Below are 58314 nucleotides of genomic sequence, written 5' to 3'. Positions count from 1 at the left end.
TCAAAATTGGGTTTTGTAAGAGAAAAGCTAATTTTTCAATCAAGTGTGCAGGTGCAATCTCTCATGTAATTGACCAATCCATCAATAGAGATTCCTTCTAAAAGTTCAGGCACTTAATCTGTTTTTAGACAGTCCTTTAGGGGCTTTAGTTTTCTCCTATCATATTTGTTTCTTAATGCCAAAAACTATAACCAAAAGAGTGTTTTCAGTGTTGTGGTTCAATAGATCACTGAAAATGTTATATTCAAAATAACTTGAATTATTATTTTGTCATGTGTAAAAGCTACCATGCATACTGAAACTTGAATTAAGATAAAACTATGAGATTGCATCATGTTACTGGGTTTCTTGAGCTCGGGCCTAGGCATTTTCTGTTACTAAGTGGTAATGTCCATCCCAAACCCGATCTAAACCCATCTTGTGAAAAGGTCTAATCATCAATGAAACATTCGTTCAAATTGAACATGATTCAAAAGAATTTGGTCAGACCTGTGAACATGTCTGAACCCAGCCTGTGAATAAGTCTAATCTGCTTGAGTTGAAAGTTCAGCATTTGGTGGGACCAAATGACAATATGTGCAATGAATATGGGTGTTATTAATAGAATTGAAATAATTCAGTGATGCCATTGTCAATTCATATGGTTTACACCCATTTCACCCACAGTCCATGGTCCAGGGCTCTATAATTGCATTTGAATAGGACTCTTCACAATAAATCTCAATTAAATATAAAAAATTTAATAACTACATCATATTTTAAATATTATTTAAAAACAAATAAATAGATTAAATACCAAAATTATATAGTAACTTTAAGAAATTTAACAAAAGTACAAAAATAATTATAACAGACACCTGTAAGCTAGCTGGAATTTATTATATTTATTTCCAATTTATTTCCTATACCTCATTTATCACAGGGTTCATTGTATTCGGCAGCTAGCTGGAATTTATTATTTTTATTGACTCGTCCTTAAGCTGTTTGTGGATCTAATTTTTCCAACTCATCAATTCTTGGTCCTATATGAAAACAAAATAATCAACTCCACGGCAGTCCATGATCCAAGCTCTCTACACATTTAATATCATTGTTCATTTAATTCCACCTTTCGTGAGCTATCAATGTCATTCCAGAAGCCTTATTCAAATTTCCTCTCACCATTGTTATAGCCTTACAGGCTTAATTGTAATTATTAATCATAACTCAACAATCTACTTAATCTTAGAGCTTGGTATTAATTGGGTTAAAATGATGATATATCATTATCATATTTCATATAAACCTTATCCCAACTCTAATATGCGGTAGTCTACATGGACTTATGTCTTTTAGTGTCATTCTATTATATATGGTGCCATATCGTTGTTAAATTAATTATGCTTAAATTATTTTTTATTACTTCAACTTATTTTCTTTTTAGTCTGTCCCTAATTTTTTTATCACCTTCAATCTGTGATGATTCATCATTTCTTTTTACTAATGTTGTTAATGGTTTTTTATGCATATGATTAAATCATCTTAACCTTTAGACTATGTTTGGTTTGAAGGAAAGGTTAGGGAAAGGAAGGGAAACTCATACAAGGTTTGCAAAAGTTTTCCTACCTTTCCTTTCCTTTCCCTACTTTTTCCTTCAAACAAAACAAAGCCTCAAGGTTTCCTAAAACCTACTATTTTGTCAAAGACCGTTGGTTTCGTTAAAACCCACTCAAAGGAACAGGAATAAAATAAAAGTAACAAAGGAATAGAAATTATGAACAAACTTGGATTAAAACAAAGCCAAATAAGAAAGGTTGAAGATGAGGTTGCTCGGTGGGCTGATATAAACCCGAGGCGGCTTCAGGGATTGGCCACCACCCATTGTATGATCGTAAGTACTTCGTTCTTTTCTTCCTTCCCTCTCCTTTCTTTCCTTTTTTTTTTAACCTCAATTTTCTTTTGACAAGTGAACTCTGCTCTTCACGTGCTGGTGTGTCAGTCCGCGATCAAGTCCAGTCGGGCCCTTGACGCCAAGGTGGAGGCACGAAAGCTCTACCGCGAGCTAGATTCGACTCGGGAGGAGGCTCTTCGGGCGAAGGAGACCGAAGCCCGGGAATTGCTGGTCTAGGACCAGGAGGGGCGAATCTCCTTGCTGACCGAGGAGAACGCCAGGCTCAGGGAGCAGGTTTCTGCTATGGCTGCGAGGGAGGAGGAGCAGGTCGAAGAGAGGACGCAACTTCAACAAAGGATTCGAAGCCTCGAGGCCATGATCCAGGAGCGGGCTCGGGCCTTTGATGTTGCTGTCGAGGAGGAGAGGACTAAGGCTGTAGATAGCTTCAAGGAGTCCTCGGAATTTCATGACATCCAGGTCGAATACGACGCGAGCTCCTACCGCTTTGGGTTTAAACTCTATAGACACCTGGATCGGCAAGAGTTCCCTGATCTCGACCTCAGGGCTATTACAATGAAGGGCCTGGCTCCTAAGGTGGCGGATGTAGAAAATGAGGAGTCTAACTCGTCGGAAGAGGAGAGTGACGGCGAGGTAGACGTGGTGGATCCCTCTGTGTGATGTGTTCTTTTTTTCTCTCTTAAACTTTTGATGCACTTTCCTGGGCTGTTGGGCCTAGTTTTTTGTAGAAAATCTTGGTACTTAATGAAATATTGTTTTTGCTCAGAATGATTCTATTTCGATCTATGTTACACGTATATAGGTTACCCGAGCTGTCGAGCTTCTGAGCTGGCAACATGCGAGGGTAACCGAGGGGATCGTTGTTCCGAATTACGCGAGTTACCCTGAACTATCAGGCTACCGAGCTTGGTAACGAGTAAGGGTAACCTTAGTAAAATTTTTCTAAGTTTCTTACCTTGAGCTGTCCGCATAGAAGCCGTTTGAACGTTGGTCCCCTAATGGGCCCGAACTATTATTGTTGCTGAGGTAGTGTAGGCATTGTAGGGTTCGTGCCCGAGCTGTCTACACTTTTGATTCTACTAGGCAAGGCAGCGAGGTCTTATGCATTGTTCGGAGTCTCTGTTAGTTTGGTTTTGTAGCCCTTAGGCTCGGGGAGTGACTCGGAGTCCACTCCTTAGTTTTGCCCATGCCGTAGAGACGATTAGGACTTATTCGGTGCCAAGGTTCTTATCAGTTTGTTATCTTGGCCCTTAGGCTCTAGGAGCGACTCAGAGTCCACTCCTAAGCTTTCCCCATGCTGTAGAGTCGACTGGGACTTATTCGGTGCCGAGGTCCTTATCAGTTCGGCATCTTGGCCCTAAGGCTCTGGGAGTGACTCAGAGTCCACACCTAAGCTATGCCCATTCCATAGAGGCGACTGGGACTTATTCGGTGCCGAGGTCCTTTTCAGTTCGGCATCTTGGCCCTTATGCTCTAGGAGTGACTCAGAGTCCACTCCAAAGCTTTGTTGATGGTCACAGGTAGTACTGCCTTAGATTGCTGATGTTCCAAGCTCGAGGTACTTGCCTACCTTTCGATGTTTGGAGCTCGTGCATACCTTCCCCGAGTATTCATTTTACTCGATAGGGACCTTCCCAGTTCTGTCCGAGCTTACCCACGCCGGGTGCAGGCACCATAACTTTTCGTAGGACTAGGTCGCCGACACAGAAGTGCCGCTTCCTGACCGGGTTGTTATAGTACCGAGCCACCTTTTGCTGGTATGCTGCGGTCTGGATATAAGCGAGGTCTCATACCTCTTCTATTAGGTCGAGGTTGGTGCAAAGCTCGTCATCGTTGGCCTCTTTGTCGTATGCTTCTAAGCGTAATGTAGGTACTTCAATTTCAGCTGGGATTACTGCCTCCATGCCGTAGGCGAGGTTAAAGGGGGTTTCACCTGTGGCAGTCTTGGTAGTAGTTCGGTAGGCCCATAGTATGCTGGGCAGTTCGTCCACCCATAACCCTTTAGCTCGGGCTAAGCGGGTCTTCAGTCCACGGAGTATAGCTCTATTCGTGACTTCTGCTTGCCCGTTTGCTTGAGGGTGTGCCACCGAGGTGAAGTTCTGCTATATCCCCATCTCGGCGCACCAGTCTTGAAACTTGATATCTTCAAATTGCTTGCCATTATCGGAGATGAGCACTTGAGGTAGTCCGAAGCGGCACACTACGTTCTTCCAGAAAAAGTTCTGTACCATTTGAGCTGTGATTGTCGCTAGGGGTTCCGCCTCTACCCATTTTGTGAAGTAATCCACTGCTACCACTAGGAATTTCCTCTGTCCTGTCGCTGGTGGGAATGGTCCAAGAATGTCGATTCCCCACTGTGAAAAGGGCCATGGGCTGGTGAGGTACTTCAGGTCGGCAGCGGGTTGATGATGGATATTGGCGTGCTTCTAGCATTTATCACATTTCTTAACGAGCTTGAGTGCGTCTGCTTTCAACGTGGGCTAGTAATATCCTTGCCGTAACGCTTTCTGTGCGAGAGCCCTGCCCCCCAAGTGCCTGCCGCATAGCCCTTCACGAGTGTTGCGGAGAATGAGCTCGGCCGCTACGGGTCATAAGCAGCGCAAGTAGGGGAGCGTGTAGGATCTTCGGTATAGCCATCCGTCTATCTGCGTTGCGATCTGCGGGAGGGTCCCATGCAGCAGGTAGCTCGTGAGTGGGTCAATCCAGCTTGGCTCTGCTCGCGCAATGGGAGCTACCTCCTCTACCCCCTTGAGAATGCTAGGCTGAGGCAAGTTCTCTACAAACACGGTCCTCATTGAGATGCTACTTGTGCTGGCTAACCTGGATAATGCGTCGGCCTCAGCGTTCTTAGATCTTGAAATTTGCTTGATGAAGTACGATTGGAAGCCGCGTAGGGCTTCCCTGGCCTTGGCTAGATAGGCAGCCATGGTGGGGTCGCGAGCTTCGTAATCGCCGGTTACCTGGTTGACCACGAGTTGTGAGTCATTGCAGATGACGAGGTGCTTCACTTGTACTTTTGCTAACATGAGCCCATCTACCAGTGCTTTGTATTCTGCCTCGTTATTGGATGCTGCGAACTCAAACCGAAGTGCGTACTCCAGTTTCGCTCCGCCTGGGCCGTATAGGATGACTCTGGCTCCGCTTCCTTGTTGGTTCGATGATCCATCTTTGTGAAGGATCTAGGGCACCTCGTTCCAGGTCGACTTCGTTGAGTCTAAACTCTATAGCCCACTTCATCAGTCTTCCGGATACCTCAGGCTTGAGCAGAACTTGCCTCAAGGGTTGGTTGGTAAGAACAATGACTATGTGGGCTTGAAATTATGGTCGAAGTTTTCGAGCTACTGTGATCAACGCATACGCCAACTTCTCGATCTCTGGGTACCTAGTTTCGGCTCCCTACAAAACTTTGCTCACGTAGTAGATAGGTCGTTGGAACCGATCTACATCCTTTATTAGTACCGAGCTGACTACCTCGTCGCTCGCGGAGAGGTACAACTTCAAAACATCACCCTCCTCGGGTCGGGTCAAAACCGGGATGCTAGTTAGATACTTTTTTAGTTCGTCAAAGGCGAACTAGCATTCTTCAGTCCATTCAAAGTCTTTTCTCTTCTTAATTGCCTTGAAAAAGGGTAGGCAATGGTCTACTGACCAGGACATGAAGCGGCTCAGGGCAGCCATACGGCCATTCAAACTCTGTACCTCTTTCAACTTGCGAGGGGGCTTCATGTCCAAGATAGCCTTTATTTTTTTGGGGTTAGCTTCGATGCCACGTCGACTAACTATGTAACCCAAAAATTTTCCCGAGGTGGCACCAAAGACGCACTTGTTAGGGTTTAGTTTCATATTATGCTTGCGTAGGACTTTGAATACACATTGCAAATCATTTATCAGACAGCCCGAAAGTCGGGTCTTGACGACCATGTCATCTACATAACATTCAACTTTGTCGCCAATCAGCAGCTCAAAAATTCGATTCACAAGTCTTTAGTAATTTGCCCCGACGTTTTTTAGCCCAAAAAGCATGACCTTATAACAGTACAGGCCCAGTTCGGTAATGAAGGTCATTTTTTCTTCATCGGCGGGATCCATCTTGATTTGGTTGTAGCCTGAATACGCATCTAGGAAGCTTAGCAATTCGTGCCCCGAAGTCGCGTCCACCAGACGGTCAATTTTGGGGAGCGAGAAACAATCCTTCGGGCAAGCTCGATTCAGGTCAGTATATTTGACGCACATGCGCCATTTACCATTGGCCTTCTTTACCAGAACGTGGTTGGCTACTCGTCGACTATCCTCCAACGTTCCGGGCTGAGGTTGCGTTTCTTTTGTCTAACGGGCCTGACTATGGGATCAGTGTTTAACTGTGAGTTATTATTTTTGAGTTTATGCCGAGCATTTCTGCCGCGGACCATGCAAATATATCTAAATTTTTGAGTAAGAAGCTTACCAGTTGGGTTTGAAGAGGTTCTCTGACTGTTACCCCGATCTGGAGGGTCCTGGTCGGGTCTTCTTCCAAAGTCGGGATGAGGGTCGTTCCCTTGGTCTGTGTAGCTCACTCTTCTGGGTATTCTACGGGCTGTTCGAGTTCAACGCTCTCTGCTAGCTTGGCTTTCCCCTTGAGGGCTGCAATGTAACACTTCCGGGACTTGAGCTAATCACCCTGGGCTACTCCAATCCCGAAGTCCGTAGGGAACTTCATCGTCAGGTATTAGGTGGACACCACTGCATGAAGCGCGTGGGTGATGGGCTGCCCTATTATGGCATTGTATGGGGAAGGCGTTGCATCCACTAGGAAGGTGTGCTCAAGCTTTGCTATACTAGGCCACGTCTCGACCTCTACAAGCAACAAGATCCGGCCAAGGGGCCTAACTTCTTCTCCACTGAAGCCCACTAGAGGGGTAGTTGCGGGCTGGAGGTCACTCTCCCGAAGCTGTAGCTTGTCGAAGGTGCTCCTGAATAGGATGTTAGTCGAACTTCCCGAAACCACCAAGATGCGCCTGACTTCAAAGTCATTGATCTTCATCCTTATGACTAGCGCGTCATTGTGGGAGTACTGGACTCCTCGTGCATCATCCTCGATAAAAGATATGGGGTCCGCGGACTGTGGGCGCTTTGGCGGGTTCTGTCCTTCATGCTCCAGTTCGTGGACCGAGGTCCTCTCTACTGCCGAGGTGCAGCCTGCGGTGATGGACCCGCCGGTAATCGTGTTGATCACCCCGCAGACTGGTCTTTCCCCGGGTGCTCTTCCCTGCTCAGCTTGTCTGTTACTGGATTTGGGAGCATCTCTCCTCTACTCCCCCTATTGACCTGTCTGGTTTTTATTACTTTTTTGTACAAGATTTTTCAAGTATCCGCGACGGATGAGTTCCTCAATCTCGTCGCGGAGGCTTTTACAATTCTCGGTACTGTGATCGTGATCTTTATGGAAATGACAATATACATTCTTATTCCTAGTGGTGAGGTCTCCCTTCATCCGGGGTGGCCACCTTACAAACGGAGTGGAGCGTCTTTAATCGTCAGTCATCACTAAAATTTCCCCTTGCCTCGCATTGAGAGGGGTGTAATTTGTCCTTTCAACTAGAGGAGTTCGGGGGTGCCAACCTGACTTGCTGTCTCCCCTAGTCGGGGACTTGCTCTTCTTCCTCTTACCGCTTCCATGGTGCATCTTGTCATCATCTCTCCTCATTTATGCTGGAGCCCCGACCTTTTGGTTCATTTCCTCTTCAGTCTCGATGAATTGGTCAGCGAGCTTGAGGAAAGCAGTGATGCCCTTGGGCTTGTTCACCACTACGTGCCACTTGAACTCCCGGTGAATGACTCCTCTCTTGGCTGCGGCGAGTCTCACTATGGGGTCCAAGTTCGGGATCAAGAGGTAGGTGTCGTTGAAAAGCTTGATGTAACTCTGGATAGACTCTCCTTCTTTCTAGACTATGCCAAGAAGGCTTTCCTGCAACCTCGGACACTTATTGCTGGTGACGAAGTGCGAGGTGAATGCTTGCACGAACTGTGCCTAGCCCTGGATGACTCCGGATGGGAGATTTCTATACCACGTGCATGCTACCCCTCTGAAGGTCGTGGAGAAGGAGACACACATGCAGGCTTCACTCGCCCCAGCAAGGTGCATCTGAGAGTGGAAGGAGTCCACATGGTCATTTGGGTCGAACGACCCGTCATACTTGTCCAGAGAATGTACTTTAAAGTCTTTTGGCATAGGAGCTGCTAGGAGGTTGGGAGTGAGAGGAGATGGTACCAAGAGGAGAGGCACGGTCTTTGTGACTCCCGAGCTCGCTCCCGTCTTACCCTTGGGTTGCTCACGTTGGCTGGGCTCCGTGAGCTATTCAGGGATTATGGCGCGGCGTGCCCTGGGATGCCGCCTCCGTTGCTTCTGGCGGAATCCGTGTTGGTGCTGGTTGCTTCGGTGCTGCCAGGCCAGGTCTTGGCCCGGTGAGAATCTGGTTGATACTGGCTTTCGCGAACCGAAGAGTCTCATTCTGAGTTTGCCGCCAGGACTTCGAACCAGTTGCCCATCAGTGAGGCTTCTGGTCGTGCATGCTAGGACGGACTGGCCTTGGAGGGGCGAGTGTCTTCCGATCCGCCTTGTTGCCGCAAGGCGGTGGGAGCTACCGGCTCTCTCATGCTGCGGGATGAGGCTTGGGAGGTTCCTTCTATGCGGGGAGGGCGGCTACTTCGGTGGTGGTTGAGCAGCTGCTGGTTCTACGGCGTTATCGGGCACCACGGCGGGGCTAGCTATCGGCTTTGCTATAGCGTCGGGAATTGCTGCTAATAGAAGTGACACAAGACTTGCTATTGGTAGTGCTGGAGCTGTTGGACTTGCTGCATCTGGGCTTGAATGGTCCGCATGCACTGCACTAGGTCACCCAACTGGTTTTGCCCCACGGCAGGAGGGACCGTGGAGGGTTCAGTGAAGGTGGTGTTCGCCATAGGAGGGAATGGGGTGTTCACCGCCTCGGCGACCTGGGGTAGGAGCCTGAAGGTGCTAAGAGGTACAGTAAACTGACTGATATGCACGGTGGGAGCCTGAAGGTGCCCCTCGGGAGTGTTTGTTCCGTTGTTCTGCCTAGCATTGCTAGAAGACGCCATTGATGCTGGTGAAAGTTTGGTATAGAAAGCTTTTCAAAACGTTTCCCACAAACGGCGCCAATTGATGATGCGCAATCCTGTCACTCCTAGCTGGAAGTGACTGTGCTCCTAGCTGGCGTTGGGATAGAGATACCTGCATGAAGAGATGAAGGAACCCGGGGTTGCTCACCTGGCGGGAACACTCCGATGCTTAAGTTAGTACTCGGTTGTGACCTGAAAGAGAATAAGTTTGCAAGAAGATGAGGAAGCTAGAAAGTGGTGAATATGCGATACCTTGGCCCCTGGGGGGTTGCAATCTTTATGTACTAACATTCTAGCAGGTTTGGAGGGGCTGATCCTAAATCTCTGCAGCGGCTATCTATTGTTAGGTAACGCTTCGGAATGATCGGCTGTTATCGTCAGGACTAGGACTAGGGAGTAGGTGAGACAATGTGACCATGTAGATACCTTGAGATTTTATCAGGTAACGCCTCTATATCATTTAATCAATCTGTTGTTGGATAACACCTTGTGTCATTAGGATTGGGGAGTAGGTGAGCCAATCTGTTATAAGGTAACACCTCTGTGTCATTTAATGTGAAGCATTTTATCAAGTTATAATTACATGTATGCCGTGTAGATACCTTGAGATATAGGGTTAAAGCTGCTTAATGAAAATTCCATAAGCCAAGACACCCTATTCACACAGTAATTTATAAGTAATATAGATATATATTCTTTTAATAAAACGTGTTGTTAGCATTCACTGCCTATATATATATATGTGGAGTCTCAAGTAAAAGAGATACAAAACAAGTTCTTAATTTCTTAAGGTTTTTTTTTCTTATTCTTCTCTCATATTCTGTTTTCACTCTTAGTCTCTGTTTTAATTTCATGGGCTACTTGCAGATCCATGCTACTGCATCGAATCGTAGGATCCTACAATCGATGTTAACTGCTCCTGGGATCAAGGGTAAGCATGTGAGCAACATTGCAACCGATGGTCTAATGGATTTGATCCAATCTATAGTATCAAACAACCAAGATATGAAGGATCCGTTCTACGTCCTGGACCTTGGGGTGGTGGTAAGTCTCATGGACAAGTGGAGACAATGCCTCCCCATTGCCCATCCTTTCTATGCTGTTAAATGTAATCCCCATCCAGCATTGCTTGGTGCCCTCGCAGCACTGGGAGCAAACTTTGACTGTGCAAGCCAGGAGGAGATTGAGGCTATCCTAGCGCTTGGGGTCTCGGCGGAGCGCATTGTCTATGCTAACCCGTGCAAGGCGGAGTCCCATATCAAGTATGCTGCTCAAGTCGGAGTTAATCTTACCACCTTTGACTCCCTGGATGAAATAGAAAAGATACAAAGGTGTCACCCAAAATGCTCGTTGTTGATTCGACTTAAGGTCCCAGAGGACAGTGGTGCGCTGCGTACTTTGGGAGCCAAGTATGGGGCATTGCCCGAAGAGGTGACGCCTCTTCTTGAAGCTGCACATAAAGCTCGGCTAGATGTGGTCGGGGTCTCATTCCATGTAGGCAGCAAGGTTGCTAATCCACAAATCTACAATGATGCAGTAGCAGCTGCTAAGGAGGTGTTTGATACTGCCGTGAAGCTTGACATGCCAAGAATGAGCATTCTCGATCTTGGTGGTGGCTTTACAGTTGGGCCAAAATTTGAAGAAATTTCTGTTATTATAGAAGAAGTCCTTAAGACTTACTTCTCCAATGAACCAAACTTGACTGTGATTGCTGAACCAGGGCGATTCTTTGCTGAGAAGCCGATCACCCTAGCAACCCGCATCATAGGGAAGCGTGTGAGAGGTAATCTGAAGGAATACTGGATCAATGATGGAATATATGGGTCTATGAATTGCTTGCGCACTGGTAATGCAATTCTGAGTGCACCAATTGTGGTCACTTCGAATTGGGGCAATGGCAAATTAGCAGCATGTCGAGAGGACACATACCCATCGACCGTGTTTGGGCCAACGTGTGACTCAGGTGACACAATCTTTAAATGTCATCTTCTACCCGAGCTACAACTGAACGATTGGCTTGTTTTTCCTAATATGGGTGCTTACACAACCAGCTCTGGATCCAACTTTAATGGCTTTAAAATATCATCCATCTCCACCTTCCTTGCCTTCTCAGATCAGATCTAAGCATTACTTCTTGAACCCCCCGGCCCTACCTCTCTCTTCTCTATCTATGTAATCCCGCGTAGAAAATAAGTTCCTGGACCAATGGAAGGACCATGCAAGTCTTCTATTCTGAATGTAACTGCACCTTGTAATACTCGCTTTGAGAAATAAAAATTGTGATTATGATGATGTTGCGTTCTGTTCTATGGTATGAATGCTAATGTTTTCGTTAGGATTGTAAGACATGATTGAAAAATAGAACAGGTTTTTGCAGGGATCCTCTATAGACATAAATGACCCAATACGCCAAAAACCCCATAAATCTTGTGCATTTCTAGTTTATTTATTTCTTTACTATTCTTGATTTCTCTTTGATGTTGTCGGATCCGATGTGTTTCGAATCAATACCGCAGTTAGATAACTCTACCAACCGGTGAAATCGAGGTGGAAGGACGAAGCTGTACACCAAGATTTAGAATCAAGAAAAAGTTCAGAGGTCCGAGGAGTTGTTCCCCTCGTAGACACTCTAACGCTCAAATCAATAAAACAAAGGGTGAATGGTCGGGTCGAGCGGATGAGAATAACGTTGGTTCTGAGCAGAAGAAGCAAGATAAAAGTCTGTCCATTACCTTGAGTGGAGGTTACCTATTTATAGCCAAAGATCTGTGTCCAATTCGGATGAGGCTTCTGGGGTTGTCAGGATGAGGTTATCCATCGAGGTCTTCAAGATGAGTCCTCTTCCCCGGTGGAGTTGTCTTCTTTGGCCATACGGGACTCTCCTTCTTGGTTGCACTTATCTATTCCGTGTGGTGTCAGTGTGGATTTAAATATAAAATGGCCGTGGAGGCTGCCACGTGGTGTTCGTGGCCAGTTCAACCATAACCCAAGCACCACTCTCCCAATTCCGAAGTCAATGATTGAAGTGTTCGTTCGCGATTTGGTGTGGAAGAGCTCTAAGGTCCTCGGTTGAGGAACTTTGACTTCACTTGATTTTGCTTTTCCAAGTTGAGCGACCCAGGGTGAAACCGATCTGCTAGGTGAACCAGCCGGTTCAATGCCCATGCCATTTCTGAGACAAGTCGGTAGGTGCATCATTTCGTTTCCCTGAGGCTACACACGTGCGAAGAGTGGAGGTGTCATTTCATCTTCCCGAGGTGTCAAAGGGCGGCGTTGATTCGATGTCAGTAGCCGCTTTGGGTCCACTCCTCGCTGTTTGACTCCCGGGGATCTAGCCTGAATCAGGGCCTAACCCGAAGATTTGGGCTGAAGACCAAAGCCCTGACCAAGCCTGATCTTCCCAACCCAAGCCCAACCTGTATTGTAATTTGATGCACTCAGGTTGAATTCGGGTTAGTCGATGAACCCATTCTAAAATTATACATGTTTATATACATTTTATGCAAATATGTATGCATATATGTATGTATATGTAAATATGTATACAAATATGTATGTATATATGTAAATATATATGTATGTATATAATCAGGTTGGGTCTAACCGGGTTCGAGCGACCTAGGGATAGGGCCTAGCCCAAAAAATAAGAATGTCATTTTGATGTTTTATGCAATAGAAACGACATTAATTCGTTTTTGTCTAATTGCATTTAATTGACATCAAATAAAAATATAAAATATGTATAAAACCATTAAATTACTTTATATAATTCTAAGACATCATCGAAGGGAATGATATCAAACATGACCTAATTATTTATATTGAAATATAATAACTTTGAACCACTAGGGGTTCATTTGTTTGTTTGCAGTTGCATGTGCTTGTTTGTATGTGATTATTATAAAAGACTATAATCTCCCCACATATAATCTCCCCACAATTTCATTTCAATCAATCAATGAAGATGTTTCCAACTTCTTGCTGGTTTTGAGCCACTATTAGGACTACCACCTATTATCTGCAGCAATCAATGAAGCTCGGGCCGGGCTTTTATTCATCATTAATGGAAATATGCTAGGCCCGAGCCCGAGCCCGGTCCGATCGACGGGCCTATAACTTTGGCCCAAGCCCAGCCCTGATAAAAAGCCCGAAGCCCGAGCCCGAGCCCGAAGCCTGACTTAATAAAAAAAGTTACAATTTTCCCTATTCAAATTAGAATTAAAAATTCAGATGATTTTTTTTTCCTATTTAAATGAACAATGGGCCTACAAGATGGTTTTTTTCCCTTTCTTTTACGTTTTAAAGCACAGTTTTACATTTTTAAATCAAAAAATTTATTCAAATGGACATTAATCACATAACCCATTTTAAGTCTAATTTTAGGTCGGGCCGAGCTATTTTGACAAAACCCGAGCCCGGCTCGAATTTATTGTGGGCTAGGCTTTTTGGCCCGAGTTTAAGCCCGCGGGCCTATAAACTTGTTCAAGCCCGTCCGGGGGCCGGGCCGGGCCGGGCCGACCCGTCAGGCCACCCGGCCCATGAACAGGTCTAACAACAGTTAAGGAACACCCACTTCGGGAATTTAACTCGATAGCTTAACAGCTTAGGGTAAGACAATCATTTCGGCAAAGCTAAATTACAAAAACACTTAGCAAAAAGTATTTTTCATTGCAAAACATACTTCACTACAGAGACTTCATTACAAAATGTGAAGTTCATTACAAAAGAAAGAGAAGAAAAATTGAGCTCGCAGGCCCAATGTACAAAGACTACTCAAGGGGTTCATCCTTCTTGTTTGGAGCCTCCGAAGTGCCGGCATGGTCAGTGGTGGTATCCTCGTCATCATCACCCTCTGGTTCGGAGTTCGGGTCCTCGGCGGCTAGATTGGCTACCTCTCCTATGATCTGCGAGGTGGTGATCGCGCTCACATCAAGTTGTGGGAACTCGCACTTTATCAACCACCTACTAAGCTTGGAGCCTTTACGGTAGGCCTCCACCATCACCGCATCGAACTCCTCCGACTGGACATAATCCTGAACGGCCTTGGCCTTAGCCTCATCCATGGCACCAACAAGGATTTCAATCCACTCCTTGACATCGGCCTCCAGGCTCTCTACTTGACGCTTCAGGGTCACCTTGTCCGACTCAAGGTTTTTCACCCGGAGCAGCAACTCCTTCTCACGCCAGAACCCCTCCTTCTCGTGCTACAACTCCTCTTTCTCCGACATCAATACTTGAATGTAGTTCTTTTGAGCAATGGCGTCGCTCTCCAACCGGTGAATCTGACTGCGAGCTAACTTCAGGTCAGTGTGACCCTCGCGGGCTGAGTCCTTGGCAGCTAGAGCTCATTTCAAGTGCCTCTTGGATTGGAGAGTTAGGGCATGCACAGCGGAGTTCACCTGCCAAGAAAGTGCTAGTTAGCACCAGTAAGGTAACAAATCACAAAGAATTATAAGTGCAATGGGACTTACCACCATGGAATGAGTAGCTGCCCGAGCTCCGAGCTGAGCAGGCGTTAGCTCGGCCCAGTTAGATACCTCCTCGGCACAAACTGCCCTCTTGCTCTTTCGGAGGTTGTACTTGGGGTTCAGGACGCTTCGGTTTGCCTCTTCGCTCCCCGACCTGGTAACGGCCATCTCGGGAGTGGGCTCTGCAGTAGCAGGTTCCGCAGTTGTAGGCTCCACAGTGGTTTCGGGCTCTCGAGAGGGGATCTCCGACTCCTCCAAGTTAATCACTGGAGGAGCTTGATTGGGCTGTGCAGGCTCGGGAGTAGGAGCTCGCGGGGACTCAATACGAGCTCTCTTAGAAGCTTGTTTCTATCTCCTCTTCATTTTTCTGAACAGCTTCTCGGCACTAAGATGCTCCATAGGACCTGCAACAGAGTTCGACATCAGTGATGCTACTAAGAAAGAAGTACCAACTACCAAAGAAAAATACTAACTCTAAGACAAGGCAACCTAACGGGACTCAGGCCAGTGTCAATAAGTTTTTTCTCGGCAATGAAGTCCTTGTAGTCGAAGCCGAGCTCCAGCCACGACTGGAGTGTCTCCCTTGTGTCCTTGTCCAGCTTAATGCCGGAGTCTTGAATGGCCACCCTCCAGTGAGTAGGGAAGGGCCACCCCTGAGGGTTCCGAACTACGAAGTAATTCTATTTCCAGGCCGGGATTTTGTTAGGGAGGTTGTGTAGCAGCTTGAAGCCCGAGCGGGGGGACAGGTAATAAGTTCGCTTGTGCTCGGGAAGAACGCTAGACGCATTCTTCTTTATCGACAGAATTGAAGAAAAAATATCGAGGTCAAGTGGAAGGGCGTAGTCAGAACAGAGGGAGATTGTTCCGACCACATTCCGAATGAAGTTCGGGTGGAGTTGGTCTATGGTTACGTCAAAGTGGTTTAATACTTCAACGATCAAGGGATGTAGAGGAAGGCGGAGCCCAGCCACGAGCTACTCCCTGAAGATTACGATCTCATCGCGACCACGTTCCAAAATACCTTTATCTTATTTTGAAAAATACCTCTTGGTTGTTCCAATAGGTCTGCCCTAGACTCGAATTAATTTCAAAAGAAATAGTAGATGTTTCATTTGTTTTTTCATGATTTATTGGAGAAACGAATGAACAATTTTTATATTTTAGATGAAGGGATACATTCATGTTAGTGAAATAAATTAAGAATTTAAATGAAAAAACTTTTTTCTATGCCATGAAATGATTCTTGTTATTTTAGCTGGTTTAATTTAAAGAAAATAGAGGTATTTTTGGTTAATTAAGGTTTAAGATAAAAGGGCGAAAAATAAGAAAATAAGAAAAGTTCAAGCATTTTCGTAATTTAAATGAATACATTACCTAATATTTTACTAAAAATCCTTAAACCTGGTTGTCAGCATGTTCCTTTGTACCTGGTTTTCCAATTTTCTAGGTTTTCTTTTGGTAATTCCAATTTTCTAGGTTAGGCCGCCTATTATTGTATATGTTTTCCATGTTTTGCCAATAAAAAAAAATTAAACACGACCCTCACCAGCTAATTTAAGTTTTGGCAATTTTCTAGGTTTTTCGTGTCTTCTTCTTCTTCTTGGATTTCAGATCTGAGATCTGGGAAGATCTGAGTTCGTGTCTTGTTCTTCTTCTTCGTATTAGATTTTAGATCTGAGTTCGTGTCTAATCTCAGATCTGAATCATCGAGTTCTCTCTATAATTTTATATTGTGAACCATCAATCGGGTTGAACGAATCGGTGGTTCAACCGCCCGGGTCAGTGATTTTCTGACAAAGTCAATAAATTCTGACCCAATAACAGATTAGGGATGAAATGGAACCGATTATCCAAACAGCTTCCAGGCCGAATGGTCCAACCGTCCAGATCAACGACGGTTCAAAAACATTTCTTAAAATACTAAAACTCTTTTGATTTCGTTTTGGGACTAACGGACAAGGTGAAAAAAAAATGAAAGGTCATACAGGCATGTGGGGCGAGGCGAAGTGGGGCAGTGATTCCAACTCAAAAAAAATGAAGTAATAACTAATAAGTCCAGATTATTGACCAATTTGCTGAAAAAAAGATACCAATCCTGAGCACCGGCCGGGAAAGAGAGCTTGTGAGGACTCTGCAGCGTAAATCCATAAAACGCCAAAACGAAAGGTCATATAGGCATTTGGAGAGAATTGATTATTAAAATCCTGAGCAAGGTGTCCCAACAAGGGATTTGGAGAGAATTGATTATTAAAATCAAACCCATCTATTGACAATGAACATTAAACTTCAAATCTGGTGAAAGAGGGAAAGGAGATGGTTAACAAAGGGGATGTTTGGAACCGTGGCCGTTTTTCAAAAAACATGGTGTCATGTCGGATCTATATAGGCATTTCAATAAACGTTCATGTATCTTATTGTTTGGTTTAGCCGATTATTAAAAAATCGAGTATGTCTCGAAAATCGGAACCCCACTGATTTGATGTTTCATACATCAGTAAACCGTTTTCCCCAATAGTTGACTGATGTATATCCTATGTGATGTTTAGTTGTCTGTCTAAGTGGCAGAAACGTTTATTTATGAAAAACGGGTCTTGAAAACATAGGCATTTTTTTCTTGAAAATCAATTCCAAAAAACGTCCACGTTTCCAAACACAATAAAATTGTTCCTCAGAAAATGAAAAAATCCAAACCTAGAAGACAGATGGCCTATCGTTCCAGATCAGTATACGTGAATGGAGAAAACCACTTTTAAAAGGTTAAAAATCTCGTAGAAAAGCCATATCATTCACATTCGAAATAGTTGGCGGAATCACAAAAAATTTGTCCAAACGGTCATCTCTTGCAACTTCCATCAATGCCATGTCCGAGATGGAAAGAACAGTGGCGTAACTCGCGCCTACACACATGGATACATTGATGATCACAAAATTGAAATGCCAAAATCGTTAGAAACAACATACTTGCCGGAAACTGTGAACCATGGTCACCGGAAATTGGACCTCAAGACAATACAATACGGAAAAATACATCTGTAGTTCCATCTTCACCGATGCTGACAATCCTACAAATCTAGATCCCTTACAGAGGACCCAAAACATCCAAAAGAATGGGACAAAAACCAACATTGATCCCATCCAATTCAAATGCCGGCAAGAACTCAGCGCCATGAACTAGGAAATCGCCAACACATGAAACCGCCCACAAGACACTATAATCACCGCACCGCCCAGAACAGCGCCAAAAACATCTTCTCCGATTAATCCATGTGATCCTTATCCAAAAGTCGTGCATCCGTCGAACTCTTCTTGACTACACCCACAACCTTTGGCATTATGCCGAGATAAACTTCTATTAAACCTCACCCACCGTAAATACTCTTTTCAGGAGAGAGGTTTGAAAGCCAATATTGAATAGCAGTCATGCTTCTTATATCTAAAATATCAATATTGGCTTTCCAGATTTTCACCAAACGCAGTCTCCATAATTAATGTATAAGGCTTAATTTGCCCGAGATCACATCTCCGCCCCACAACGCCCCACAGCACAGTATATTATTGAGAACATCTTCCAGTAATGACATTACCAGGACTGGTAGGTACTATATATGGCGGGGATGTGCTGTGAGACATTGTGGGATGGTTCCTCATAGAGTAGAGATGTGAACTCAACTTGCCCTTGCTGAATAGGGGTGTTCTTTCAGTTCAACCGAACCCTGGGCCTTTTTTTATAATCGAACCGATACTACCGATTTTTGGAAAATCGGTAACTGAAATCGAATCAATGCCAATCAGTTGATCGGTTCGACTGCAAGCTAGGATCGGTAACTGAAATCGAATCGATGCCTTTTTTTGTAACGACGTCACTCAAATTGATTTCCCGCTATTTTCCCCTTTCCTGCCAGACTCTTTTTATGATGTTTGAACATCATGAAAAGACAATATATTGCGACATTTATTGTTAACGTTGTAAAACTTATTCTTTAGTGGCGTTAACCAAACGTAAATTTTAACAACTTCACCAAACGTAAATTTTATTGCGACATTTATCGCCAATGCTTCAAAAGGTAAATTTTAATGACATTTTTAGTACAAACGTCACCAAAAAGTCATGAAATGAAAAATTTTAACAACTTTATTATTAGGGTAAATTATAAAGACCCTCCATACTATGGGACCTGTGACAAAGACCCCTTATACTTTGTTTTGTGACAAAGACCCCCCTATACCATGATCATGAGACAGACCCCTTTTCCCGTAAATTCGGCTAATACGAGTCATTTGATGAAAATACCCTCCACAAGTTGAGTTAACATTTTCAAAATGGTGAAAATATACACCCATCGAAAACCCTCGTGTAATCCATCTCAGATCGTCCGTGTTCGTTCTCTGTTTGAAATCCAGCCGAAAACCCTTGCATAATCCATCCTAGATCGCCCATGTCCATTCACTCTCGGAGATCGCACCAATACCACACCGAATGTTGAGAAAAGCAAGTGTCATCGGGCTCAAGCTTCATCAGTTTCTCTGCAGCAAGCTCCCCTCTCTCCTTATCCCCACGTGTCCTACAAGACCCAAGGAAAGAACACCATCCAAATGCATTTGACTCAAATGGCATTCTATTAATAAAACCCTCAACATCTTTGAGTCTTCTAGCACGACCAAGCAAATCAATAATGTGGTGATTCGTGGGGATTGGGAGAGAGAGAGAAAGAGAGAGAGAGGAAGAAAGAGGTACGGTTGAGAGGAAAAAAGTATCTACTGGCAGCCGCCAGTTTTCTATTTATATTAACTTCATAAAAGAGTCTGAAATTATAAGTATGCCCCTGGCGGCATATCCTAAAAATAAAATAATAATAAAAAGGAAAGAAGAAAAAACAAGTAATTGAACTATAACTGTAACTGTAATAGCAGCTATTAAGTAAGCCTTACAACACTCTCCCTCAAGTTGGGCTGAAGATGTCTATCATGCCCAGCTTGTCACATAACTCATTGTGCCATGAGCACGGCAGCCCCTTTGTAAGGACATCAGGAAGTTGTTCCTTGGAATTGACATAAGGGATGCAAATTTCCCTTTTTTTCCAGTTTCTCCCTTATGAAGTGTTTATCCACCTCAATATGCTTGGTCCTCTCATGTAGGACTGGATTGCTGGCGATGTTTATTGCAGCCTTGTTGTCACAGTAAAGGGACATACGACTATGAACAACAACTCTAAGCTCCCCTAAAAGGTTCTTTAGCCAAAGGACTTCAGCCACCCCATGTGCCATAGCTCTATGTTCAACTTCAGCACTTGACCTTGCTACCACACTTTGCTTCTTGCTCTTCCAGGTCACCAGATTTCCTCCCACAAATGTGCAATACCCACTAGTGGACTTTCTATCATCCACAGCTCCTACCCAATCAGTATCTGTAAAGACTTCCACCTTTAGGTGATTGTGTTTACTGAATAGTAGGCCTGTTCTTGGATATTTCTTTAAGTATCTAAGGACTCTCTCTGCTGCCTCCATGTGTGGCTTCTTAGGAGAGTGCATAAACTGGTTCAGGACCCCAACGGAATAGGCAATGTCTACACGGGTCATGGACAGATAAATCAGCTTTCCCATTAACTTTTGAAACTACTTCACATCTTTCAGAGGTTCATCAACACAGTTACCTAGCTTGTGGTCCACATCCATAGGAGTATCTGCCGGCCTTACACATAATTTACTTGTATCTTGTAACAGATCAAGGGTGTATTTCCTTTGGGAGACAAAAATACCATTTTTTGAGCGGGCAACTTCAATCCCAAGGAAATACTTCAGGAGTCCTAGATCTTTCACTTCAAATTTTGATGCAAGGAATTGTTTCAAGTTCTATATCTCTAAGCTCCAACTTCCTGTAATGATGATATCGTCTACATACACTATCAATACAACAACATGTTCTTGATATCTCTTCACAAAGAGTGTATGATCAAACTGACATTGTTTGAATCCCATCTCTTGAACTGCCATGTGAAACTTACAGAACCAGGCTCTGGGAGACTGTTTTAAGTGATAGAGAGACTTTCGTAGCTTGCATTATTTTCACTCCCCTTGGCATAGAATCCAGGAGGTTGAACCATGTATACCTCTTCTTCTAAGTCACCATTCAAGAAGGCATTCTTGATGTCCAATTGATGCAATTCCTAGTCAAAATTAGCAGCTAAGGATAGGAGAACCCTAATCGAGTTCATCTTAGCCACCGGGGCAAAAGTCTCATCATAGTCAACCCCATGTACTTGTGTGTACCCTTTGGCTACTAGTCTTTCTTTGTACATTTTAATTGTTCCATCTGCCTTGTGCTTAACTATGAACACCCATCTGCACCCCACGGGGTCTTTCCCCTCTAGAGGATCCACTAATTCCCAAGTTTGATTTTTGTGGAGGGCATTAATCTCCTCCTTCATGGCATCTACCCATTCAGGGCATTTTAAGGCTTCTGCAACATTTTTGAGAACAGGGATGCAATCAATTGCCGATAAGAAGGCTCAGTACGAGGGAGAAATGTGGTCATAGGAGACAAAGTGGGTAATGGGGTGTTTGGTAGTGCATGACCTGATTCTATTTCGTTGGGCAATAGGGATGTCAAGGTCATCCACAGTAGGAGTAGGGTGAGGGGATGGACTTACCTCCCGGGAGTCTGATGATGTCAGTTGCTCAGTGTTTGGTTGCTCCACATTTCTACCACTCTGCTGATCTCTCCGACATGTACGTAGGAAGACACGAAAGGGAGTAAGGTCTGGAATAGATGGAAGAGATACCTGAACCTGCTTCTCCTCTTCCACACTACGACTCTCCCCCTGAGGAGAAAGAGGGAAGAATGGCTCGGAATCAAAGAAGGACACATCCATAGGCACAAAGAATTTACGACTAACTGAATTAAAGCATCGATACCCTTTTTAAGAGGAGGGGTACCCTAGAAAGACACAAGGAATGGACCGAGGGTCTAACTTACCTCGGGATGAAGACAAATTATGGACAAAGGCCTGACAACCAAAGACTCTCATGGGGATGGAAAATAAAGGAGACTGAGAGTACAACAACTGATGAGGGGCCATGTAGTTCAGTATTCTGGAGGGCATGCGGTTGATGACATACTTAGCGGCAAGTATAGCATCCACCCAAAACCTTTTTGGGACATTCATGTGAAACATCATCCCGCAAGCTACCTCAAGAAGGTGTCTATTTTTTCTTTCTGCAACACCACTTTGTTGTGGTGTTCTGGCGCAGGAGCTCCTATGAATAGATCCATGGGAGGCGAAGAACTCATTGAGCTCCCCATGGAAGTATTCCTTCGCATTATCAGATTGGAAGATCTGTATTTCAACATGAAATTGCATAAACACCATCCTCTGGAAGTCTTTCACCATCTTTGGAATGACCCATGTATAGTGAGAGAAATCATTGATCAATGTAATAAAGTACTTATATCTGCCCTTAGAGAATACATTGGTAGGCCCCCATACATCAGAATACACAACATGAAAAGGAACATTTGATCTTTTATTGCTTGAGTGAAAAGTTGTTCTACATTGTTTGCTCAACTGACACGTTTGACACATGAAATCTGACACTGAACACGACTTAAATAAAACTGGAAACAAACATTTTATTATGTCGAAACAAACATGACCTAAACGACTATGCACAAGAAAATTTGACTCTTATTTGACGGACTATGTGACTGTGAGGATGACACCGAGAGACCAACTTTGTTGTCGAGAATGTAGAGACCATCTACTAGGCTTCCTCTACCAATCGTCCTCCCATAAGTTAGATCCTAAAAAACACATGAGTCAGCAAAAAAGGTCACACTATAATTCAAGGAGCTTGTAATGCTACTAATTGAAAGCAAGTTTATGGGAAGTTGAGGGACATGCAATAGACAATTCAGGTTAAGGCCATGGGGAAGGGATATGGATCATTGGCTTACAATGGAAGAAAAAGAACCATCTACAAGTCTCACTCTATCCCTCCTGACAAAAGGCTATAAGATTGGAATAAGTTAGGCTTACCGGTCATGTGGTTGGAGGCCCCTAAGTCAATGATCCAAGGGGACTCTGTGGAAGTGACATTGAATGTAAAAGCCATATTACCTGAAGTAGATGCAAATGAAATAGAGGGAGTACCAGTGACTGAGCTGTCCATTTTCCGCAAGGCCCAAACCATAAGACTCCAGGTGCTCTCTGAATGAATTCATTATATCCTCCTTGGGGTCAGACTTATTAGGGTGGTCCCGGGTACTGCCGGCAGCTTGAGTGTCTTGGGTTGCCACATGTGCTGTGCTCATTTTCTTCAAATGACCTTTACCCTGTTCTTGATTCTTTACTGCCCACTTGGGTTTCCCGTGGATGTCCCAACAAGTGTCATGTGTATGTCGAGAATGCCTACAGTGGCTACAAAATAGCTTATCTTTATAATCCACCTTCTTAGGGTCACTTTTCTTTCCTATTGAGCTATTATTTATTGCAGCCAAGGCAACTTATTGCTCCCCTCAGCTGTAACCATCACATTCTGCCTGCTTTCTTCAGATTGGACAAGGGAGTATACCTCGTGAACCGTAGGCAACTCTTTGCTTCCTAGGATCTGCACCCTCAACGGTTCATATGCAGGGTTCAGTCCCAACCAAAAAGCAAATACCCGTTGCTGAGAGACCAGCTTCCTGTAGGCCTTAGCATCATCATCGTGCTTCCACTCTATGGCCTGATAATGGTCCAACTCCTTCCATATGGAGGTAAGGGCTGAATAGTTTGAGGACAAGCGACGGTTTCCCTGTTTACATGTTGTGGATTCAGCTTGCAACTGGTAAACCTTGGCATAATGCCTTTGTACGAAATAGGTAGTTTTGGCCTGTTCCCAGATCTCACTGGTGGTGTCTGCCCACATAAAATTCTTTTTCAAATCAGGTTCCATGGCTGCGAGGAGCCAATACATCACCATACTCTTTTCTTGGTCCCACCTATTATCTTCAGCTATCTCACCCTTCCATTAATGTAACCAGCTTTACTCCTTGCTGTTACATAGAGTTTTACACTCTTACCCCACTCAAGGTAGTTCAGCCCATTTAAAGGAGTAATTGACATGGGAAAAACCATATTTTCACCTCCCAACCCCACTGTGTTGCGGGTTGGTGTAGCCCCTGATGAGGTTAATTCATGACTTGCCATTGAATACTAATAAAAAACAGTCCAAATATCACCCAACAACACAGCCGCCACAATCAAAATGTGAACAACTCAGGTTTTACTCCTAGAATGTGAGCACAAGAACACTAAATATTGCTGAGAACACAGGGAATACTGCTGAGAACAAGGGGTTCAGTCAACACAACGTCCAAATAGAACAATAAACCAGTCCAGTAATCGGTTCAGCATAACCAATACAGACATTACAGTCAGTCTGACTGTAGTTCACACACTATAACCATCCAACATCCAAACAAATAGCTATATAATCAAGGCATGAGCCCTAAGCACCATTGGTTAAAGAAGGCTGAGACACACTAAAACAAAATACACACCTGTTCAGCACTTGCACGAAGGCGCTAATCTGAACTTGACTTCACAGCATCAAACAGAGAAGTTTGCACCAGCACCACCCTTCTTCGACTAGGGTTTTCTTGTTGCTACAGCCAGGAAGAAGGAATCACAAAAGCTGCCGCCAGAAACTACTAGGGTTTCCCAAAAAACTGCTGCCAGACACTACTAGGGTTTCTATAGAAACATCCGCCAGAAACTGCTACGGTTTCTGCAGAAACAGCCGCCAGAAACCTGCTAGGGTTTCTGTAGAAACAGCCACATCCAAACACTCTTAAGAATAGGGCAAGAGGGATCGTAGGCCTTTTTCAACCCAGAGAACCTGCTCTGATACCATGTGATGATTCGTGGGGATTGGGAGAGAGAGAAAGAGAGAGAGGAAGAGAGAGGAAAAAAGTATCTACTAGAAGCCGCCAGTTTTCTATTTATATTAACTTCATAAAAGAGTCTGAAATTACAAGCCCCTAACGGCATATCCTAGAAATAAAATAAAAATAAATAGGAAAGAAGAAAAAACAATTAACTAAACTATAACTGTAACTGTAACTGTAACAACAGCTATTAAGTAAGCCTTACAACAAATAACACAGGAATAGTGTTCTTGCCTAGGTTTTATACCACAAGTTTGTCCATGGAATGAAAGTAATAAATTAATGACCTTCTTCTACCGACCCAGCATGGCTACAACCTGTCATAAGACTAATGAATGTGATTTCATTTGGTTTAATTCCTTTGTAAACCATTGGACCAAAAATTCTAATAGCCTCCTGGCCTAAACCATGCTGAGCAAACTCTCCCAACAATGAATTCTAAACAATCTCAGTGGAGTGTGTGATCTCATCAAACACCTGAACTGAATAATCGAGCAGTCCACATTTTCCATACATATCTATAAGGACAGAAGAGACAAACAGGTCTTTCTCAAAATGGGTTTTTATCACTTGGGCATGAAGCTGAGTAAATTGTTCAAGTGCGGCTTGGCTAGAACATGCCTTAATCAAACTAGAGAAAGTGAACTAATTAGGCTCAATTCCCTGCTTCTTCAACTCAACAAAACTATTCAAAGCCTTGTCAGCTTGATTTGTATCTACATATCCATCAATCAGAGAAGTACATGATACCACATTCATATGTTCTGAGTCAAGCCCAAACACAGATAAAGAACTTTCCATATCCCCTGCTTTGGAGTACATATCAGTAAGTGCATTCCCCACAAAAATCTCTGATTCAAATCCTAATTTCACTATAGATGAATGAAGAGACATCCCAATCTTGGAAACCTTGAGAGCCCCACAAGAACCTAAGGTGCTACAAAAGACATGTTGGGCAATGGTAACCCCTTCGCTACTCATCTTCTTGAAAGATAACAAAGCTTCCTCAAAATTTCCGTTCTTGGTATACCCATCAATCATCGCCGTCCATGAAACCTCATCTTCACATGGCATTTCATCAAAAACTCGGCAAGCATCGGCCAGGACCCCACACTTAAGATTACATATCAGCAAGATTACTACCCACATATTATTCATTACAAAACCCCGATTTTACACTAAGAAAATGCAATTGTTTTCCAAATTCGATCAACCCCAACGGGGCAGAAGACTGAATTACACTCGAAAATGCAAACTGGGTCGGCTTCTCTCCTGCACCTCGCATTAGAACAAAGGTTCTCAGTGCTTCCAGAAACCTCCCATTCTGGGAGAAACCAGAAATCAAAGAAATCCAAGAAAGCAGGTTTCTTTGAGGCGTCGTATCGAACAGGTTGGGAGCATAGCCAGGTTCTCCGCACTTCGCATACATGTTTAGGAGGTGATTGTTGACGAAGATGCATAATTGATTACCGGCACGAAGTAGCCAAGTGTGAAACTGTTTCCCTATGCTTTGCTGTCTATTTTGAGCATAGGTCTGGATACAACTTTCGAGTTGGTAGGGATGATGCACAATCCGGTCACTCCTATCTGGCGGTGATTTGGCTTCTACCTGGCGGCGGACGGTACCTGTGGCGGAGAAGGAAGTGAAGGATTCCCGGGGAGACCACCTGACGGGAACACTTCGATGCTTAAGTTAGTCTCTGAAAAGAGTATAAGAATGCAAAGAGACCTAAGAGTGAGAGTATAGCGCAAAGATCACAGTTACCTCCGCCCCTTGGAGATTAGGGCTTTTTTATATTGGAACTCTGTCAAATCAGGCGTAACCGCCTCTGTCAGGTTCAGGCATAACCGCCACTGTCCCCCTGCCACAGCTGTTACTACCAGGGCTGAGGTGGCAGGCGCAGGTCGCCGGTGCAGGGTACGGACCCGTCAGATGTGAGACATCTTTCAGAGATGGCAGGCACAACGCCGCCTAACGAGAGACGTGGGTGCAGCTTCCAGATCCGACAGGTACGGTTGTCAGGCAGATATTTTCTAAGTCACCGAGTTATCTTGAGTCGAGCTGTATTCCGCCGAGCTACCCTCTGCCGAGGTGCTGGCAGTGCACCGAACTGCTTCTACTTGAGGTGAACCCTTGGGGACAAGTTAGGAGAGCCAATGGGATTGACCCGAAGTGTTTCCACTTCGGGATACTTAACTGCAGATTGGGGTGTTCCCTTCTTAGGAAGGAGGGGCTCAGAGCTCATTGGGAGGAGCTCGGTTCCTAGGAGGAGCTCAGAGGCCCCTCACTTAGTGGGAGCTCGGGGCGCGACCCTTTGAGAGGATTCAGGGAGAACTGGGTGTTATTTCCCGGCGAGTTTTCTTGTCCGCTGAGTTTTCAGGTTGGACTCACCGTGTTCATTACACCGAGTTATAGCCATGCTGTCACGCTAAGTCGTCACCTATGTCAGGTCACGTCCACGTGTTCCCTTGCTATGAGGTCGGGCCAAATCACCCTCCATCAATTGCCCCCCACTCCCCGTGTTGGGGGTTTTGACCCAGTGCGGGGAGTTCACAGTGCACCGGGTGGATTTGGCTTGGTGCTCATGCCACCTCGTCAGGCAACTCGTTGGTCAGACCGGTCTACTGCTCGGCTCAATCAAAAGAAACCCGGGTGGCGTATAGCTTACGCGCGGATGTCACGCGATCTAGACTTCGCGGACGTGAAAAAACGCGCTAAACCGATTTTGCCTCAAGGGTCTCGTAGCCGGTTTTCTTGAGAGCCGTTAGATCATTTTGATCTCGATCATCGATGCCCAAGCACAGCGGCTATAAATATTGGGATCCCAAGTCATTTTTCTTGCCATAAGTCTTCTGCGTTTTGTCTTGAGCTCGCGTCTGAGGTCTCCAGCTCAGGTCTTCCAGTTCGTCCCGTTTTTCCAGTCTGGTTGCGCTTTTTCGGTGAATTCCCCGAGCCTCCCCTTTCCTTTCCAGTTCATTTCTTTTTCATGTCTAGTGGGGATAGTCTCTTGGGTGAGCCCGAGGTGGGGCGACGAGGTCTGGCCAAATCACCCTCCATCACGTAGGATTTGAAGAGTTGGACTTGGGCTATTCGAGAACTAAGAAGGCGAGTGTTAGACAGTTTTGTATGCCCTTAGCTTCAATCAGAATGATGTACTTTATGAGTTTATTGTAAATGAATAAAGATACATATTTGATTCATGTTCCCTTGGTATGTTTCTGTGTAATACCCTTAAACTGGACACTTAATGAGACTCGTGTTAGTTTAGAATGTTCACAGCCAGTGGGTCGGTCTGGGGAGACCTATCCTGACAAGGCTGACACTGTAGTGCCACCAAGTCGGTTGGGGGGGCCTATCTCAGCTGCCAGGGTGAGACCCTAGGCACATACAGTGTAGGATTAATTGAATCTTTGAACTGGACCAGATTTCCAGTATTGCCCTAGACCTTGGAGATTGATGGGCAAAACTGGAAAGTTACACCCGACCCCTAGACTCGATTATGATACTGCACTAGGTGTCGGATTGGGCTATCTTTCATGTACCAATCAGTGACATCCTTAGCGGGGGTCAAAACCTGGGTATGTTGGGACAGTCCGAGAATTCATCTGAGTGGGTGATCATAGTGACAGGATCAGCCCCTTTGTCGGACAAAGGTAATGATCGGGGGTGCACTCTCACTGATGGAAACCAAGACTGCCGGCAGCCGATTTCAACCGTTGAGATTTGTTTTGCAAAATATATTTTATATAAGATATAAAAGTATATATATGGTTTCTAAAATGCATGCAAGAAGGTTTTAATTCCCGGGATCCATATAAGTGGAGAGTGCAACACTGTTCCTTGCAGCCGAGGGAGAGGTCCTCTCTTGTCGGGCAGTGTATGATCATTATGGGCTGAGAGGTTAAGTGTAAGACCATTGAGGATAACACCTGATGGGCTAATCTTGCATCTGCCCACAGTCCCTGGGTGTTACAAGGTGGCTTGGCCCAGGGACCACTTAGTGTAGGTGTTGGGCCCATAGAGCTCATTTGATGGGTTTCAGGGGGTACACTGTCTTCTGCAGTGCATTCGGCCAGGCCTTGTAACAAAGGCTATGCTGAACCCATGTGGCTGATGTGTAGATCAATGCTTGGGTCCCACGCCATACAAGGAAGCCCAACTGGGCAGCAATTTGGATGGTTTTTGAGTACATAACCTTAAATGGGCCTTAAGCCCATTTCGAACTGGGCTGATTTGATCAGTCATCTAAAGGGGGCGAATTCTGAAGTGGGTCAGCTAAAAGGATTGGGCTTAGACCCTATCCACTCAGAGAGTCCAAGATCTAAATAAGATTTAGATCTGGAAACCTCCTAATTAGATTAGGAGATAGCTGATCTGATCTGTAGATAAGATAAGGATTATCCCTTATCACTAAGGGACTTCTAACCCAAATATGATTTGGATTACAAACTCCTAATTTGATTAGGAGCTGATCCCTTTGAGATTATAAAAAGGGGAAGGGGGCGGCAGCCTTGGAACACACATCATAATCAACAACTTTCTTCTCTTTAAAGAAAGAGAGATTGAGAGATTTCCTGCATACTGCGAATTCTCTTCTGCCGCCACCTTCCTGCCATTGCCATTCCTTCAGTTCGATCTCCAGTTCTTGGGAACAATCAAGATTGGATCTTGATTTCAATCTTTTGTGAAAAGATTGGTGGGAGCTATACTCACAAGACGTCCAGTTGATTCTTGTGAAGGGTCAAGTTCTTTTGAAGAACGTTGCTGATTCTGCTCCATCCTGCACTGCGCCATTTTCAGTGGGAGCAGTCTTTGGATCCTTCCTTGGGCGTGAACACCTCCATTGGGAGATAGTATTTCTCCGTATCAGGTATAATCCTCTCCCACTCCTTTTGGTTCAGATCTGGTTCAGTTTATGGTTCAAGATTGATCCTTGAAAATATGATTTTCTAAATAGGGAATACGATTCCCAGTTGAAGGGAGAGAAAAATTTTTGAAATTCGCCCCTTATTCCGCAATCTTTGGGCGTCCATAGGATGGATCTCTCATCCCTTCAGTGGTATCAGAGCCAGGTTCAAATCTTGAACCATCTTGTTTCAGATCTGAACCTGCGCAAATGGGCAGAAGGTGTTCTACCCAATTTGCGCAGATATGGGTTTTGGGAAATTTGTTCCCAAAAAATTAATGGGCGAATAATCTGAAATTAATTTTATATAAATCTGATTATTATTTAGAATTGTTCTTTATGATTTTCTTGATTTATGGGCTGTTCATACAAGAGGAGATCGAAATCTTGGTTTGCGCAGGGAACCTGCAAGATTTGCAGTTTCTTGATTTATTTATTACATTTGGTCCGTAAATAATTTTTTTTATTTATTTTCTAGACTCAATGTATAGGTATTCGATCTGATGTAATTATTAATAGAAATAGGATTTCTATTTATTTCAATTATGGATCGAAGATGGCGGCGCAGAAAGGGAGATTTCGTAGAGAAGAAGATTTCGCAGATGGAAGAATCGTCATCTGCGATTTGCAGTTTGTGAAATTGCATTCTGTGATCTAACCTCTGTTTTGCAGGATGGATTGTGCGAACAGCCCTGATTTACTGATTGTTGTTTTTCTTTTATCAGTAATTAATTTCAGATTATTTTCTTGAATTAAAGATTTAATTAAAGATCAAGCCCTAGACCCATTCGAACCAAGATTGGTTCAAACTGTTTGGACCGAATCTAGGGTTTAATCAAGGCTGAAAGTCAGCCCTAATTTTCCCACTAATGGGCCTAAGGATTGATATTTAATTAAATGATTAATTCAGCCCAACCTGTAAAGGCCCAGTTTTAAATAGTTAAAACTGCTAAAAGCCCACTTAACACACAAAGCTATATGGGTTGAACCGTTCGGCCCATATACCTGAATAATATTAATGGTTAATATTATGGATTTAAAATGGGCTACAAATGGGCTTTATAGATAATTAATTTCTAGGGTTTAATCAAGGCTGAAAGTCAGCCCTAATTTTCCCACTAATGGGCCTAAGGATTGATATTTAATTAAATGATTAATTCAGCCCAACCTGTAAAGGCCCAGTTTTAAATAGTTAAAACTGCTAAAAGCCCACTTAACACACAAAGCTATATGGGTTGAACCGTTCGGCCCATATACCTGAATAATATTAATGGTTAATATTATGGATTTAAAATGGGCTACAAATGGGCTTTATAGATAATTAATTGATTGGATCAATTTATCCCTGCATGTGATGTATGGATGTGTGATGTGCTACGTACATGGGCCATAAGTACTTGGCCCATGCTCAATCGACAGTGGCTCTTTCGCATACCATGGCTGAATGCACATCATTGCCATGGTGTCCCTTTTGGTCATTGGATGACCTCCCTCAGTGGTGGGCCCCACACCTCATCATGAGGTCTCGTGTGGAACCCTAGCCGATTTAGGCCCACCAAAATCTAGCTTTATGAAAGTCAGTGGGAGCCACTTTGGTTTGACCTAAAGTTAGAACTAGGGCGTAATTATCTGTTCCCTCCAGATAATATGAGTGCATGTGATAGGGAGATTCATATGATGAACTCTCTAAAGGCCTTCCATCATTAGCACGAGGATGGGTCCTTCAGTAATGAGGAAACGCACCAGAAAATGGGCTATCCATTTGCTGTTGGGGTTGTCTAAGTGTTTCATAAGATGATAGGGGCGTCATAGACCGATGTGGGAGGGGCTTCACCAGAAAATGGCAACTCTCTCACGATACCTTGGCGTTCACGAATATGATGGGTAAGCACTCACTGGACAGAAAGGTTTACCTGAAAACGGCTCTAAACCTTGTCTGACAGAGGCCAAAGGGAAAACTCATATGATGAGTGGATATGATCCTTCACAGAAAGGTGGTGGGGTTATGCAGCTGAAACAGTTGGCCTCATGCACCCTATGTGATTTCCCACATCTCCAGAGACAACCCGTAGTCTCCGTCACTGAGAAAGGAGGGAAATCTCAGAGATGAAAAAATGGAAATGAATCGTAGATTAAAATCCACATCTATGAAATGAACATGAATCAAATTAGGTCGTGGACTGATGTTTGCTCTTTTATCAGAAAATGGCAAACGGATCATTTGCAAAGCTACTTGATGACAACAAGTTGAAGGGCCCAAACTATGCTGACTGGTATAGGAACCTTATGTTGGTCTTAACCTCTGAGAAATTGGACAAGGTAGCAAAGAATCCTGCCCCGGATCGTCCGGGAGATAGGGCTTCTGAGGCCCGAAGAAAAGAATACCAAGAATGGGAGGAGAAAAACTCCCTTGCCCGCTGCTATATCATTGCCTCCTTGGACAATCCAATTCAGAGGTAGTTCGATCAGATCGAACTTGCTAAAGACGTATTGGACAGTCTTAGGACAATGTACGAAGAGCAGAATCATTCTACTCGGCAGAAGGTCTTGAAACAGTTCATTACCGCGCAGATGACCAAGGGCCAACAAGTTCACGACCATTGTCTCCGGATGATGGGCTATATCAACGAACTAGAGGCTCTTGGATCCGGGCTAGATCTGGTAACTCAGATCGATGCTATTCTCAACTCTCTGCCTCCATCCTTTAATCCATTCATCATGAACTACAACATGAACAAGTTGAACGTCAGCTTGCAGGAACTTAGCAATATGTTGCAGAGGGCCGAAGAATTGATTAAAAAGGATGAGCCCATTGCCATGCTTATTGAAACTGGCAAATCGGGCAAGAAAAGGAAGGCGAAGAGAAAGCCCCAGAAAAAGGCTGCCAAACCCAAGAAACAGAGGAAGGACAAGGCATCAGATGCCTGTCATTTTTGCAAGAAGACCGGCCACTGGAAAAGGAATTGTCCTGCCTACCTGGAATCCAAGAAAGGTAACTTCGAAACTTGTGTTATAGAAACCAATTTGTTGGTAGCTTCTGCATCCTGGTGTATTGACTCCGGGGCTTCAACTCATGCGTGTAACTCACTGCAGGGGTTCAAGGTAAGCAGAAGGCTGAGTGAAGGAGAAGTAACACTCTACTTGGGGACTACTGCAACTGTTGCAGCCGCGGCCATAGGAACCGTGGAATTATGTTTTAGAGAAGGAATAATTGTACTGAAAGATTGTCTTTATGTACAAAATTTAAGAAGAAATTTGATTTCTGTCTCAAAACTGTGTGCAGATGGTTATTCTGTCTTCTTTAGTAATACGATTACTATTAAAAGAAACAACAGATTCATCGCATATGGGGAACTGGAGAACGGTCTCTATGTTCTACATCCTTCTCTAGAAACTAACATAACCGAAACTACGTCGGCTGAAATCCCCAAGAAGAGAGCCCGTGATACAATTAATCCCACGTGTCTGTGGCATTACCGACTTGGCCACATCGGTGTTGACCGAATCACAAGGTTGGTAAAGGATGGTCCTTTGGATTTTCTAGCTGTAGAAGATCTTCCCACCTGTGAGCCTTGCTTACAAGGCAAGATGACGAAACGGCCATTTCACGGTAAGCGTGAATGATGTACAGGCACACTTGACCTAATACATACTGATGTATGTGGTCCCCTGAGTGTTAGGACACGAAATCAAAACGTGTATTTCATCACCTTCACAGATGATTTTTCACGATATGGTTACGTGTACCTAATGAGACACAAGTCTGAATCCTTTGAAAAGTTCAAAGAGTTTAGACAAGAGGTCGAGAAACAGTTAGGGAGAGAAATTAAAGCCCTTCGATCAGATCGAGGTGGTGAGTATCTCTCTGACGAATTCAGGGACTACTTAAAGGACAATGGGATAGTGTCACAATTAGCTCTTCCTGCTACACCACAACTTAACGGTGTTTCAGAGTAGAGGAATATGACCTTATTAGATATGGTCTGGTCACTTCTCATACATTTGGGGTTACGCATTAGAGACTGCGATTTACATGCTGAATCGGGTTCCAACCAAATCGGTTTTGAATACTCCATATGAACTTTGGACCGGAAAGAAACCAAGTGTCAGACACTTGAAGATTTGGGGTTGTCCAGCACACGTTAAAAGAACGAGTGCAGACAAGTTGGAATCTAAGACCAGCCGTTGCCTATTTGTAGGCTACCCAAAAGGCTCTGTAGGTTACCTTTTCTATGACCCAAGTGAGCAGAAAGTGTTCTGTAGTCGAAATGCGCAATTCTTGGAAACCGACTATATCCTGGACACCCATCGTCAGGAAGTTGTTCTTGATGAGGAGAGCTCAGGAGCAGTGGGAGATGTCCCACAAGTTCCAGGTAGTGACCAACTTAGACGATCCACTCGGGCATCCAGGCCACTAGTCCGTTATGGTTATGACCATAATAGTTACCTGGTGGATACCTTGACTAGTGAGGAGGATCCCGTGACTTACGCGGAAGCTATGTTGGACATAGATTCCCAGAAGTGGGTGGAGGCCATGAGGGCAGAGATGGACTCAATGGAGACCAATGGAGTCTGGACTCTAATAGATCCGCCCTCCGGGGTAAAAGCAATCGGTTGCAAATGGATTTACAAGAGGAAGAAGGGCCCCGATGGTAAAGTTGAGACCTTCAAGCCTCGTCTGGTGGCGAAAGGGTACACTCAGAAAGAAGACATCGATTATGAGGAAACCTTTTCGCCTGTGGCCATGCTTAAATCCATTAGGATCCTGCTAGCTGTAGCAGCATACCATGATTATGAGATTTGGCAGATGGATGTCAAAACTGCATTCCTGAATGGAGATCTTACTGAAGATATCTATATGCAGCAGCCGCAAGGCTTCATTGCTGCAGGTTAGGAAAACATGGTATGTAAACTTAACAGATCCATTTATGGACTTAAGCAACCTTCTAGAAGTTGGAACATCCGTTTTAACTCTGCTGTCAAATCGTTTGACTTTGAGCAGAATCTGGATGAACCCTGTGTCTACAGGAAGTACAGTGGGGATAAGGTTACCTTCTTGGTTCTGTATGTAGATGACATTCTACTCATTGGGAATGATGTAGGAATGTTAACTGCGGTGAAAGTATGGCTTTCACAGCAATTCTCCATGAAAGATCTTGGAGAAGCTTCCTATATACTGGGTCTTCGACTCTATAGAGATAGATCGAAGTGGATAATAGGATTATCCCAATCTGCTTACATTGATAAAATAGTCAAGAGATACAGCATGGAAAACTCCAAGAAAGGAAATGTTCCTTTCAGGCACGGAGTCACTCTCTCCAAGAAGATGTCTCCCAAGACTTCTGAGGAGATTGATGGCATGAAAGACGTTCCCTATGCCTCTGCCGTAGGGAGCATCATGTATGCCATGCTGTGCACTCGTCCTGACATTGCTCAAGCAGTGAGTGTAGTAAGCAGATTTCAGGCCAACCCAGGGCAGGAGCATTGGACTGTTGTGAAAAACATACTTAAGTACCTTCGAAGGACAAAAGAGTTTTGTCTGCTGTTCGATGGTAGCTCACTACAGATCCAGGGGTTTACAGATGCCGATTTCCAGTCAGACCCAGATGATAGAAAGTCTACATCTGGATATGTTTTCACGATAGGATCGTGTGCTGTCAGGGGTCCACTACAGACTCCACGACCAAGGCCGAATACATTGCCGCAAGTGAGGCTGCCAAAGAAGCTGTGTGGATGAAGAAGTTTGTTCACGAGTTGGGAGTTGTTCCGTCTAGCACATCACCCATCCCATTGTTGTGTGACAACAATGGAGCCATTGCTCAGGCTAAGGAGCCACGAGCCCACTCGAAGTCGAAGCACATCGAGAGGAAGTACCACGTACTGCGGGAGATTGTTGGTAGAGGGGACGTCCTGATTCAGAAGGTAGCGTCAGCGGAAAATGTAGCAGACCCATTGACAAAGCCACTATCACAGAAAGTGTTTGAGAAACACGTGGAAAGCATGGGACTCCAGCTAGTACCTGATTGGACCTAAGTGCAAGTGGGAGCTGTTAGACAGTTTTGTATGCCCTTAGCTTCAATCAGAATGATGTACTTTATGAGTTTATTGTAAATGAATAAAGATACATATTTGATTCATGTTCCCTTGGTATGTTTCTGTGTAATACCCTTAAACTGGACACTTAATGAGACTCGTGTTAGTTTAGAATGTTCACAGCCAGTGGGTCGGTCTGGGGAGACCTATCCTGACAAGGCTGACACTGTAGTGCCACCAAGTCGGTTGGGGTGGCCTGTCTCAGCTGCCAGGGTGAGACCCTAGGCACATACAGTGTAGGATTAATTGAATCTTTCAACTGGACCAAATTTCCAGTATTGCCCTGGACCTTGGAGATTGATGGGCAAAACTAGAAAGTTACACCCGACCCCTAGACTCGATTATGATACTGCACTAGGTGTCGGATTGGGCTATCTTTGATGTACCGATCAGTGACATCCTTAGCGGGGGTCAAAACCTGGGTATGTTGGGACAGTCCGAGAATTCATCTGAGTGGGTGATCATAGTGACAGGATCAGCCCCTTTGTCGGACAAAGGTAATGATCGGGGGTGCACTCTCACTGATGGAAACCAAGACTGCCGGCAGCCGATTTCAACTGTTGAGATTTGTTTTGCAAAATATATTTTATATAAGATATAAAAGTATATATATGGTTTCTAAAATGTTTGCAAGAAGGTTTTAATTCCCGGGATCCGTATAAGTGGAGTGTGCAACACTGTTCCTTGCAGCCGAGGGAGAGGTCCTCTCTTGTCGGGCAGTGTATGATCATTATGGGCTGAGAGGTTAAGTGTAAGACCATTGAGGATAACACCTGATGGGCTAATCTTGCATCTGCCCACAGTCCCTGGGTGTTACAAGGTAGCTTGGCCCAGAGACCACTTAGTGTAAGTGTTGGGCCCATAGAGCTCATTTGATGGGTTTCAGGGGGTACACTGTCTTCAGCAGTGCATTCGGCCAGGCCTTGTAACAAAGGCTGGGCTGAACCCATGTGGCTGATGTGTAGATCAATGCTTGGGTCCCACGCCATACAAGGAAGCCCAACTGGGCAGCAATTTGGAAGGTTTTTGAGTACATAACCTTAAATGGGCCTTAAGCCCATTTCGAACTGGGCTGATTTGATCAGTCATCTAAAGGGGGCGAATTCTGAAGTGGGTCAGCTAAAAGGATTGGGCTTAGACCCTATCCACTCAGAGAGTCCAAGATCTAAATAAGATTTAGATCTGGAAACCTCCTAATTAGATTAAGAGATAGCTGATCTGATCTGTAGATAAGATAAGGATTATCCCTTATCACTAAGGGACTTCTAACCCAAATATGATTTGGATTAGCAACTCCTAATTTGATTAGGAGCTGATCCCTTTGAGATTATAAAAAGGGGAAGGGGGCGGCAGCCTTGGAACACACATCATAATCAACAGCTTTCTTCTCTTTAAAGAAAGAGAGATTGAGAGATTTCCTGCATACTGCGAATTCTCTTCTGCCGCCACCTTCCTGCCATTGCCATTCCTTCAGTTCGATCTCCAGTTCTTGGGAGCAATCAAGATTGGATCTTGATTTCAATCTTTTGTGAAAAGATTGGTTGGAACTGTACTCACAAGCCGTCTAGTTGATTCTTGTGAAGGGTCAAGTTCTTTTGAAGAACGTTGCTGATTCTGCTCCATCCTACACTGCGCCATCTTCAGTGGGAGCAGTCTTTGGATCCTTCCTTGGGCGTGAACACCTCCATTGGGAGATAGTATTTCTCCGTATCAGGTATAATCCTCTCCCACTCCTTTTGGTTCAGATCTGGTTCAATTTATGGTTCAAGATTGATCCTTGAAAATATGATTTTCTAAATAGGGAATACGATTCCCAGTTGAAGGGAGAGAAAAATTTTTGAAATTCGCCCCTTATTCCGCAATCTTTGGGCGTCCATAGGATGGATCTCTCATCCCTTCAGCGAGAAGAGTGAAAATACAACTAGTTCTCTTTTTTTTTTCTTTTTTTTTAATTATGTTTTGATAATGCCTTGGTAATGTGATCAGGGTTGTGCATGATTTGAACAATACACGAGGTTTTTGGTGGGTAGAAAAGGACGGACACTAATTTAGAGAAAAATTAAAGCAAATTGTTAAGATGTTATAAAAAAAATCAAAGAAGGTTAAAATTGTCCCAATAGTTATTATAAGGGTAATACGGGAATTAAAAAATATTGCAATGGCAGATTTTTCATCTTTTTGCGGGAAGGCAAACAGAAGGGGGTCTTTGTCACATCGTCATAGTACAAGGGGGGTTTTTGTCCTAAAACAAAGTACAGGGGGTCTGTGTCATAGACCCTATAGTATGGGGGGGTCTTTGTAATTTACCCTTATTATTATTCTTAATTAACTTTTAAATTTCTATCAATTACTTTTTTTATTAATTAATTGTAAAGGAACTTTAATTAATTTCAAAATAATTTAAGTATTTCTATTAAGTGAAAATTTTAATTTTTAATAATCATTTTAAAATTTTATTAGTTTATTTATCAATATTCAATACTTCCTCTCAAATATTAATTATACTTGTTTTTATTTGAAATTATTTTGAATATTTAAAGGAAATTTAAGTTTATTCATATTATAATTAATCATAACTATAATTATAATTGTAATTATTATACTACTATTTATATGATATTTTTATTTAGGCTCAGTTTGGAAGGGGTACAAATACATACAAAATAATACAAAAGACGTAATTTTGCACTCTACATATTTGTATTTGTACTCCTTCCAAACTGAGCCTTAGTTTAAATTATTTAAAAAGTTTTCACATTCTAGTCTTTTGCGACAAAGAGAAAATAGTGGGTAAATAAGCCCCAATAACAATTATTAATTAATTTAATAATATTTTAATTAATTAAATAGTTAATTGATTAATATTAACAATTAGTTATTCAATTATTAATTTATATTAATTAATATTTTATTTTATGATTACTTTTTATTAATTAACTAAGGGCCTTTTCATATGAGAACATGGTTTATAAAAACGAATTGGTGACTGAACCGCTTAGGGGTCCGGTTATTGGTTCGAACGGTCTGACCGTTCGACTCGAATGGCCGGCCCATTTTGACAAAAAATAAAAAAAATTTAAAAAATTGGAAAACGGTCAAAACCGTTCGAATGGTTCGAACGTTTAAGTAGCCGGTTCAGTGGTTTGCTAACCAAAATCAACGGTTTTAGAGGAAAAAGCGGTTTTGGAGGAAACAGAACAGGTCAAGTGACCAATTCCTGGTTTTTCCGGTCCGACCGTCCGGTCCAATCCAGTTTTGAAAACAATGTATGAGAAAGCCTCGATGCCTAGCCCAACCTTGCTTGCAACCAAAACAATCCTTTGAATTTAGAGTGTACAAGTGTTGTCATGCGTCCTTTGATTTGCTTCTCTTCTAGCCAATCATAACCCTAGGATCCCCTCCAACTTTTAATTTGTATAGGTTAAGAATGGTAGAATTAAGACCTTGAATGACTACTTGTAAGTTGTTCAAATTCGGTTCGATTTGGTTCGATTTGGTTGAACCAAACTAAACTGACTGAACTGAAAATCGAATTAGTGTTATTATTAATAATTATATTATATATCTAATGTTCTATTTAATACTATATGCTAATTAATTATTATATTTCCCAATGACCAATTTGTCAATTACCCATGGGCTTTGCACTACAAGAAAATTCGTTTCTAGCCATGGTTTTTCAGCAACGGACCAAAAAACGTGGATAAAATACTATATATAGCAACAGAATTTACCATCCATGGAAATATTCCCGTTTTTTTTATGCAGCCTGGCCATAGTTTCCAGGCCATGGCCTAAATATAATTTATTTAGATGGTTTTTAATTTAATCGTTACAACACATGATTGTTTTTTATAAAGAAAATATTAAACCATGGCAATTTAATTTGCGTCGGTTCTAAAACTTTTGGCATGTGCGCATTCTTGCTCTCGCGTCTCTCTCTCTCATCTTTTCTCTCTCTCTCTCTCTCACATCCGAACTTGCTCCAAATCTCCATCAGTCGAACTGGTTCTCACTCTCTCTAAAAAAAGGGATTCATCTTTAACAATGTCCATTACTAGGCAGCGAATCTTTACCTTGTGAGAGAGCAACTCCCAGTAGGGTCGTTTCGAGAGATTGGCACCTCTCGGCTTTCACTTCTTCATCTTTTGCCAGTGAATGGCTTGTTGGCATTCTGTCCACTATGGTCTGTTCTCTTAGGTCCCATTCACTTTTCGGTAAGTTACTTACCCAGGTAAATGCAATTACATAGGTAAGTTTTTCCTAGGAAACACTTACCCAAGTAAGTGCATTTTACCCATGTTCTTTTGTTTCTCATATAATTAAGGCAATGACCATTTTAGCCATAAAATAAAAATCCATTATTAAAATGGGCATTTTTGTCTCATTCAAGTGTTGGCAACTTCCCCCCTAGGTGGGAATGTTATTTACCCACATAGGAGATGGTACCCAGGATAATAAACTTTCCCTGGTCCCCACATAAATCTGAAAAAAGAACATGAGATTCTTGGTCAATGGGAACCAAAATCCCATTGACCAACTTTCCCCCCTCTCAAAATCCGAAAATAGAACGCCCCTTTAATGTCCGCATGGAGACCAAGACCAAGGTGGCAGCTCATCAACTTCCCCATTCTTCTTCTTTACCCATTAATTTGTATCTGGGTTTATATGATTTATTATTTGGGATTGTCTTTTCTGATCGATAAACCCTAATAAAATCTACTTTGTTTTCTATCTTGCAAGAAAATGTCAACTGAGTTTACTTTTTCTACCTCCTTCGATTATGAGTTTTGGTAGGTAGCCACTTATCTAGATTATTATTATTTCAGTGGCAAATCGTATGATCAACTAACTTGGGTGTTTGCATTCATATGACGAATAGATTATTATTTCAGTGGCGAATCTCATAATTTATATTTTCTTTGGGTGCTTTTCATTCAATTTTAGTAGGCAACCACTTGTCTAGGTTAATTGGTTTTTGTATAACATAAAACTTTATTTCATAGCATTTTAACAATCAAACAGAAAATTTTAGAATGTTGGATTAGTGGGAACCGTTCTGTCCAATAGATCTCATCCATGTCTAGCACCACCTATGTTTCTAAATGCTCATGGCCAAACAAATGGAAAGTCTATTACAATCAATGCCTTTTGGCATGAACAAATTTTCCATTGGTTTAAAATTGTGGAGGTTTTTCATGGCCAAACAATCCTTCTCATCATGGGCAAGAATCAAATAAGTAACAATATTGCAAACACCTAATTTGAATAAAATAACATATCTTTGATGGGTGATTGGGTGGAGCCTAGGGAACCTGGGGCCATCTGGAATTAGGAGTATTTAGGAATTATGAAGGACATATATGACTCTTTTGGAGCAGAATAATGAGCATTGCTTCATGATCTAAGGATGGCTAAATCTCTCAACTATAAATATTTGTAGATTGAAGGCCATTCAGAGGTAGTAATTGCTTTGGTAAAGAACAAAGCAGGTTTGTGGAAGATAATGGCCACCTCCATTTGGCGCCAAACTGACGCAAAGTGGAAGCAATGAAAACTGGGCTGGCTTTGCAAGCATCGGGCGATCGCTAGCTTCTAGCGAAGAAAACCGAATTCTCTAGAGGAGAGAGAAAAGGTGGCAAAAATTGAAATCCGAATTGATTCTGAAGTATGAATTGTGTCTATTTACTGGAAAATAGTAGTATTTATAATACATCTGGGAGTTGTAAAAGAACTAGGAAAAGAAATTAAATTTGTAAAACATCTCAACTTGTAGATAGGATCGAACTCTCCTTGGCATGATCTCCTCCGTCCGATCTCCCTTGATCTTATCCATGCATGAATCTTGGATTATCTTGAATTCTTGAATTCTTGATGGATCTTGAATTCTTGAATTCTTGATGGGTCTTGGATTCTTGAATTCATGATGAGTCTTGGGTTCATGAATTCTTGATGAGTCTTGGATTCTTGAATTCTTGATGAGTCTTGGATTCTTGAATTCTTGAATTATCTTGGACTCTTGAATTCTTGATGTATCTTGAATTCCTGAATTATCTTGGATTCTTGGAGTTCTTTGGCTTATCTTGAATTCTTCCCATGAGTTGTCACCCATATGATGAGATGGGCCTCCATCATTCTCCCCCACTTGGGAAAGACTCAACCCCGAGTCGTGGCTAGGATATGCGAGGGTCGTCTCTAGTAGATAGCGATGAAGGTCAGCAAGTATTAAAGCACTGGGAAATTGTGTAGTAGCTTCCCCTGAGAAATTGTTAACATAGATTGCAAATGCTCTCTTATCACATATACGGTAGGCAGACCAACATGGATGAAGAGCTTTGGCCGCTTGCTCAACATCAATTCCCTTCCCCGATTCTGTCATCCAATAAAGGGCTTGTTTCTGATACGGCCTTAGACCACACATGAGTGTTTTTGGAGGATCCATTTCCTCCAAATTGTATGTATCTGTAGTACCGACAAGCTTATTTAGAGTTGACTCTGAGATAACTTGTTAATCGTTACTTTGCTCAGGATGTTGCCCCCCCCCCCTTTCTTCATTTCAAACGAGGCAAGAGTGCTGCAGTTTCATCTGAATCACCCTCTAGGTTTAAGGAACGTTTTCAGTTGTCAAGATCCTCCGGGGTAACTCCTGCCTTCTGATATGGCATAATTTTCAGCAATTTGAAAAGAGCCGGAAGAGGATAAAGAGTAGAATCGAAGTATGAAGGAACTCCTAACTTCCATGAAGACTTATCACCCGTAGTAAAAATGGAACTGTGAATGTGAAAGCTTACGCACAGTATGATTTCTTGCATCAAACTAAGGTCTTCTGGCGTAGCTACACATCGACCACAAACCTTAACCTTTGAAGAATTTACAAGGGGAATTATGATTCTAGTACCAGGAACAAAATCAATGTGATGTTGTGTATCTCGCATGGGTGGGAGTTCATTTGGTAACTCATCTAGAACTACATCATGAAACTCATCAAGTAGTCCCTGTACTTCCACTGGAATTTTATTTTCCTCCAATGTTTCATTCATATTTTCTCCCTTCAACAAATGTACCTCGCGAGTATCCTTACATTCTTTTACAAATTCAGCATGATGATGGGTAATAGTAAGAAAATTTTTCTCATTTGCTTTTGGGGCCTTATGAATATTCTTTTCAGCCATGGGTAACAAGGTGTAGCATATACCTTCCTTTTCAAGTTAGTAGGTATTCTTACTACCCATGTGCCTTGCATCTGTATCAAATTGCCAAGGCTTACCCAAGAAAATATGGCAAGCATCCGTATCTACAATATCACAATATACTTCATCATGGTACTTACCAATAGAAAAAGGTACCTTGTAGTGTTTCTCCACCCGTACGCCGCCTCCTTCCTTAATCCACCCAATGGTGTATGGGTTTGGATGTTTTTCAGGAAGTAATTGTAACCTTTGTATGACATCTCTGCAAATAATATTTTCTTGACTGCCACTATCAATAATTAAATCAAATAATTTACCCTTGACAGTACATCTAGTACGGAACAATATGTGCCTTTGAGAAGTATCTTGATTTTTCTAGGACAGCATTAATTTTCTCACAACACAGGTATACTCTTCATGTTCGTATGGACCCTCTTCATCTTCCCCATCAGGTCCACAGTATACTTCCTCCTCCACATCTTCTTCCTCCTCCCTTTCTACCATATTAACTACCTTCCTCCTGGGACAATCACTGGATCTATGTCCAACCTCATTACATTTAAAGCATTTAATAGGAGCAGGCTTTGCATAGGGATTACTGGGTTTAGGAGGGTTGGAAGGGTTACCTCGAGTATGTCTTCCTGTAATAACCATACTGGCGTTAGCTGTACTTGTCGGGTGAGAAGGTTGTACTGTCGGGACTGATTTGTTCCTATCGACAGTTGCCGGTATGTTGTCGCTCCCGCTGTACCGGCAATAATTATCACTATGTGCCTTGTCTTGGAACATCAATTCTGCTTTCAAGGCTAGGTTCCTTGCTTCCTGCACACTGAGAACCATTTGTACACCAATTTTATCTCTGATGGACGGTTTCAAACCGCTCAGATAACAGGTTGCCTGTTATCAGTTTTAGATAATTGATTTCTTTCAACTAATCTCAAAAATTCATATGTATTTTCATTAACACTACGAGAACCCTGCGCACACCGTTGGTAAGATTCAAACATGTATTGTTCATAATCTGGGGGTAAAAATCTACCTCTTATAAGCTATTTTATGCACCTCTAGGTTCGAACAGGACCCCTTCCTTCTCTGATCTGGGTCTCTCTCAGGCGTTCCCACCAAACAAATGCGCCTCCCTTTAACCGGAAAGCTACCAGTTTTACCCTTCGTTCCTCTGGTATCTCCTTGTACTCAAAGAATGTATCAACTTCTGTGATCCAATCTAGAAGTCTCTCTACGCCAAGATCTCCACTAAAAGTAGGAATATCTACCTTGAGTTTAAATTCATCATTATTCCTACGGGGATTGAAATTACCTTGATTGTGCCAATTTCTGTCGTTTCTGTCGTTGCCGGGTAGAACTGGAGCACCACCAAATTCTAAATCATCTTCACTGTCGTCGTCAAGAACTGGACGTCGGAACGCAGTATTGACGGGTGGTCGTTTCCTTCGATTTGATGTGGATTTTCCTGGTTCTGTGGAACAACCTCCCATAACAAGGTCCACAGTTGTTCAGTCACCTCTGCCAACTGCTGTTCGATGTTACATGTGGTCGTGCACTGTTCTTCAATCGCTCTCCAAACAGCTTGTAACCCCTGATCTCCGTCACGGGGTGGGTTGTGACTACTACCGTCTTGGTTGGCCATCTGACTGAGCGAACTCCCTGCTCTGATACCACCAAACGCAGCGTGGAAGCAATTAAAACTGGGCTGGCTTTGCAAGCACCGGGTGATCGCTAACTTCTAGTGAAGAAAACCGAATTCTCTAGAGGAGAGAGAAAAGGTGGCAAAAATTGAAATCTGAATTCATTCTGATGTATGAATTGTGTCTATTAATTGGAAAATAGCAATATTTATAATACATCTGGGAATTGTAAAAGAACTAGGAAAAGAAATTAAATTTGTAAAACATCTCAACTTGTAGATAGGATCGAACTCTCCTTGGCTTGATCTCCTCCATCCGATCTCCCTTGATCTTATCCATGCATGAATCTTGGATTATCTTGAATTCTTGAATTCTTGAATTCTTGATGGATCTTGAATTCTTGATGGGTATTGGATTCTTGAATTCTTGATGAGTCTTGGATTCTTGAATTCTTGAATTATCTTGGACTCTTGAATTCTTGATGTATCTTGAATTCCTGAATTATCTTGGATTCTTGGAGTTCTTTGGCTTATCATGAATTCTTCCCATGAACTGTCGCCCATATGATGAGATGGGCCTCCCTGATGAGATGGGCCTCCATCACAAACCATCCTCGTTGGAGAAGAAATCTTCATTTGGTGCCCAGCCTCTATTATCTATATTATCATCAAAGAAGGAAAACCATAGAGGCACAGCAGCACCACTGTTGCATAAAAGAATCAGGTTAGATGACAGCTTCTAAACACTTGTTATCACCTTACAAATTCTGATTATTTAGGGTTTTCATTTTTGGTTTCATATGCCAATCTATGACAAAACTATGCCAATGACTCTATGAAAAAACCATAGGTCATGCATCAACTCTGACACTTTTTAGATCATTGAACATTGAACACATAGAACATTGAACACCCTCTTCTAGTCTAAACTGTGCCTTTTTTCTAATTTGTACGTAATTGTGAAAATTTTAATGATTAAGTGAAAGAATGAATACTTACAAAATGCTGAGAATCCCCAAGATATAAGTTGTCTAGAACTCCAATGAGGCAATTCCTCACCCTACACTTATTCTCTTACAACAAGTTGCCCCAAAACATCAGTTCCCTATTCTCCCCTTGCCCGACCATTGCATCATCTAGCACATTTTCTGATCTGTAAGTCTAAATGAAGCTTTACATTCATATCAGCTGCAACACTACAAGAAAGGTGGTCTTAGTCTTGTTCCTTTTAGTTTGCCATGTCTTGCTTTCTTTAATATTATTTACTTATGTTGATTGATTTGAATTTTTAGGACTTACATTCACAAGGTGTTCTACGTGGATTCAATGAATTTGAATACCTTTGGAGAAGGATGTAAGTGACAAGTTTTTTGTTTAGTCTATTCATTTTGTTTAGTTTACCTATGGGGTAGAGGGTTGAGAGATTTGTAATTTATTATTTTTACTAATTTCTGGTTTCTTTACACTAATTTGATTGTATGTGTAAAATTTTCGCTCTTTAACTGAATGGTGAAGTCAATGATTGCCTTGTTCCTCTTGCTTATCATCCAATCTTTTGGGTAATAGGGATTTTTCTCTTAATCGAATGCAATCTGTTTTGTTGTTGATATAAACGGTGTTTCTTTTGAGGTCTCTTCAAGTTTCAAGTGTCATCCAAAATGGAAGTATGACAAACAGAAATTTTTATCAATAGGTTGTTTTGTATCATTCTCGCTCTTGAGGTTGTGATTTAACACCCAAGAAATACAGCCACTGACAATCTGATTCTTTTAGGATTGAAGATAACCTCAAATTTCTACAACAAATTTATAAATTTGGACTGCAATGTTTCCAATTATAGGCATCATTTCACATACAAATTATGTTCAGTTTAAAAGCTACCTGAGAATGAATGGTAATTTGACATTGAATGGTTTCTCCTCATTTAGTCATCTACTTGATGTGCCTATAGATCAATAGTTTTTTTTAATTATTATGCTTCATCAACAAGTTATTCTTTACTCTCAGAAATTTTTTTTGATCAATTTACTCTCAAAGTACAATTAAGGTAAAAGATACGACTTTCCAAGGATATACCTACATCATCATCCCACTACCCACAAAATACTGACAAGCCAAGCAAGGGCCTCTTATCTTAATTTGTTTATTCTATCCAGGACTGAGATATTTAACCCTCTAAATCTTCTCCAAAGAAAGGTGTGTGCTTGTGTGTGTATGTGGAGTGAGAGAGAGAGAGCAGTTTGAAAAAAAAGTAGCAGTAATATAACCTTTAATCTCCCTTCAACCTTAGTGTTAGTCATGCCCTCAAAACACAGTGGATCTCTGTTTCCATTTGAAGTAGAAGTATCATCCTGAACAACAATTCCAATTCAAATTAAGCATGTTAAAAACAAAATAGTTGAAGGAGAAACCTAAAATTCAATTCTAGCAGATCACCAAGAGCTATATTTGGTGCACATGGAGATCCTCTTCACCAATTTTAGGCAAGAAACTTTACAGAAAATCTGTATATTTTCTGTACAGATTCTTAGCAGTTTTTTAGGAAGCTTTGTTTTTTAGAAGTTTTGTTTTTAGCAACTTTGTTTTCTTAGGAAGATATTTTGTATATTTTCTACATATTCTTTTTGGATAGTTAGCAGTTTTAGAAAGTCTTTTTGGTTATAGAAAGTTGCTTTTAGGAAGTTTTTGATTTAGAAAGTTTTGTATCAGGAGCAAGAGACTCCATCAAACTTGTATATATACCACAAGATAACACTGACAAGACTGAACTTTTGGCTCCCAAAATTCTTTCATGGTATCAAAGCCAAACCTAGAGATCTACCCAACCTCAGACAAATCTTGCTGATCGGTCACCATGGCTGCCAACAACGACAAGAACAGTGAGAGCTCGAGTAAGTTTATTGGAGTATCCTCTCCTTTCTGTTTGCATCCCTCAGATAATCCTGGAATTATTATCAGTCCAGTGGTCTTGAGAGGAGATAACTACGACGAATGGGCAAAGGCGATGAAAACTGCTTTTCATGCCAAAAACAAGATCGGTTTCATCGAAGGCAAGTTCACAAAGCCGGAGAACGACGCTTCGGAGATGGATCTTTGGTGGATTGTGAACTCGATGTTGGTGGCTTGGGTTTTCAATACCGTCGATCCATCACTGCGTTCAACTATCATGTATATGAAGACGGTAAAAGAACTTTGGGATGATTTGAAGGAACGATTCTCAATTGGCAATGGACCACGAATTTATCAGATTAAATCCGAGCTTGCTAACTGCAAGCAACATGGATAGACTGTGGTTGCATATTACGGAAAATTGAAGGTAATGTGGGACAAATTAGGAAGCTACTCTAGGGTGCTTGTGTGTACATGCGGGTGCAAGTGTGGAGCGGCAACTGAGTTAGTTAAAGAAAGAAAAGAAGAGAAAATCCATCAATTTTTTATGGGTTTGGACGACGATATATTTGGAACTATGCATTCTGACATATTGAGTATGGAGCCAATTACAAATATGAACAAAGTTTACTCAATGATCATACAAGACGATCGGCATCGATCGTTGGCACGAGATAAGGAGGAACGGGCAGATGCTATTGGTTTTGCAGCACAAGCCTTGCAGATATCGCGAGACAGTAGAGCCGCTTCAAAAGACAAATCAATTGTATGTAACAATTGTGGTCGATTTGGCCATGAAGCAAAGAATTGCTTCCAATTGATTGGATACCCTGAATGGTGGGGAGATAGATCCCGCGGTATGTCAGTCGGGCGTGGAGTGGGACGAGGAAGAGGGGGAGGATCCTCTGGTGGACGAGGCTGAGGTACGACAAAAGCTCATGCTGCTCAGTCATTAGCGGGGCGTGAGATGGCTGCTAATGCTACTGTGACTGATGGAAATCAGACTGCACTGAGCAGGCTTAATGACGAGCAATGGAAAACTCTTGTAAGCATGCTTAATGCTTACAAAACCGGGACTAATGAAAAACTCTCTGATAAGAAATACTCCACTGAATGGATTATTGACTCTAGGGCGTCACATCACATGACGGGGAATTTAAATATGTTCATTGACACCTATGATGTTGCACCTTGTCCTGTTGGGTTACCCAACGGTGCACACACCAAGGTTGTGAAATAAGGCACTATTGTACTTGGAAATAATTTTAAATTGCTTCACATATTATATGCCCCAAAACTCAATTGTAATTTATTGTTAGTGGGTCGATTACTTCATGACACAGATTGTATTGTGACATTTACTAATAAGTTGTGTGTGATACAGGACCACATCTCGAGGACTCTGATTGGTGCGGGTGAACAACTTGATGGGGTCTATGTCTTCAAGGGTGTGGTGCCAGTTCGTGCTTACAAGATAGATGGAGTTGGGTCATGTGATTTATGGCATAGGAGATTGGGACACCCTTCTTATCAAACAGTTAGCTTGCTTCTTAATATCAGTAATAATAATAAGAATAAAGCATGTGATGTTTGTTTGAAGGCAAAGAAAATTAGAGATGTTTTTATTCAAAGTGGCAATAAAGTGACTGATTGTTTTGCATTGATTCATTGTAACTTATGGGGTGCTTATAGAGTACCTGCATCTTGTGGTGTTATATATTTTATGACAATTGTTGACAATTTTTCTTGAGCGGTTTGGATATATTTGTTGGCTGAAAAGAGTGAAGTTGGTCAAACACTCAAAAATTTCTATGCAATGATTGAACGACAATTCTATAAGAAGGTTAAGGTGGTGAGGAGTGATAATGGAACAGAGTTTAAATCCTTAAAATCATATTTTGACAAACAAGAAATTTTATTTCAAACTTCTTGCGTTGGAACACCACAACAAAATGGTCGTGCGAAGAGGAAACATCGTCATATCTTGAATGTGGCCAGAGCACTCAGGTTTCAAGCACATCTTCCTATCAATTTCTGGGGTGAGTGTGTTTTGACCGCAGGGTACTTCATTAACCAGACACTTTGGACCCTTCTTGGTGGTAAAACACCTTACGAGATGTTGTTTGGACAAAGTCCATCTTATAAACATCTCAGAGTTTTTGGTTGTTTGTGTTTCTCGCATACTCGGGACCATGACAAATTCGCCGCTAGGAGTGGGAAATGTATCTTTGTTGGGTACCCTTTTGGGAAAAAGAGATGGAAATTATACGATCTTGAGTCCGGTGAATACTTCATCTCACGAGATGTGATGTTTAGTGAGGCCGAGTTTCCTTTTGCCACTCCGGATCATCAACCCTCAATAACCAATTCTCCCATAGTCACGGAAAATGTTGTGTTGCCTTTGACTGTCCAACCACCAAACACTATGACCACTCCTCCAAACATGGTATCTGATTCACCCCATATAGAAGTGAGGGGGAGCGACACAATGGATGAAGAAAGATGTCAGAACACGGGTAACGATGTTGAGGAAGGTCCTTTTGATGAGACAAGGAGCCTTACAGATTACAGGAATAATGAAACTCACAGCCTACCACGGAGTTATTAGGCCGTGGACATCAAGAAAAGCGAACCCCCGACTATTTACAGGACTTTGTCACACACTCTACTCATCGTTTAGACCCCTCAGTTGTTTCTCTTGTATCATCTCAGTCCTCAGATACTCCTTATCCCATAGCTCATTACGTAACGTATGATAATTTTTCTATGAAACACAGACATTTCTTGGCAGCTATTACTGTAGGCCGAGAACCTATTCATTTCTCTGAGGCAATAACTGATGCTCGGTGGCGCAAGGCTATGCGCCAAGAGATACAAGCGTTGGAAGACAATGGGACATGGACCTTGGAAGACCTTTCACCTGGGAAAAAGGCAATCGAGTGTAAATGGGTCTACAAAATCAAGTACAACTCTGATGGCTCCATTGAAAGATTTAAAGCACAGTTGGTAGTCTTGGGCAACACTCAAGTTGAAGGTCTTGATTACAACGAGACCTTTGCCCCTGTGGCTAAAATGGTCACAGTTCGAACCTTCTTAACAGTTGAAGCGGCCCAAAATTGGAAATTGCATCAGATGGATGTCCACAATGCTTTTCTGCACGGCGATCTCCATGAGGAGGTCTATATGAAACTTCCTCCAAGATTTTCAGCCTCTGGGACTAGAAAGGTATGCAAACTCCGAAAATCTTTGAATGGTCTACGGCAAGCTCTCCGGAATTGGTTTTCTAAATTAGCTACTGCCTTGAAAACCTTTGGATTTGCTCAGTCCTATTTTGATTATTCCTTATTTACATATCGCAAGAATGGGCTTATCTTGCACGTCTTGGTTTTATGTTGATAACTTGATTGTTGGTGGAAATAACCCAGAGTTCATACTCAAGTTTAAACAGTATATGCATCGTTGTTTTCACATGAAGGACTTGGGTGTTCTTAAATATTTTTTGGGCATTGAAGTGGCTCGCGGACCATCTGGGATATTTCTTTGTCAAAGGAAATATGCACTTGATGTTATTACAGAAACGGCTTATTGGGGTCCAAACCTGCTCACTTTCTTATTGCTCAGAATCATAAACTTGCCCTTGCTAACGACGCACTCCTGGGTGATCCTGAACGATATCGCCGTCTTGTGGGCCGTTTGATTTATTTAACCATTACATGGCCGGAGCTCAGTTATTGCGTCCATGTCCTGGCTCAATTCATGCAATGTCCTCGTGTGGATCATTGGGATGCGGCATTACGTGTGGTTCGTTATCTAAAAGGACATCCTGGTCAAGGGATATTCTTGCACTCTGATAGTGATCTGCAATTGTATGCCTATTGTAATTCCAACTGGGCGAGTTGTCCTTTAACTCGTCGCTCTCTTATTGGGTATTTTTTCATGTTGGGATGTTCCCCCATTTCCTAGAAGACTAAGAAACAACATATTGTCTCCCGTTCCTCTGCCGAGGCTGAATACCGATCAATGGCTACTGCCAATTGTGAGTTGAAGTGGCTCAAAGGTCTGTTGTCGTCTTTGGGTATATCTCACCCTCAACCTATACATTTGTTTTGTGATAATCAAGCTGCTCTGCACATTGCTGCGAACCCTGTCTTTCATGAGCGAACCAAACATATTGAAGTTGATTGTCATTTCATTTGTAATGAGCTCCAAACTGGCACCATTGCACATTCTTACGTACATACCAGTGAACAACTTGCCAACATTTTCACGAAGGCTCTCGGATAGAAGCAGTTTGATCTTTTCCTTCCCAAGTTGGGCATTCGTAATCCTCATGCACCAATTGGAGGGGGAGTATTGGGTGAGATTCCTAGGAGATCCTCTTCACCTATTTTAGGCAAGAAACTTCATAGAAAATCTGTATATTTTCTGTACAGATTCTTAGCAGTTTTTTAGGAAGCTTTGTTTTTTAGAAGTTTTGTTTTTAGCAGCTTTGTTTTTTTAGGAAGATATTCTGTATATTTTCTACATATTCTTTTTGGAAGTTAGCAGTTTTAGAAAGTCTTTTTGATTATAAAAAGTTGCTTTTAGAAAGGTTTTGATTTAGAAAATTTTGTATTAGGAAAAAGAGACTCCATCGAACTTGTATATATACCACAAGATAAGACTGAAAAGAGTGAACTTTTGGCTCCCAAAATTCTTTCATTATCAGAAGATTGTGTGCCTCTTTATAGTTGAGACAATAGGGATGAATGTTTGGAGAGGTTCAGGTTTCCAACCTTTCATTTGACTCCACTAATCCACCTACTTTGGGACTACAGCTGCATCAACCAGACAAATGATGTTGATTGATTTGGCACTCAATGGGTGTGGGTGCAAAAGTTGACAGAATTTGAACCATTAGGAGTTTTTATCATTTGACCCATTTTATCCATTAAAAGACAACAGTTACAAACACAAGTCATTCAGTTCAGGCGCTTCAGCTGCTTTTTTTTTTTTTTTGAAAAGGTAAAGTAGAAGATTTATTGATGATGGAAAGTTACAGTACAACAGCAACCTGGTGAGAAAACACCAGGAGAACTACAACATTACAGACCCCAAATGGAATGGGATTCCAAGAGCTGAAAGTCATTCTGATTTTTAAAACTTGATATTACAGAAAGCCAAGAAGCGAGCCCATTAACCACCATCTTGAGCAGGTCATCAGGACCTATAGATCTGTTATGGAAAACGACTGTTACTTTCAGACCAGACAATAACCAGGACAGCAGCAGGGATTGTTTTCCAGACCAACTTCCCTTTCTTGCTCAGACCAAAAAGCTTCCAACTACACAGCAAAGCCTTAACAGACCGAGACATAACCCAACTGAGACCTGCTGAATTGATGAAGTGCTCCCATAACCTAGCAGCCAGAGGGCAATGAATACACAAATGGTCACAAGATTCAGGAACCAGACCACAAATGCCACGGCTCTGATTAGGGATATGAACCCCAAGCTTGCACAAATTGGATCTACTCAAATATTTATCAAGGGCCAGAACCCAAACCAGAAAGTTTGTCTTAGAATGACTGGTAGAAACCCAGATCTGCTTACTAGGGAACCCCAAATTAGCTCCTTGGCTCAGCTTCTCAGCCATAGATTTGACTGAGAATACCCCATCACCACTCCATTTCCACTTCCATTCATCATCCACTTAAACAGAAATTTGTTGATTCTGTAATAACTTTAGAAGTTCTAGCAGTTGCACCATTTCCCAATCATAGAGATTCCTTCTAGAAGTTCAGGCACTTCATCTGTTTTCAGACAGTCCTTTAGGGGCTTTAGTTTTCTCCTATCATATTTGTTTCTTAATGCCAAAAACTATAACCAAAAGAGTGTTTTCAGTGTTGTGGTTCAATAGATCACTGAAAATGTTATATTCAAAATAACTTGAATTATTATTTTGTCATGTGTAAAAGCTACCATGCATACTGAAACTTGAATTAAGATAAAACTATGATATTGCATCATGTATACTGGGTTTCATGAGCTCGGGCCTGGGCATTTTCTGTTACTAAGTGGTAATGTCCATCCCAAACCCAGTCTAAACCCAGCTTGTGAAAAGGTCTAATCATCAATGAAACATTCATTCAAATTGAACATGATTCAAAAGAATTTGGTCAGACCTGTGAACATGTCTGAACCCAGCCTGTGAACAGGTCTAATCTGCTTGACCTGAGAGTTCAGCATTTGGTGGGACCAAATGACAATAAGTGCAATGAATGTGGGTGTTATTAACAGAATTGAAATAATTCAGTGATGCCATTGTCAATTCATATGGTTTTACTCCCATCTCACCCACAGTCCATGGTCCAAAGCTCTATAATTGCATTTTGATAGGACTCTTCGCAATAAATCTCAATTAAATATAAGAAATTTAATAACTAAATCATATTTTAAATATTATTTATAAACAAATAAATAGATTAAATACTGAAATTATATAATAACTTTAAGAAATTTAACAAAATTACAAAAATAATTATAACAGACACCAGTGGGGATTCAGGACTTTGTTAAGTAAAAGTTAATTAATAGAAATACATAAGAGTAGACAATTGTTTATAATTAATTTTTAAATAATAAATAATTATTATATTTTGTATACAATTTTTAATAATTATTTTGCAATACAAAAATAACAATAATTAATTTCAGCTAGAGATATTCATCAAACTGATGAAACTGACTAAACTGATCCAACTCGACCCAAGTTGGTCACTTTCTAGTATTTTCGTCGGCTTCGATTCAGTAATTTCCCAACCCGACCAAGTCAGGTTAGTTTCGGTTTGGTCATTTGTAAAACGACCAAAATTGAATTAACCCGATCATAAATATATATTAATATTTTATATTCAAATATAAGTTTCTTAATACAGGAAAGTGGGAAATTTCTCATATTTCTTAGTCTAAAATATTTTATATTGTAAACTTAAATTTTTAAACTTATTCTTTTAATAATATCATTGTCTTTTTTAAATGTAATTTAATTTTTTAAGTTTAAGTCTTTTGAATTGACCAACCAAATTGAAAACTAGTCCAAATTGATACCAATGTTTTCAACCCGCCATTGACTCGGCCAATTGAACCATTCGAACCTTCACCTGACCTTGATTCCGGGTTTAGATCTATTGAAACCCACCCTATCAAGGAAAAATAGTTGACTTGGTAAAAAACCATCTGACTTGGAGGGTTCAATTGTTGACCTATTCGACCTAGTCACTGGGTTATAGGTTGCATACTTAATGCATGTGCAAACTTTTGGAGACCATAACTTTGTACTCCGATGTACGACTTAGGTGATCATTTTTTTATTTTGGGTAACTTTTCGAGATCCGTGCGTCTTAAGGTGTCGTGGGTGCCTTGATCTGCTATTTTTGTGAAAAAAAATAACTTTTTGTCCTCAAATCACAAATTTTAACATTTTTTATAAACAAAATAAAGTAAAACTAAACTAAAAAATAAAATAAAATATAAAATAAATAAAACATAATTATACACTATTTATTGATAAAATTTGTATAAGCACACATATATACATGTATGCACATTATATGTATATATATATATATATATATATATATATATATAGAGCGCTGATGTGGAACGGTCTAACCCATTTGACCAAGATGGTTGAACTGGTGACTGACCCAGATGCAAAAGCAGGTCGATCTTCAAGTTGGTTTTAAAAACATTTGATAGCTATAAATATATAACCCTAGCAAGTGCACTAGTTATCAAGTAGTATAAAAATATCGTTCCCACGGGGATTTAACAAAATAAGTATTAGAACCACCGTCTTCCCTAATTATCTGGACAATCGAATTTTAGATTTGAGCAAGATCTACTGAAAATAAAAACTAGAGAAAGATAATAGAAACAAAGGCGATTACTAACCGAATATGCAATGATGAAATTGCTAGGACTTTTGGTCCACCTAACCAATGTAATGAATATTGATGGGTCCAATTATCCAAGACTAATTGTTATTCCCATAAGTTGAGATTTTCACAAATTTATTTAATATTCTCTCTCGAGATATACTAAACCTACGCCCATCAAGTAACCCTTTGATCTCTCGAGTAGAGCTCTCAAGATAGAAGTGCATTAGGTCCAAGAAAACCATTAAATTCAGATGAATCATGTATATATATCTCTATATACCATTCAATTCACACTATGAATTATTCTGTCAATAATGTGAATTCCTCTCTCAATTCATTCACGTAACCCAAATCAATTAAGAGGTGGCCAAGCTCTTAATTGCATTAAGCACAATAATTCATAGACTATATGGAAATCACAATCTTGGATAAATCAAGAAGATAAGAATATATTCATTAACATGGTTAGGCTTTCCATAGCCCTAGCAAGAAACAAATCAGTTCATAATGAAAGAATTAAAACAAACAAAGGGAAAGAAAGAACTCTTGAATTCGCCCATGATGCTGAGATCTCCTCTTCTTGAAGTTTCTTGAATTCTTGAACCTTTCTTGAACCCTTCTTGACTGATTGCTCCTTGTTTCTTGATTCAGATCAGAAGTTGAATGATTGAATAATTCAGTGAAAAAGTGATACCTAATGCTGGTCCGCCTCCTCCTTTATATAGATTAAAGGGGAGGGGGTAGTTTCCTACTTTCTCTTGAAGTTGATCTTTACAAGAAATAGAAAGTCCTATCCTAATTCTAATCCTATCTCTTTATCTCTTGAACTCAATCCTTTTATCACTCTAAGATTACATCAAGAATTTAAATCTAGAAGGATTCTTCTTAGTTTCTTGTTCTTGGATTCGTAATAGACCTCCTCTACGACTTGGGCTTCAGCTAGGCTTTTCTGCGAGTTGGGCTTCAGTTGCGGATTGGGCCTTCCTATAAATTTGCCGTGACTTCGAGCCTGAAATTGACTTCGATGCAGGCCGAATCTGCGAAAGCCCAAAACATGAAAGTTGTGGATTTTTCTCTTATCTTTCCAGTGGATCTTGAATCAGCCCATTCGGAGTTCGGAGACGCAAGTTAGGCCCAAATCACGGAATGATGTCGAAACCGTGAAAAATCATCCGCTTTGTCTTTCTTTGCTCTTAATGCCTTCTTTCATACCCTGGACCAAAATACAAGAAATATAAGTCCAATTAGATGCTAATTTAGTATAAAAGACAGAATAATCGGGGATAAAAATATGATAAATTCTATTCTCATCAACATAATATGTAATTAAACATTTTTGTTTTTTAAATTTTATTTCTTCTAAAGTTATTATGTAATATTAAATATTTTGTTATACAATAATTTAGCTATTTTTAATATTTTGTTATTTAAAACATTTAATTATTGAAATATTTAAATAATGTTTTATTTTATAATTTTAATTTTTTATTATCTGAATAACATTTAAATAATTTCTTACTTATTATTAAAATATTTTTTAGTTATTAAATTGAATAATCCATAAAATTATAATTTATATTGTTATTATTATAATTATAAAAATATAAAATTATTAAGAAAATGAATATTATCTAATCTGTTATAATTATTTTTTTGTGTTTTTAATAAATATTTTAAAGCTATTACGTAATCTCATTATAATATTTGAAAATTGTTAAATTTTTTAATTGGAGCTTTCTTTAGATCCATATAGATAAAAAGTGGGAAAAAGGATAAATAGGAATTAGTGATAATTTTGTAGATAAATAGGAATTAGAGATAATTTAGGAGAAAGTGGGGGATAGTTAGTTTCCTAATAAAAATGAGAGGAGAAACGGAGATAAGCCATGCTGAGCTGGCAACTTTTGAGCTTCTAAAGGCAATTTTTGATCAACACAGATTTTTATTTAAAAGTAAATGTAATATAAATTATACATGATTATTAATAAAATGACAAAATATTAAGAAAACTTTAGTTTCAAAAATAAATCTTATAATTTGATATCCATTTAAATTTTACTTAAAAAATAAAATGATACTATAAATTGGTTGATAAAATAAAAAAATAACAAAATTATTAGTTTTAAACTTAATTATTATTAATTTAAAATTTCCTAATCCATTTAAAAAAACAAAAATTAATACTAAATAAAAATTTAGTAAAACTTAAAACAATTTAATAAAAACAAAAACTAATACAATTAGGAATGTCTCAATGCTAGCTCTTAGGATGCAACTTGGGTGGGTTGGGTCAAGTTGAGGGTCAACCTAAACTCAAACCTAACTCTCAAACCTTGAGCTCAATCTTGTTCCAATGTAAGGTCAAGATCAAGTTTACCAAGCTAGATCCAACCTGAGCTTAACCCAACATCTCAAGCTGGGCTTGGGCTTGAGCATATGGAGCTATGTAACCCAATTTCCAGGTAGAATAGATTGTTAATATGTAGATAACTATATCATAAAATGTTGGGCAGACTCAGATTTGGTGAGATCGGGCTCAAGATACCTGAGGCCTCAACCCAAGCCCAACCTGAGTTTAAGTTAGGCCTGAGCTTCTTTTAGATGAAGCCCAACTTGAGGTTCAAACACTTAAGCCCAACCTATGTAAAATCTTTGGTTGAGCCAAGTTAGGCTCGAATTGGCCCACCTAATCTTTTACCTTAAATTCTTTTATAAAAGCCCGTGCATTGCATGGTATTATGTATGTATGTATGTATTTGCATCAACAATTTTAAGTTCTAATAGTTAGTGTTTTACTGCAAAACAACCATAATTCTCCCACCTGACCATGACTTTGTCAATGATACATATTGAAGTTAAACCTTTTTTTAACCAAAAAGAAAGGAAGAAATTGAACCAACCTGACCTCAAGCCATCATAATCTGGATTCGTTTAGCACCCACTCACAGCCTTATTTTAAGGGCCCATTTGAGAGGTTCAATTACTTTGAAGCACTCCGGATAAGCTATCTAAAGAAGTTGAAGTGTACAGCCCATAAAATGATTTACCGACAATCAATTAGGGCTTTCTGGAATTTTCACCAAATATAGCTTATAGGCTATTCCTATTCGTGTAGGACCACCTCACTAAGGCAGAAGCCACTGTCCTTCAGCCCTTTCAAACAGGCACTAATTTAGTTTTATTTAAGATTTTACTTTGGATCAAGTTTGGTAACATCTAAAACTTTTGGCTTCAATAGTCCTTTATACCATATTGAATTGGGCCTGCAT

The 58314-nt window shown here is 41.4% G+C and overlaps 1 protein-coding gene and 2 pseudogenes across 2 annotated transcripts; 1 reads left to right on the top strand and 2 right to left on the bottom strand.

Moving 5' to 3' along the window:
• The first annotated feature begins 9756 nt into the window (after nucleotides 1-9756).
• LOC104588710 (ornithine decarboxylase pseudogene) lies at nucleotides 9757-11298 on the top strand (annotated as a pseudogene). The gene has a single exon (XR_016076453.1). The product of XR_016076453.1 is annotated as an ornithine decarboxylase pseudogene (transcript).
• Nucleotides 11299-18919: 7621 nt separating this feature from the next.
• LOC148791606 (pentatricopeptide repeat-containing protein At4g14850-like) lies at nucleotides 18920-41842 on the bottom strand (annotated as a pseudogene).
• Nucleotides 41843-52341: 10499 nt separating this feature from the next.
• On the bottom strand, nucleotides 52342-52758 carry LOC104588737 (uncharacterized). The gene has a single exon (XM_010246800.1). The coding sequence runs from the start codon at nucleotides 52756-52758 to the stop codon at nucleotides 52342-52344; it is 417 nt and encodes a 138-aa protein (XP_010245102.1).
• Nucleotides 52759-58314: the final 5556 nt, after the last annotated feature.

This window comes from Nelumbo nucifera, chromosome 5 (assembly GCF_055504915.1).
Source record: "Nelumbo nucifera cultivar China Antique chromosome 5, China Antique-T2T, whole genome shotgun sequence".
Taxonomy (NCBI): domain Eukaryota; kingdom Viridiplantae; phylum Streptophyta; class Magnoliopsida; order Proteales; family Nelumbonaceae; genus Nelumbo; species Nelumbo nucifera.
Note: the sequence above shows the minus strand (reverse complement) of the source record. Positions and strands in the feature narration are given on the sequence as shown.

Coding starts and splice junctions, on each gene's coding strand:
- LOC104588737 (XM_010246800.1), bottom strand. CDS start 52,758: ATGGCTGAGAAGCTGAGCCAAGGAGCTAATTTGGGGTTCCCTAGTAAG.